This window comes from Cupressus sempervirens, chromosome 4 (genome assembly GCF_028749045.1).
Source record: "Cupressus sempervirens isolate cs-2001-9-10 chromosome 4, ASM2874904v1, whole genome shotgun sequence".
In the NCBI taxonomy this organism is placed as follows: domain Eukaryota; kingdom Viridiplantae; phylum Streptophyta; class Pinopsida; order Cupressales; family Cupressaceae; genus Cupressus; species Cupressus sempervirens.
Genome location: NC_143121.1, coordinates 238904492 through 238976580, shown reverse-complemented (window position 1 = coordinate 238976580; position 72089 = coordinate 238904492). Strand labels below are relative to the sequence as shown.

At 36.5% G+C, this 72089-nt stretch overlaps 2 protein-coding genes and 1 pseudogene across 2 annotated transcripts; 1 reads left to right on the top strand and 2 right to left on the bottom strand.

The window, feature by feature from the left end:
- Positions 1-46259: 46259 nt before the first annotated feature.
- Positions 46260-49300, bottom strand: LOC149560891 (disease resistance RPP13-like protein 4; annotated as a pseudogene).
- LOC149560890 (uncharacterized) lies at positions 47040-57445 on the top strand. The gene is made up of 5 exons (XM_089824874.1): positions 47040-47151; positions 49794-49936; positions 54225-54453; positions 54633-54711; positions 56896-57445. Exons 2-5 carry the CDS (start codon positions 49914-49916, stop codon positions 56952-56954), a joined length of 390 nt encoding a protein of 129 aa, XP_089681000.1. The 5' UTR covers positions 47040-47151; positions 49794-49913; the 3' UTR covers positions 56955-57445.
- LOC149560889 (selenium-binding protein 1-like) lies at positions 50978-58686 on the bottom strand. The gene is made up of 7 exons (XM_089824873.1): positions 57910-58686; positions 55486-55681; positions 54970-55197; positions 52854-53085; positions 52578-52685; positions 52122-52394; positions 50978-51505 (listed from the first exon to the last, which is right to left on the bottom strand). Exons 1-7 carry the CDS (start codon positions 58025-58027, stop codon positions 51224-51226), a joined length of 1437 nt encoding a protein of 478 aa, XP_089680999.1. The 5' UTR covers positions 58028-58686; the 3' UTR covers positions 50978-51223.
- Between the last annotated feature and the right edge of the window lie 13403 nt (positions 58687-72089).

Below are 72089 nucleotides of genomic sequence, written 5' to 3'. Positions count from 1 at the left end.
GTAAAACAAGAGGAAGAGCAGGAACAAGTATCCATCGAGGAAGTGTTAGAAGAAGGGCAGATAAGTGAATAGCCTCAACAAACTTCCCAAGACACTGAGGTGAGGACTATGGACTCTACAGATATAGAGACTCTCGATGTATATTTTTCATAGAAGGAGTGATAAGGGGAAGAGTATAGCTAAGAAAAATCCTTCATCCTCAAAAGATAAATCCCCAATACAACATATCTAAAGGTGGCTAAGGAAATAAGTAATAAGAAATAAAAGGTAGCAATTCACCACTAAGGAGGAGGATATAATGGAATTAATTGAAGTCCTAAGGAAGCCTGAATCACCTCCAAAAGATGCACAAGCATTAGCCTTCATTATGAGTGATCAAAGCCAGGACTTGTTTTCTCATGTGGTTATCCCTCCTTCACATTCAAATTTTGAAGAACTGATGCCATGAGATTATCAGATCAAGGAGGACATGCTTGGGAAGCCTACCTTGGATGTTTCTAAGTTAATGGTCACAACAGGAATGAAGGAGATATTTAAGAGCTTGGAACAAGATGGGGTGGAATTAATAAAACTTTAGTGATGAAATGAAATCCTAAAGGGATATCTAAGAGAAGTTGTTGGTCCCTTGGATCCCACAAACCCCGAGGACACTTTGAATGTAATAATTGGGAGAAGAGATGGGCGTACAATACAATTGGACTCATTTTTGAGAGCTTGTCAACAATGGTGAGAAATTTTTGAGGAAAAGGGTGTACAGATCATTCAGGGAAATCTAAAGTTGTTATATGTCATTCAGGAGAATGTGGATAGACAAGTAGCCATTTTGAATCAAGATTTTGGTCTAATGGATGAGATACATACCTAGGGAAAGGATTTGCAAGCATTACAAGCAAATGCTAAAGGGTGTATATACAGCTAAGTAGTTAGACAAGATTGATGATTGGATCGATAAGATCACAAATAGGAATAAATTAATGGAGACATTACACACAGAGATTCACAGGCTCAAGGACAAAGACTAAGAGAAAATTTTTGAAGCTGAGAAGCATTATAGTGATGCTTGTTTAGATATTTTTGAGGATGATGCATGGGAGAAGTTAATACCAATAGAGGTAGTAGTGGAAAAATTCTAGAGAACTTTTGAGGAAGCTTCCAATGATGATGACATTAGGCAAGCATTTAGAGCAGAAGAGGCTTTACTAGAACTTGATGTGAAATTAAGAGATTTTGTAGAGACCTATATTGAAGTTGGCAACTACAAGTAGAAGGTGAAAGATAAATATGAAGCCTTAGATTTTCTAGATGTAGCTCAAGTCACTGAGATCATTGAGAAATTCAAGGAAAAATATCCAGGCGTAACTCTGGTATAAAGGGGATCAAAACCTAGAAGCTAGAATTTTGATTTTGACACTTAGTGAAATTTTACATTTTTTGGAGTCTACTTCTAAGGTGTGTTGCTACACAGGTGTTCTTTTTTAGTAGTTTCATGGAAGATTTTGAAGAATTTAGAGGTGCACTAACAATCAACCGCTAGTTCTAAATTTAGAGCTTTCAATGTATCAGAAATGCATTCTAATGATAGTTTAACTCCTATGGACACAAAGTGAAGATGGAGATTTTATTTTTGCCACTTCTAGTCACTTATACATCATTTGAAGGCTTTCTCTTTCTTATTCTCTCATGCTTTCTTTGTTTTATAACATGTAAAGGCTCATGCATCCAATTAATGATATAAAATGGATGGAGTCCTACTTAGCACCAGTTAGATAGTCAGTTTGTATGTAAATAGATTTGTTTTATTAGTTTAGAAACATATAATTGCATAAAGATATTTCTCACTCTGAACACAAATGAAGGATAAGCTTTCTTATAAATTTGAGAATGTAATATGTATTCAGGGCCATCATTTTTTTGCAATAATATATTCTTTTGGTGCTTGCATTTGGAGTGTAGTGATTCTTGCCTAAGTGTGTTATATTTTGTGGATAAGCTTTCTTATAAATTTGAGAATGTAATATGTATTCAGGGCCATCATTTTTTTGCAATAATATATGCTTTTGGTGCTTGCATTTGGAGTGTAGTGATTCTTGCCTAAGTGTGTTATATTTTGTGGATGTATGTTCATGGAATGTAATTGATCCAAAAGTTTATTGCATTATTTCTAGTTGTGCAATCTTTTAATTCTAGTGTTTGCTACAGATTTACAAATTTCATTGATGTACTTAGTTTGAGAAGAGATCATCATATTGTTCCTGCATAAATTTTCATCTCCCATGAGAGCACTTTCCATGGCCTTGCGATTTGATGAAAAGTGAAACATCTTATAGTTACTGAATTCTCATTGATGATTTCATCAGTGGAATTAAGGAGGCACTGCTCCTATTTTCATTGGTTACCTACCAATCTTTTTGAAATCTTAACTCACAGACATGTTGTTTCCATAGTTTATGTCCATTAGGATTTACTTTCATGTTATTTACTTAAATTTCTTGTCACCTTATCTTCATTATTTACTTTACTAACCCCTTGGTTAAATTAGGAATACATATAGTTGCATTATTAGATTACATTCATCTTTTAAATGAAAAATACAAAAATATATTCCCTTTTGTGTGGTTATTCTTTTTGAGATATCAAGTAGATCATACATCTTATCTAAAATTTTTCAAAACCAGCAAAGGCTTCCTCATGAACATTCACATTTATCTTCAACTGAGTAGATTCTAGTAGGTCACAAGATCACTCGAAACCTTGGAGTTGATACTTAGATTAGCCTTTCAAGAGAGGAGTTCAAAAGAGTTCCTATCATTAAGCATCATGCAAAATGATAGCTCAACAAGTATCTCAAATCAAAAGGGGTTTAATTAGGTTCCTAATAAGTTAGTTAGGTTTAGGATTACATTTTCAACCTTAGTAGATATGTCATTACACATACACATGACAAATATCAGGTGACACTATAAAATCACATTCCACAACATCTAACATGTCACTAATTACATATGAAAACACCTAATACATACATACAAATTATGATCATGAATTATATCACTTAACAAAAAGGTTTGAATCTTGTCATTAGATTCAACCTTGGTTTTACGATTAGCACATATGATTGGTTATTTCTTCTCCGATAAATTCCATGGAAACTTTCCTATACACTCAATTTTGAATATCAGTAGCTCAAAAAAATCACATGTATTTATACAAATCAAATTGCATAATCAATTACCTGAACATTCTACATTCCCATTTTAATAAACTTTTCCATTTATGTACCTGATAACACATAATTGATTGCAAAATTGAAATATCATAACATATTCATCAGTTTGAATCAAAATATTGAAAGGATCATTATAATGCATGTATATACCTAGAAAATCATAAACATCATCAATAAAGAATACTAAAGTAATCATCACATGGCATAAATAATACTGATAAATATCTAGTCCATCAAATATAGTGTGTGAAAATATCGTATCATAATGTATCAAAATAAGTGTATCAGCTAAGCTATGATGGGTTGGGGTGAGCCCTCAAAATAAAGAAATCAATCATCCAAGGAAATAAGGAAATCAATTATCAATCCATGCATTTTAGTTAGAATGCAAATTTTGACCATCAAGTTTAGCACTGATACTACAACCTAACAATGCCATTAAAAGCAATGTGTATAAACCTCATGTATCAGTGGCCAAGAAAATCACATTGTGAAAATTCATTTTAAAAGTATATTTATCTTCCATTGTGAAACCAAACACCACTAAATCATATTAGTATGTTGGCAAACACAACATTTATTGGTATTTATGAGGTTAGGAAGATAGATTATTATACCTCATGGTTCTGTGTTCCATCATATGACTTGAAAAAATGCACCAATGTGATGCTTAAAGTACATGCTTGCTAGAAATAATAGTCTACCAAGATAACTAAGAGGGTGGGGGGGGTGGTTTAACACACTTAACCATTCAACCAAAGTAAATAGAAACCATAAAAATGCACATAAACAATTACACCAGATATGTTGACTAGGGAAACCCTTGATCTGAGGGAAAACCTCAGTGGGAATGATGCCCACAAGATGATGTACTAATATAAATATTCCTTGTTAGAGGGTGGACCCTATTAGGAGTCTATTACAACATTTAGTACAAAGAGTCCTTGTTAGGAGACTTTGAATCCCTATTAGGAGATTCTAACCCTATTAGGAGTTGTGGATGACAGTTGAACCCACTATTCAAACAACTTTAGGATCAAATCAACAAACCCACTATCCAATTGACCTCAGTACTATTCCTTTTAGAATAATAGATGTGAAACAAGTTTTTATGTCTTCCTCTATCTGGTATGTTGGACTCCTTCTCCTTTAGACCATGCAATCAAATCTAGAACTCTATACTCAGTAACAATAACCCTTAAGGTCACTTACACACATTAGTAACTTACTCTACTCTACTCTACATTTTTAACTCAATAATAAATCCTTGAGTTGGCTTCCCACTTAATTATAATACATTAATTAAATGAATATGCATTTAATTAATGTTGTCAACCCATAGTTACAAATAAACTTTCACACATGTGACTTTTGTACATGCACACTCTCTGACATCATCAATGGCCAGTATACTATCTCCAATTGATTGTGCAACCTTTCACTATATTTGTGATGAATTGTAGCAATCACACAATAGGAACTAATTTCCTAATACTCTATTTCCATACGGTTCTCTACAGATCAAACATATCTTCCATAAATTGTCAAATTAGGTTTTGCACACTTAGCCTTGTAACCAAGACATACTGTAGTATGCGCTAGAAACTATGCATTAGTAGATAAGTAATATATTGTTCTTAATACAAAAATCATAGTCTACTACTCTAATTTTTTTTACAAACTTATTACTATGTTTTCATCAATGACAAGCATAGTCATGAATACATCATATCAATGTTCTACAATGCTCCCCCATAGCATCAGCATTCATGCTAACAATCTCCCCTTTTGGCATTGATGGCAACATAGATGAAAATCATCTAAGTTCCAAGAATGCCAAATATGCATCTTCTTCATCATCATGTTTTTCTTTCTTCCCAATTGAACTACATAGAATGTTTTTCATGTCACTCTCTCCCCATTGACATCAATGTCAAAGCTAATACACAAATGGTTCAATTTCTCAAAGATACAATAATTTATTAGCATGACCACAAGTCAGTCTGTTGCTTTACAACTTTTGCATATAAATCCATAAACAACTCAAGTGTCTACAGACACTGTTGCATACCAATTACCAATTACCAAGAGTCCTTTACTAACTCTATTCATCACAAATACTCCCCCATTGAGGAAGCATCAACATTCAGTCTAGTTTAACAATGGTGCTCTATTCCCTGGACTGATGCACTTTTCCATCTTCTATTCTCACTTTTGCATCTTCTATTCTAAAGTAGGCAGGGGCATAACCCCAAGCATACCTCTTAGGTACTCAAATGTATCCTTTGGTAAGGCCTTTGTGAAAACTTTTGCAATCTGTTCCTCAATGTTAATATACTATAGTCTAATTTCTTTCTTTGCAACTTTCTCTCTCAACACATGATACTTTATAGAGATGTGCTTAGTCTTATAATGTAAAATAGGATTCTTAGACATGCTTACTGTACTTTTGTTATCATAGTAAATGACAAGAAGTTCTTTGAATGTAATTTTAACATCCTTCATCATCTACTTCATCCATATAACTTGATTACAGTTGTTTGTTGCTACAACATATTTTTCCTCTGCAAAGTGCAATCTTGTTTCTTGCTGAGTCAAGAAACTAATCTTCCACCAAGGAAGAATGCTCCTCCATTGGTTCTTTTTCTATCATCCATATCTCTAGCCCAATCAACATCAGTATAAGTGTAAAGAGTAAAATCATTACTTCTATTATACCAAATGCCATAATCAAATGTCCCTTTTAGATATCTGAATATCCTTTTTACTATTGCATAGTGATATTCTTTAGGATCATCCTAAAATCTTGCCACAAGTCCAACTACATTAGCTATATCTAGTCTACTATGAGTTAGATACTTCAATTCTCCAATCATACATATGTAATTTTTTTGTTCAACAATAGGTGTTTCATCCTTTCTTGATAACTTGTGACTAGTAACCATAGGAGTTCCAATAGGTTTACCATTTTCTAGTCCAAATCTTTTTACCAAATCTTTCAAATACTTGGTCTAAGAAATAAAGATACCTTCTTTGTTTTGAACAATTTACAATCCTAAGAAAATTTTCATTTCTCCTATCATAATCATCTCAAATTCATTCTTCATATCTTATGAGAATTTGTTACTAGCTTCATCGTTTCCTCCAAAAATGATATCATCAACAAATACAATGATTATCAACAAACCATTTTCTAATTATTTCAAGTACAAGTTATTGTCTGTTGTTCCTTTAGGAAATTCAAGATTTGCTAAGTATTTATCTAACCTTGCATACGAAGTCCTAGGTTCTTGCATTAATCCATACAAGGCTTCCTTTAATCTACAAACCATATACTTCTCTTCTGTCAAAGGAAAACTTTTTGGCTACTCAATATAAACTTCTTCTTCAAGTTCTCCATTCAAGAATGCTAAATTAACATTCATCTAATATACCCTGAAGTTTTTATTTTCTAAATATGCTAAGAACATTCTGACTACTTCCATTCTTGCTAGAGGTGCATATGTTTCATCATAGTCTATTCCTTCTTGCTAAGAGTAACCTTTTCATACTAGTCTTTCTTTGTTTCTTATTACATCTGCTTGTTCATTCATATTTTTTTTGAATACCCACTTTGTGCCACTGACATGTTTTTTCCTTAGGTCTAAGGACTAGTTCCCATGTGTCATTATTTATTATATGTTGAAGTTATTTCTCCATTGATTTCATCCAATGATCATCCTTTATTGCTTCATCTGTGATCTTTGGTTCTACTTGAAATATTAGACATAGTTCTTCATTGATTCTACTTCTTGTCATTACTCCTTTTCCTTTACTTCCTATTATTTGATTAGTAGGATGATTTTTTATCATATTCTTTTTTGGGGTAGGATTTGTTGCTTCAACTCATACTTCAAGTATTATGCTCTATTCTTCCCTTATTTCTTCAGTTTGCACATTATTCTACAAGTCATTATTAGTGATGACTTCCATATTTTCATGGTTAGCCTCTAGATCAACAATAGTTACCAAAATTGTCTATTCTACTACTTCCTTTTTCATAATCTTATCACAATCACTCAAGATGTCTTCATTTTTATCAGAAAGAAAACTCTTTCTAGTTTTTCTCAACCTCTTAGGACATTTACTTGAAAAATGACCAAACTCTTTACATGTCCGAAAAACAAGAAACTTCATACCTTCGGGTTCTCTCCTTGTAAGCAAATCAATTCCTTCTTTTATCTTTATATCATCTTTTGTTCTCAATCTATCTTTGCTTGTGTTGTTGTTTCTTTGTATGTAGTAGAAGGATTCTAGATCTATAAACTGAATATCTTGTTCTTTACACAAATTTGATAACTCACCAAGAATTTCCATAACTCATGTGTTGAATTTTCTTTTGTCAGATACAAGACTTTCTTCTTCTTTGAATATGTTTAGCTGAAATACATTACCTCTAGTTCTTGTGCCAATACAAAGCAATTTTCCTTCCTTGTCCTTGATGGTGCATGTGTCATTACCAAACTATAATTGGTAACCTTTATCCATAAGTTGTCCAACACTTAACAAGTTATGTTTTAGTCAATCAAAAAAGTAAACATCATCATTATTTGTTTTACAATAAAGTGCGATAGATCCATTTCCTATAATGTGATAGGCTACATTGTTCCCTACACTAACAACTCCTCCATCATGGCTTTTGAATTTGACAAATTTTCTCATATCACCAGTCATCTGATGTGAATAACCACTATCAATGATCAATCTTTCCTTTCAACTTGTGAAATCAGCTTACTTTCTTCTCTAATCCCTTTGTCAAGATCATCCTCCTGTATAGCCACAAATCCTAATTCATCTTCACTTTTGATTTGGTTAGATTCTTCTTCTTCTTCTTCATTAGCATATAAACAATTCCTAGGTCTTCTTGATTTGAAACTTCCCTTATATTTCCTTTCTCTTTTAGGAAACTTAGATGCATAATGACCATATTCATTACATGTCCAACATTTAAAGATATTATTACCATCTTTTTCCCTTTCCACAAGAAGAGGCACTACTTCCTTGATCTTTTCCTCAATAGACTTGCTACTACCGGCAATGTTTCCTTCTTCTTTTGTGTCTTTTGCTAGACTAGGTTTAACACTTAATGCACTAAATGCTATCTCAACTTTTGCTAATTCTCTAAATTGTTTCAAATTGAATTTTTTTGCTTCCAATCTACCAAGCAATGTTTCTTTAGTAAAATTATTAGTATAGGGTATCATCGGCTGAATCATCTATCTTATTGTCTTGAAAGGTGGTGTTAGACTTTTCAAGATCTTCCATGTTACTTCATCATCCAATTTCTTTCCACCATGAGATGTGATTCCTACAAAAATCTCATATATTTTTCCAATATAGCTTTTTACAGATTCATCTTCCATCATTCTAGCATCTTGAAATGCAATGAAAATTTTGTAATCCAACTCTTTTTGCATGTGTATCACCTTCATAATTAGCTTCTAAACTTTTCCAAATTTCATGAGATGTTTTGAGTATTTTTACTTGACTATACTCACTTTCAAGTAGAGCTGACAATATTGCTTCTCTTGCCCTTATGTTGCACATAAATACTTCTCTATGCTCCTTGGTACAACTTTCAAGATTGTCTTCTTTTGCAATATTCTTATATGCCTTGGTTACAAACCAATATCTTGGACCCATGCAAAAAAGATGAGTCTTCATCTTATCCTTCCAACTGTCATAATTGGTGCCATCAAATCTCAAACTTTCCTTTCTGAACATGTTTTCCATGGATCTCCCAAAGTTGTTAAACTTTTTCTTCAAGGACCTAAAGCTTTGATACTAATTGTTAGAAATAATAGTCCACCAAGATAATTGAGAGGGGGGGGGTGAATTAGTTATTCAACAACTAAAACATTTATCCTCTTTAACACACTTAACCATTCAACCAAAGTAAATAGTAATCATAAAGATGCACCTAAATAATTACACCAGATATGTTAACTAGGGAAACCCTTGTTCGAAGGGGAAACCCCAATGGGAATGATGCACTCAAGATTGTGTACTAATATAAATATTCCTTTTTAGAGGATGGACCTTGTTAGGAGTCTATTAGAACATTTAGTACAAAAAGTCCCTATTAGGAGACTTTGAATCCCTATTAGGATATTCCAACCCTGTTAGGAGTTGTGGAAGACAACTAAACCCACTATTCAAATAGCTTCAAGATCATATCAATGGACCCACTATCCAATTGCCCTTAGTACTATTCCTTTCAGAATAATAGATGTGAAATAAGCTTTTACTTCTTCCTTTGTCTAGTATATTAGACTTCTTCTCCTTCAGACCATGCAATCAGATCTAAAACTTTGTACTTAATAACAATAAACCTTAAGGTCACTTACATGCATTGGTAAGTTATTCTACTCTACTACTCAATAATTTACAAGTCTTATCTACTCTGTATGTGTTAAACATAGAAAACATCTTTCCTTTATACCATGCTCAATAATAAATCCTTGAGTTAGTTTGCCACTTAATTATAATACATTAACTAAATGAATAACACATTTAATTAATTTTTTCAGCTCACAATTATAAATAAACTTGCACATGTGTGACTTCCATACATGCCCACTCTTTGATATCATCAATGGCTAGTGTACTATCTCTAGTTAATTGTGCAACCCTTAACTATATTTGTGATGAATTGTAGCAATCACACAATAGGAACTGCTTTCCTAATACTCTGTTTCCATACGGTTCTCTATAGATCAAACATATCTTCCATACACTATCAAATTAGGTTCTATGCACTTACCCTTGTAACAAAGACATACTATAGTACACACTAGAAATTGTGCATTAACATATAAGTAATATATTGTTCTTAATACAAAAATTTCAATCTGCCACTCTATCAATCTTTTACAAACTTATTACTATGTTTTCATTAATGACAAACATAGTCATGAATACATCATATCAATGTTCTGCAATGCTCCCCCATAGCATCAGCATTCATGCTAACACATGCTACATATTGTATGTCTTTGGAAGGATCATGGAGAAACCTTACCTATTGAAAGGAAGTTAGAATTTGTGTCAAAATTTATATAAGTAGCTACAACTACTTTCTATTGTAGACTTTCCTACTTGCAAAACTAGCATGAGTCCAACTTTTATTAACTTATGCTTCTTAGTCCAATTGGTATAAAAGAAAGTGCAGCAAAAAGGCATACCTCCAATGGTATGCATCTTGTGTTTCCCAAGTCCATTGTTTTTTTTAATATACTTCACATGAGCTATAAATGACTTCCATATAAGCCATTTGCAAGATCTTGAAGATTGAAACCTTTTGAAAATATTGTAGATGTTCTACTTTAACAATTAAAATGACTTCTCACTCACTTTCTCTCTACAACTTTCTCATGATTTCCCACTCACTTAGCATTTTAATTTTGATGGGTGATGATAGAACTTCAAAGAAAAGCTAGATCCCAACTATCTACCCATATCTATAGCTTGTTCTAACTTTGATTGGGAGATTTTAGGGAGGTGTAGATCCCGAATGTCACCTTGGTGGGGTCTTGGTAGAGTCTACTATGTTTCCTATGGATGGCCTAGAAAGTGAAGTGAGTCCTACAGTAACTTAGGGTTGGAAGGATGTAGTCCTAAGTGAGAAGATGACACACATCTCTTTAGAAGCCCCTAAGGTGATTGGTGGTGAGGAGTGGTTACAAATTGTTATACTAGACAGCTTGGTTGATAATGTTTTGGCTAAACTGAAAATGTGCCTAGTTGGTAGGTTTGTAGCCTTCTGCCCATCGATTGAGATGGTTATGAAGTGGGTAAGTTATAAGTGGAAGGTGAAAGGGAGTGTGACTATTTATATGATGTCAAGGGGTCTCTCTTTCTTTAAATTTATGGCAGTGGAAGACATGACAATGGTTCTAGCTGGGTCTTGGTACTATGATAAACACAACCTAATAGTGGCTAAATGGCACCCTACCATGGACCTAGTGAAAGAACTGAATAGGATGGCTCCTATCTAAGTTAGACTCCCAGGTCTTCCCCTTGATTTTTGTGATGGAAGGGTCCCTTAGGTCTATAAGGAACTCCTTTGGACACTTTTTTGTAGCAAACATGGCTACCCTTTAGAAGTCCAAACTAGTTTTTGCAAAGGTTTAGTGTGAATGTTGTGATTGGTGCTAATTTTTTTAAGTTCATTATCATGAGCTCTAAGTGGGGAAGAAGGTGCAGCCCATCATTTATGAGAATGTAGGGTTATTTTTCCAAGGTTTCTCAACATTTAGACATTTGATTATTGACTACAAGAGGAATTATAAGCCTTCTAGGAAGGAAATTGTGGGAGAGAAGGATAAGGATTCAGATGGAGTTGGGAAAAAGGAGGGGGAAGGAGGAGTGGTTCAGAATGAGATCCCTTTGGAAGAGGTTAATGAGGTGGAGGTTGTAGCCTCTAAAGGGAAAGGCACAATGATTTTTCCATTCGTGGCCTCTGAGAGAATACTTGAACCAAGTGTGTCTTCAGGTATGGTGAAGGAAGGTGAGATTGTTGATAGTGTGGGTGGTGATCCTCACCCTTTCCTAAAAGGAATTGGGGAGATCCTTAGAACCCCTATTAGAAATATGGTGATTCAGGAGGTGTGTGGGGGCTTGGAGAACAAAGAAATTTCATTGGACAAGGGGAAGAACATGAAAGAAAAAGAGGTGGCTTGTTTCCTTAGTTAGTACGAGGATGCTCCCCTTGATGCCAAGTTGATAGTTAAAACCACCACTTCTATGCCCCCACTTGAAGAGGGGGAAGGTAAATGGAAAACCTAGAGGAATAACACAAGAGTCTCAAAGATACTAGAAGAGGAAAAGGAATTGAAGTTAGATGTGGGGAAATTAGGGAAACATAATAGGAGAATGAAACAGATGGCAAGGGAGGTGGCTAGTGATTGGTAACCTACTCTAGAATCTATGACTAAAGGTAGAAAATGATTATTTTATCATAGAATATGAGGGGACTGAATGGCCCCCAGAAGTAGTTTGCACTAAAGCAGCAATTATCTAATACAAGGATTGATATTCTACTAATTTAAGAAGTTAAAATGACCATGGCTAACCTTAAAAGTTTTGTGGGTTTTATTTGGCCAGGGGCTAATTTTTATTATAATGAGGTGGAGGGAGCATCTGGGGATGTTTCTACCTTTTGGAACCCTAGCACTAGTAAAGGGAAGTTCATACATTGTTCTAAAAATAACCTTATTACTAAGCATAGGAAATATGAGAAGATCTAGAATGTAATTAATGTTTATGCACCAAACACAAAACAAGGAAGAGGATGGCTATGGGAGGAATTTTCTAACTTCCTATTCCATTTTAAAAACACTTTTTGTATGGAAGATTTTAATTCCCCATTGTACCCCTCCAAGAAGGTTGAAGGAATGGTGGATTTTATTGATAGTATGAAGGATTTGGTTGAATTCATAAGTAAGAATGACCTAATGGATATGGAGATGTGTGATGTCAAGTTTACTTGGTCAAATAATTGGAAGGCAGTTGACTTTATCCAAGTCAAACTGGACGAACTCCTTTTCTTAGCAAGCTAGGATGGGCTGACTTCTTCTACTCTCATGGGTTTACCCAGAATGGTATCGGATCACACCCCTATCATTTTTAATTGGAAGGAGGTGCTACAGGGGGGCCCAAGACTATTCAGATATGATATTACATGGAAATCTCATCCTGACTTTCATTCTCAAGTGGAAGAGTGGTGGAATATAAGAGTCGAAGGAATTGTTATGTTTAGGTCATCTGCTAAACTTGATAATGTGAGAAGGAATGTTTGACGATGGCAAAAGAATCACTTTGGAGATATTTTTAAGACTAAGAAGGAAGTGGAAGGAAAGTTGGAGAATCTCCAAAAGGCATTGGGAGAGGGTTCTACCTTAGAGGATATGATTCTAGAAGAGGAAAACTAAAGGAGGGTGTGGAAGGACACAATGATTAGAGAAGAGACCTTCTAGAAGAAAAGATCAAGAGTTTTATGGCTAAAGATAGGAGATAGCAACATGTCATTTTTCTATAGATCGACCTCTATCAATAAAAGGAGGAAGACAATTGATGAGGTGATGAATGACAATAATACCAAACTAATAAAAATTGAGGAGATTGGAACCTAGGCTAGTAACTATTTTAAAAATTATTATAAGGAGGAGCAAATGGACTACAATAGGGAGGATAGGCAACGATTGATTGACTCTATTCCCAATGTGATCTTGGTAGAGGAAAATGAGGAGCTTATGCAGCAAGTCTCTGAGGAGGAAGTTAGAAAAGTTGTCTTCTCTATGAAAGCCTATAAGGCTCTGAGTTCTGATGGCTTCCCCTCAGCCTTCTTTCAACACTTCTAGGAACTTATAAAGGTTGACCTAATTAGAGTTGTGTATGATTTCTTCAAAACTAGGAAATTACTTAAGAGATTGAATGAAATGCTTATTGTTTTAGTTTCAAAATTTAAGGACTTAGGGGCTCTCTCAAACTTTAGACCTATTAGCCTATACAATACCACTTATAAGATCTCTAAGATTATGGTCAAGCACCTAAAGCCACTCCTACATAAACTTATTGGGAAAAATTAGAAAGGGTTTCTCCTAGGCCACTAGATTCTTGATGCTACTATAACAACACATGAGGTGTTTCACTCTTTAGAGAAAAGTGGTAATCTAGGTATGGCTTTAAAGTTAGATATTTCCAAATCTTATGTTAGGATTAATTAGAATTTTATGTATGAGGTCATGGAGAAAATTAATTTTAGTTAGGAGATCATAAAATTAGTCAGATAGATGGTTGAGACTATTAATTACTTGGTGCTGGTGAATGGGTCACCCTGGGGAAACTTCAATGGGGAGAGAGGTTTAAGACAAGGGGACACTATCTCTCCTTACCTATTCATCATGTTGGAAGAAGTGTTGGGAAGAGCATTCCTGAGCAAGGTGGAGGAAGGAGAGATCAAAGGCATTAAACTTGATACTTGCTTCGGGTGGAGGTTATACAATAGTTCATGTATGATACATTCCTAAGTAGGGTCCCCTCATTAGTAGAAGCTAAAGCTGGGAAACATGTATTAGAGATATATGTTGTTAATGTGGGATAGAAAATTAACTTGGATAGAAGTATGGTTTTCTTCTTCAACCTTGAGTTGGATATCTAGAGGAGGGTGTTAAATATCCTAGGGTGAAATATTGGTGCTCTCCCAAGCATGTATCTAGGGTTTCCTTTGATTATCAAAGAATTTACCAATCACTTTTGGAATAACATTATGGAGAAAATGAGGAAAAAGTTGATTGGGTGGAAAGGTAAAACCTTGAGTAGTGTTGGTAAGCTTTGACTCCTAACTTCTTCCCTCCAAGGGATCTTAGTCTATTTTTTATCATTGTTCAAAATTACTCAAGTTATTGCAGAGAAGTTGAAGAAGATCCAAAGAAACTTCCTATGGTTGGGGGGGAAGAGAAGAACAATCTAAACCTAGTAAGTTGGGATATTGAGTGTAAATCAAAAGATAGAGGGGGGTTAGGTATCAGAAAGATCACTGACTTGAACAATGCTCTCCATACTAAGGTTGCTTGGAAACCATTGAAGGATGAGGCTAATTGGTGTAAGATCTTGTGAGCAAAGTATCTGTGAAATTTGAATTTTATACAATGGATTTGGAGAAACAACATTCCTATGGGATCTAGGGTTTGGATTAATATAGTAAAAAATAGAAGTTTACTTAGGGATGGTGTTAGATGGATAGCAGGAGATGGTAATCAAATTAATTTTTGGGAGACCACTTGGCTTCTTTACAAACCCCTGATCAGAATGAAGTATGGTCATCTCAAAAACTACCTTCAGTTATAAGAGGTAAATAAGGTGGGGAATTTTATGTAACCAGGTAGGAGACAAAAAAAGTTACAATTACAATAGGGCTACTTAGATGGTTGAAAAATGGTGGAGGAACTAGAAGACCTCCTCAAAGGGAATAGAATCCACGGGTGGTTTAGACTAACTCCTTTATTCAGAAGGCAACCACATCTGGGGATTTTTCTGTTGGTAATGCCTATAAGATGATGTTTGAGAAAGATGTGGAGCCTAAATCCTAGTAGAGAATATGGCTTAGTCATTTGATATCGAAAGTTAGTAATTTTTGGTGAGTCTCCATGCATGGGAAAATCCTTACCATTGATAATTTAAGGAAAAGGGGATTCCAATTAACCAATAGATGCTACCTTTGCAAAGGTGAGGAAGAAAGTATTCACCACATTTTCTTAGATTGTATCTATGTTAGTAATATATGGGATAGGTTGTTACAAAATTTGGAATTGGTTTGGGTGTTTGATAAGGGAATTGAGCAATTTTTTATCAATTGGCATTGCTCATTCCTCCACCCCCTCCTATTGTGAGGTTTTCACACCATCACCCCAAAATATTTGGGGGGCCCCTTTTCAGGCAAGCCTTGGCAATTTTTGTGGATGTTGGATTTTTTTTCATTTTTGTTAGCAAAATTTGGAGTTGTCCAGAGCTTATTGAATCGGAGATTTTAGACCTTGGACATCTTGGTCTCTAGGAGGGATTTGGTTTGTTTTCACCTAGTGTAAAACTTGATTTTCGAAACATATAATTTTGTCCTTAACTCTAGCAGATTTCAACAACATTTTTTTCGACGGCTAAAATAATATCTAGCGGGACAAATTTACAAATTTTGGACTTAGGTAGATTTTGAAATTTTGATATATTTGTATAAACTTGGGCATTTTCAAAATGAATTTTAGATTTAGTTGTTTTGGAAATCTTGAAAAAAAATTAGTGAAAAGAAATTTTGATAGTGAAATTGCATTTAGAGTTTGGATTTTCAAGTGCTAAGAAAAGGATTTATTTTGTTAAAAATTTTGAAATTTTATTGCAAAATTGAAATTGGATTAAATTGTAAAATCTTATTAATTTGGTTGAAATTTTTCCTAGAGGATTTTAGAAATGTTAATGGAAATTGATAATTTGGAATTAAAAATTGATTTTGGCTTTGCCAGATTCAATTTTAATGATATTTTTAATTACCAAAATGTTGTTAAATAAAAATTTTAACATCTCCTAAGCTTACGTTATTTCTATTTTTAACTGGCAATCAGAAGGGTCAATTTCAATATAGGGCTTAGTTATTTTCATGTTTTATTTAATTTTGGGCCACCTCTAGGGGTTTAACTTAAATTTTGTTTCCCTCTAGGCAGGTCGGCCCACTGTGGCGTTCAACTAGAGGATATAAGAAGGGGCTCCCCCCACCCTTATTTCCTCATTCATTTCCACTTCCTCTTGCAAGGATGAGCAATTTTTCCTCCAGCTAGGCTATTTTCTCCTTGGCAGTGCTTTTTGAGGGTCTACTTTTCCATTTTGAGAAATGAATTCTTCCTTGGAGATTGGCAATTTCTACCCTAAGGAGAATTTGGAGGAGGTCTAACTTTTGCAAGATTGGTAGCAATTTTGGGTTCTAATTTTTCTCCTAGGGCAGTGATTTTTTCCTCTAGTATGGTGATTTTATTTGGTGGAGAGGCAAGGCAATTTGAGATCTAATTTTTGGCAAGTGTGGACAATTTTAGGAGGTTAAATTCTAATTTGGAGCAGATTTTTTTGTTCAAGGGCAGCAATATTCCTTCAAGTTGGACAATTCTAGCAAAAAGGTCAAAATTTGATGAAGGGGCAAATTTTTTGCAAGCAATTCATTTGCTAGGGCATCACATTTTGGAGGAGGATTGAAACTTCTGAGATCAAATATGAATTTGAAGAGGCTTAATTGTTGGTAGAAGGAAGATTTAAGTAAGATTCTAATTCATTTTTAGAGGTAAAGATTGGTTTTAAAGGTAGATTTTATTCCATGTTCTTCCTTGGTTCATTTCCCTTATCTTCTTCTTGCACTATTCATCAACCACTTCATCATCTCCATTGATAGACTGAAGTTGCGAGATATAAGTGTAAATTTCATGGTAGGACATTTGAAGAGGCTGAAATAAGATAGACCACCCTAGGATTGAAGTTGGGAGATATAAGTGTAGTCCATCTTAAGGTAACAAAAAGGTAGAAATAAGTGATAGACCCACCCCCTAGGATTAAAGTTTGGAGATTGATAAGTGTAGAGATAGAATTTGGAGATGCAGAAATAAGATGGATTCCATTTATAGAAAGAAGTTTAGAGATTGATAAGTGTAGTCCATATCAATTAGAATGACAGGGAAAAAATAAGTGTTTAAGATGGTAGATGTTAGTGCAAGAAAGAACCCAAAGGAAATGAATACCAAAAAAGAAAAGGAAGACATGATGCCTAAGACCACCTTCTTCTCAAAAGTGAGGCGAATAAGTGACACCAATATTGACATGGTGAACATGGTATGGTTGAAGGATAGATTGAAGAAAGGACAATCCCCCATGGTGAAGAAGATCTATAAGAGTGGAATTGTAAATGTGATGGCTTTCCCTAGTACCTTGCCTTACCTAGAATTGGTAATGGAGTATGCATCTCAATTTGATATTGTGATTAAGTCCATCATTTTTGATGAGGGGAAGGTAGTGTTGGCTCACATCAATGGACAACTGGTCAAAGAAGTATTTAATATTCCCTAGCATAAAGGCATGACAGTGGTACTAATGGATCAGGTGGCCAAGTTCTTTCAAGATAATTAAGAGGCCTACTTCATACATCTAAAGTAGAATTGGTTACATGAAGGAAAGAAGGGAGTTACCAAGTCATCAAAGCTCACCTAGTCAGATTTCAAATCAAAGTACAGTGACCTTATTATGCTTCTCAACCAAATAATGGGCATGGCTCAAGGTATACAATTCGAGAACTAGATGTACTATTTTATTAATGAAATTGAAAATGGGAAGAGAAATTTTGATTGGGATACAATTATTAGTGAATATTTAGAGTTGCAACTTTGGACAATGAAAAACCAAAAGAAATTATATATGGAGTCTTGTCTTTTCTATCTGATTGTGAGACAATATGAAAATCCTAGACTTAAGACCTTAGAAGTGATTGGTAATGGGTCAAAGCAATGTTTGGTGCATGAGTGTTATCCACAACTTCATTTGCACAGCACCAAAGATTATAAGATTTTTTATGATGCCTTTGCCATGAAGACAGTAAGGATATTACACAGGACACCTACTAGAAAGTACTCATTGGAAGTGAAAGAAAAAGTTAAGAAGTATGGGAGTTGGTTCATCCAATTTTTGCAACTCACATATATCAGAGTAGCAAGAAGTATAGTTTTTCCTAAGAGACTTCCAAGGTACCCACTTGATAGAAGAGTTTTGATGGAGTTGGCCAAGTAACTTGAGCATTATGACAAGATGATGAAACTTAAAGGTGAGATAGGGATTACCTTCTCAATTGGAATAGGAAATGATACCTGCTCCAATCTGGTTGCCTTTGCAGTTGTAGAGGAGTTAGAGTGGTATCATCTAGGATGGTATGGAGAAATATAAGGATTTGATCCTAATGGTCTTATCAAGGCATCTCACAAAAACACATTCAAACATATCCCTACTAAAGAATATTTTTGAGCTAATGCACAAGATCACTTTCATGTGAGGAAGCTAGCTTTCTCAAGGTTGTCAATGGGCATAAGGAGGGCAATCAGATGGAGAGGCCTTGATATTTCTAATTAGCTAGAAGAGGATGAAAATGTGCTAAGAGAAGATTATGATATAGTAGATGGAATGGAATTGGGTCTAGTGGATTGGGATGATCATCATCCTTCCTTAGAGGAAGTTACAAGGATAGTTAGTCTACACACTGAGTCATGGTACAATGAGAAGTTAAGGCAATTACAAAGTCAGAAGTGTTCTTTGAATAAATTTAACCATTCAACCATAGTAAACAACAACCATAATAAGGTGCATATAGACAATTACATTAGATATGTTAACTAGGGAAACCCTTGATCAGAGGGAAAACCTAGTAGGAATGATGCCCACAAGATGATGTACTAATATAAATAATCCTTGTTAGAGGATGGACCCTATTAGGAGTCTATTACAACATCTAGTACATAGAGTCCCTATTAAAAGACTTTGAATCCTTGTTAGGAGATTCCAACCCTGTTAGGAGTAGTAATAGAATGTATGCAAGAAGAGCCCACTACCCAAACATGCAATTTCAACTACAAGAAGAGCTCACTGCTCAAACATGTAATTTACTATTATGTTCCTCTTTCCTTTGTTCTGTCAACTAAACCAAATTTTGTCAAACCTTTTAGACCAAGTCATGAACCTTGAATCCAAATATCAAACCTCGGATCACTTAGCAAAACCTCAGCAATGAAGTTTCCTTCACTTCCGCTTTGTTATGCTTAACTTCGCATTTCACTCTCTCTATTGCTTGAAAAAACTTACTTTTTCTTATCCACACATGTCATGATAAAGGAAAATGTCCTTCCTTTATACCAAGTCCATAAAACAATTCCCTAAGTTAGTTGTTAGACATTCTCAATTAATCATTATAGGACCACATCAGGAACATGTTACACTTAGCAATAACATCAATCTTCCTCCTTGCAACTTGAATAAATTTCCATACATGCAATATTATGATGAATGACCTTAGCCACATCATCATCAACATGTCTTCTACATATCCTCAACCTCAATTCTTAGAATAACAACTCTACTAAGAGATATAACAAGTTTACCAGAACATGCCTATGTAAACTCTATATCAAAACAAACATCACCAAAACTTACATAACTTCTTCCAAACTTATCATTTCTTCATCCAACATTAACTACATATACTAGATACATAGACGTATCTCTCATAACCTTTGATAGTGATAATACTCAACTAGTTGTCTATACCAACTTGATCTTTCTGCTATTCTTTTGTGAGATACTAGAGAAAACTGCTATGTTGACATCAATGGAAAACTCGGTCATGAATGTAACATATCATCATAGTAACACATATACAATACTCCCCCATAGGAATATCATTAGCATCCATGCCTCAAAAATCTCTCAAAAATCTCCCCCTTTAACATTGATGGAAACATAGATGAAAAACATCTAGTTCCAAGAATACCAACAAAAGACTATTCATCTTTCTTTTCGAATCCTCTTCATCAATCATTCTCCCCATTGTATACCTTAACGTGCTTTCCATCAAACTGCCATTCCATGTTGTACTTCTCCTCATGATCTTCTTCCTTGTGATATTCTCATGATGTAGTACTTCTCCTCAGCATGTTTTTCATGTTAAACTTCTCCCCCATTAACATCAATGTCAAAGGTTTCAGCAACTAACTTCACTGCATCAAACTTTGCAACAACTGATTCTTACTAGCTTAAGTGTCCAAAGACAATGTTCAAAAACAACATCCAACAAGAGTCCTAGATGACTCTATCCATCACAAATACTCCCCCATATAGGAAGCATTAGCATTTGGTCCAAACAAACAATGGTGCTCTGTTACACTGGACTGATGCACTCTTGCATCTTCTATTCTAATCTAGGTAGGGGCATAACCCCTAGTATACCTCACAAATACTCAAAAGTCTCTTTAGGAAGAGGCTTAGTGAATATATCTACAATCTACTCTTTAGTACTTATATACTCCAATCTGATTTCCTTATCTACAACTTTCTCTCTCAACATGTGATACTTAATAGAAATGTGCTTAGTCTTCAAATGCAATACTAGATTCTTAGACATATTTATTGTGCTTGTGTTGTCATAATGTATGAAAATAGGTTCATTGATTTCTATCTTTATATCCTTCAGCATTTGCTTCATCCAAACAACTTGATTACAATTGTTTACTGCTGCAACATAATCTACTTCCATTGTACCTTGTGATGTACAATCTTGCTTCTTGCTCGGCCAAGAAACCAATCTTCCTCCAAGAAAGAAAGCTCCACCACTAGTACTCTTTTTGTCATCCATATTAACTACCCAATCAGCATCAGTATAAGCACTTAGAATAAAATCATTAGATCTATCATACCACAATCCAAACTCTAATGTTCCTTTCAAATGTCTAAATATCCTTTTGACTGTTGCATAATGTGCTTCTCTGGGATCAGCTTGGAATCTTGCAACAATTCCAACTGCATTTGCTATATCCAATCTTGTGTGAGTCAAATATTGCAAACCTCCAATCATATATTTGTACTTATTTTTCTCAACAGTAGGTGTCTCATCATTTGTAGATAACTTGTATCTAGTTACCATAGGTGTTCCAATGGGTTTACATGTTTTCAAACTAAACCTTTTCAGTAAACCTTTCAAGTACCTAGTGTGAGAAATAAAGATTCCTTCTTTAGTTTGTACAATCTACAATCTTAGAAAGTATTTCATTTCTCCTATCATACTCATCTCAAATTCTTTCTTCATTTCTTCTGCAAACTTCTCACTTTCCTCATCATTTCCTTGAAATATGATATCATCAACAAATATTACCAAAATCATCAAACCATCATCAATTTGTTTCTAGTATAGATTATTGTCTACCATACCTTTTTTATATCCAAGCTTTGTCAAATGCTTATCCAACCTTGCATACTAGGTTCTTGGTGCTTGTTTCAAGCCATACAATGCTTTCTTCAATCTGCATACTATGTCCTTATCATCTGTCAAAGGACAACCTTCAAGATGTTCAATGTATACCTCTTCTTCAAGTTCTCTATTCAAAAATGTTGAGTTGATATCCATCTGATATACTTTGAATTTATTTTTTGTTGCATAGGCTAAGAATAATCTTACTACTTCTATTCTAGCCACTAAAGCATAGGTCTCATCATAGTCTATTCCTTCTTACTATGAGTAACCTTTACATACCAACCTTGCCTTGTTTCTTACAACTTCTCCTTGTTCATTCATCTTGTTCCTGAATACCCATTTAGCTCTTATCACATTCTTGTCTATTGGTCTGGGATCCGATTCCCATGTCTCATTCTTTACTATCTGATCCAATTCCTCTTTCATAGCTTGTTTCCAATAATCATCTTTACGTGCTTCATCTATATTCTTATGTTTAACTTGAGATATCAAACATAGTTCTTCATTGACTCTTCTTATTGTCATCACACCTTTATCTTTTCTTCTAATGATCTTCTTAGATGGGTGATTATTTATCATAATATTTCCTGAAGTAGGAGTTGCTCTCTCAACTTTTGGCTCTATTGAAGGTTCCAAGCTTTGTTCCTACCTTGGCTCTCCTTCATTCTAAAAATTATTGCTAATGATAACTTCCACATTTTCATGGTTAGCCTCAACAATAGTTACCAAAGCTATCTCTTTTACTACTTCCTTTTCCTTAACCAATTTAAGATCATTATCATAGTCATTCAAGAATCTTTCCATACTTGCTTTAAATTCTTCATCTTTCTCAGAAAGAAAACTCTTTCTAATTTTCATTATTCTCTTAGGGCATGTAGATGAAAAATGACTAAACTCTTTACATGTCTAACAAGCAAAAATTTCCATACCTTCTTTCTTTCTTTTCATAAGCAGATCAATACCTTCCTTAATCTTTATGTCTTCTTCGGATTTGGATCTATCTTTGCTTGAGCTTATGTTCTTTTGTATACAACAGAAGGATTCTGGATCTAAGAACTCAATACTCTGTTCCTTACACAATTATGATATTTCACCAAGAATTTCCATCATCTAAGTGTCAAAATTTCCTTTTCCAGACTTAGGACCATCTTTCCTAAACATGCTCACCATGGATCTCCCAAAGTTGTTAAATTGTATCTTCAAGGACCTAATGCTCTGATACTAATTATTAGAAACAATAGTCCACCAAGATAATTGAGAGGGGGTGAGTGAATCAGTTATCCAACAATTAAAATACAAATATTCTTTAAACAAATTTAACCATTAAACCAAAGTAAACAACAACCATAATAAGATGCACATAGACAATTACACTAGATATGTTATCTAGGGAAACCCTTGATCAGAGGGAAAACCCCAGTGGGAATGATGCCCACAAGGTGATGTACTAATTTAAATATTATTTGTTAGAGGATGGACCCTGTTAGGATTCTATTAAAATATTTAATACATAGAGTCCTTGTTAGGAGACTTTGAATCCCTATTAGGAGATTCCAACCCTGTTAGGAGTTGTAGTAAAATGTATGCAAGAAGAGCCCACTACCCAAACATGCAATTTCAACTATAAGAAGAGCTCACTGCTCAAACATGTAATTTACTATTGTGTTCCTCTTTCCTTTGCTATGTCAACCAAACCAAATACTATCAAACTTCGTAGACTAGGTCATGAACCTCAGATCCAAATATCAAACCTTGGATCACTTAGCAAAACCTTGGCAATGAAGTTTCCTTCACTTGCGTTCTGCTCTACTCAACTTTGCATTCTGCTCTCTCTGTTGCTTACAAGTACTTATTTTTCTTATCCACATATATGTCATGATAAAAGAAAATGTCCTTCTTTTATACTAAGTCCATAAAACAATTCCCTAAGTCATATGTTAGACCTTCTCAATTAATCAATATAGGACAACATTAAGAACATGTTACACTTAGCGATAACTGTAGACACCTAAATTTGATTACACTGCTTTAGTAATCCTATTTAGTTATCTCTAAAGGCATCATTAATTAAATTTTTATTTAATTAATCCTTTGCCATCCCTAGTTGATTAATTTAATTAATCATCTATAGTCCTAATTGATAAATCGAATAACTTATTATTTATCAATTAAATCCTATTCTTCTATCCAATTCCAAAAATCCCCATTTATTAAATAAATATATTTGATAAATAAAATCCTCAAATCCAAAAACTCCTAACTTATCTCTAATCCTCCATTTAGCCTAATCCACCCCATCCACCCATACTAACCTAGCTTAGCCACTAACTCACCCACCCTCATTAATGCCATCCACTTGCACATCTCTAACATCCTTAATCTAATCCTAAACCCAAGCCTAATCCAGCCCCTAATGTTGTCACATTCCCTAAACAAGTTTAAGACTTTCCTAAACCAAATCAAAGTCTCCCCTCAAAAATCCCAACCACCAAGTCATGAGTGCTCTTACAAAACATAAAAGACTCTTACAAGCCCACTCATGACTCTTACATCCATCTTCCACACTCTTCCCTCTTCCACACTCATTTCTCTTACATCTCTCTTACATACTCAACCCCACTCATCATGCCTTTAACCAACCCTTTACCCTACCCTCTCACACTCATCCTCCTTGTGACAAGTGTCACCTTCCCATTGGTGCTAAACAAGCACAATCCATGTGCTCTCCTTTGAGTGCATCCTAGCCCTCCTTAAGCCTTCGTCTCTCCTTGCATCTTAGCCCTCCATCCCTCAAGCCCTTAGCCTATAAATTGGATCCCCTCCCAAGCCATTTCATCAAAAATCTTTGAGCTAAAGTTACCATGCTATTTTCAGAACCAAAGCCATCAATCTTACCCTTATAATGCCAAATTGAGAGCTCACAAAGCTACCAATTTTCCATTACCCACCTCCATTGAAGCAGCTTTTGAGCATCTTGAGCATACATCCACATCAAAAGGACACATCTATAGAATCAAGAAAGCATGGAGTGTTTTCTCTTGTGAGGTTTGCACTTTTTGTTTTGCTTTTCTTTGTCTAAACATATATGTGAATTTAGTTTTTGGTTTGTGAATGTTTACTTTATTTGTTAATGTTCTTTGCATACTAAATCTTGTTCTACATTTTGGCATGCCCGGTGGGACCCCACTATGGGTCATTTAATCATCAATTTCTATCTATATGTTATTTTTCTAACAATCTAATGTTTATTGTTGTTTGAGTGAGTTGTAGGGTATTTTTCTTGTTTTTGCAGGTTAAAGAACACACTTAGGAAGAAGACATACCCTCAAAAAATCTGGAAAAAAAAAAAAAAAATTCTGGAAAAAATTCGCATTTTTCAGCTCTCTTTTTTCGCGTAGTGTCATCTCCGCAGTTTGGCATCTGTGCCTACAAACTGCCATCTTCGCAACCAAATTGTCATCTGCGCAGTTTGGTGTCTCTGACTGTCGTCTACGCATCCTGGACTATCGTCTTCGCAAATCAGCACCTTTGTTGGCTACTCTGTCATCTTCGTAACCTGAACTGTCATCTCCGCTGCTGCCATCGTCTCGGTAGATTAGCGTCTCCACAGATCAGCGTCTCTACAGTTTGACCTCTGCGCCTGATGAGCTATCGTCTTCGCCTGTCTCTATTGCACTTCTGTTTTAAAATCCTTATTTCTGCACTTTGTAGTTTTTTTTTTTTTTCTTAAAAGAGTATAAATCAAAATTTGACTTTTAGTGGTTCCATAGGATTTAGACCATTTTAAGCATTTTTACGCGTAGGAAAAACAACAAAAAAGGTTTTAAAAAAAATTTCCCATAGTTAAGCTCTCATTTTTGAAGATTTTGGGTAACTAACTAAATTTTTTTTTTTTGTCTCATTGCAGGTTGGAGCACATATGGAACCACTAACCATGTTTCTTGCAGGTTCTCATGTTGCTAAAATATGAACTTGAATGTTTAACCATTTGTCTTTGAATGCATGTTGCTAAAAAATGAACTTGAATGGTTAAACACATTTTCCATTGAATGAATGTTGCTCAAAACACACTCTTGAATGCCATGGATTAAAATCATTTTTTCTTGGAATGCATGCTTAAAACAACAAATCCAATCTTCAATGCCAAGGATCAATTAACTATTGCAATATCAAACACTTCATTTGGAGCTTCTAAAATTGAACAAAACAAATCTCTCTTTCACATGCAATTTAGGTAAAGTTTGATTTTTGGACAATTAAGAAACTTTGTTAAGTTAAATACAAATTTGTAAGAATCAATTTGAGTAGTTCCTTGGACTCACCTCTTTTCTAATCACCCATCAATTCAACCATTGGTTGCAATCTCAGCACCATTTATGGGGATGGGTCTACTTGAAAAAGGTGTTAAATGTTCTATAGTCTAACTAACTCACTTGGTCTTTGAATGTTTGCTTTAACTTTATCAAAATTCTTAAATGACCAAAACTCTAGATTAAATCGATCACACTTCAAGTTTGGACACTAAAATTAAACAACAACTAATGTGGAGAGCCTTCGGGTGCGCGCTTGAAATCAAATCTCACACACTTTTGTTTTGGGCTTAAAACAAACTCACACTCAATCTTGAATGCCTTAAAGAAAATTAATCGATACTTGATGTAGAGGGCCTCCGGGCGCACGAGTTTTCTTTTGTTGACCCTAAATCTTCTTATTATTTTCATTCTTTGATCGATTTACTTTTTTTGGTGCTCCAAGTTGGAATTGAACATTGTCTCTTAAACATGAGTGCTTGCAAAGTCTAGATTAGCACACATAAGAGTCAGTTGGTAAAAGAACAAGCGTGGTTTTTAGCCCAAGGTCATCCAAGTCTTCTCTCCCCTTGTTGTCTTTCGAGGCCATCTTGGGTGCATAAGATTAGGATCCAAAACTTTGTTTCTTTTTAGGAGGCCTGCTTGAGGATTTTATCACCCCTTGGATGACCTCAACTCCAGCGTTCCAGCGGAGTATAAGAATCAGGAGGTGAATCGAAAGACACCTCTCTTGGGATCAAGATTTTGTCATTCAGGCTAAGCCTCAAGGAACTTTATACCCTTGAGAAGTGAAAGAGAAGAAGTGGGTTACCACTCCTCTCGGCTGTCTGACATCTTTTTGGTCTCATCTACGGATTTGGGCCTCACATACCTTGTGTATATCGAGGACTCCCTAGCTAAACCAATTGTTAGCCTTACAGAAAACTATTTAGGGTGTTAATGTGTTTGGAGTGACTGATCAAAACATTTGTAGAACATACACACTCCTCGACGCAAGTATCACATTCTGAGAACCACAAACTTCTATTTGGGTGTTCCTATCTATTGCTTGATTTTATTTTACTTATTGAATGAATGTTTGCCAAACTTGGTCAATCCTAGCTTAGGATACACTTAGCGTAGTCACTGCCTATTTTAGAAGTTGAACAAGTTGAAGCAAAACAACTGAGATCTTTCAAAGCCAAGAAAATTTAGGAATTTATGTCAGAACAACCCAAACCCAAACAAAAGTTTCACAAAGTCAAAATCAAGCCATCTTTGGCATACCAAGAACTTTCAGCCAAGAGAAAAGAAATAACACCAAGCCCGCAAGTTGCCAAACTCCACAAAGCAGAGGACAAAGCTGTCGATGAAGCACTTCAAGAGGCCTGGTTAGAGCGCACCATCAAATTTAGCCAACATCTAGGAGTCAATCTTGCTTACGCCTTACCCACTAGGCATGATTTCTATGATTAGACACCCTTGTTTCTCCACATCTTCTTGGATAAGCTTCACTTTAGAGTCATATTTTTAGAAAAGCCAGCCATCTTAGGTTATCCCCTTAAGCATTATTAGCTCATCCATCTCATTTAGAATCAAACCATCTAGCTAGCAATCCAAAAACATTTGCATCCAAGCCTTCAAAATTGTTGTCAGCTTGCAGAAAGTTTGCCATTCCTAAAATCTTTCAAATCCACCAATCTCACCAAGGTTATCCCTTTGACAGAGCTTTGTCTAGGGTAATCTAGCTTTGTCACTTGTTATCCCTCATCACCTTGAGCTAAAGGTTGGGATCCACAAGTGGTCAATCTCGTGTTCTTCCTAAAGGATCATCAATCTATCCTTAAGTTGACACAATCACCACCAAGCTTGCACATAGGAAAGAAAACCTTTTGTGCTTTGGCAACATATCTTTGAAGTTAGAATCCCCAAACCAATCCTCCTTAGGTTTTGTCATATAGCTTTGCCTCAACCTAGGAAATCATTATCATAGAGAAGCCTTCCCCCTTTTGCATCCATCAGCATTATTGCATCTCCTCCCTAGGAGCATTTTTCATGCCACCCATCACTCGCTTAGCCAAGAAGAAAGAAAAATGGAGCCCTATCATTTGGATCGAACAACCTCACCCCCCTTGAGCATTCAGCCATCCTTCAGCCTAGAGAAAGCTATGTCATCACCTACTGACATTGAATCTTTCATGAACCAACCAGGAAATGCAGTATTGGTAAATGCCATTATAGACAAAAACAAAGAGACAATCATGGCTAATTTACGAAGGGACAATGTAGGAACCTTTCACTTTGGAAGACCCCCTCCATTATCAGATCCATCTCACCCATTGTTTGGGCAGCTGCCACCACCCATAAGCTCTTATTATCCAAATTATCCTCAATATATGCAAAAGGAAGAGCCTCCAGCCAATCCATATGATCCAACAGACCCAAACATACCATCATCCACCCAAGTTGAAATCTCGTTGCCGCAAGCCAACCCAACCACCACCACTCCATCCTTGGTTCATACCTCTCTACTCCAAACCCCCTTTACCCAAAACACCTCACCATTCACTCCCTTCACTATTGTTGTTGTTGCTCCCCAACCCATCCTTCCAAATCCACCCATCTCCCAAATTAGTGCTAGCATCTTTGGCCAAACTCAGCAATATACAATAGGGATGCCACCCATGGGGCCAAGTAATCAACCTTTCATCACCCTCAGCTTGTTCACCACAACCCAAAGCACAATCCCATCATTTCCATTAGGTCTTGGGAGCTCAATACCATCAGCCACAAATCCACAAGCTAGTACCCTCACTCCACAAAGCTATCAAATCCCACAAGCTACTGCCAATCTTCTGCCAAGCTCACAAGTGACCCCAACTCCCACCACCACTCTACCAAGATTCCAAATCTAGCCACAAAGCTATCAAACCCCATCAGTTCCATTCCCAAGCTTTCAATTCCCACCACCTCCAACACCAACTAATCCATTACCTCCTATTACCAACTACTTTTTAATGCTACTTCTAGGAGGTAATCCACCACCCCAGCCAACCACCAATTATTTGCAGATACCATCCCAAATGGGGGCACAACCCACATATATTGGTCAAACCCCACAAGCCCCCCGATCCTTTCCCCAAGCCTCACAACCATCTTATACCTTACCTCCACAAAGCAATCCATTTATCCCACAACCAGCTTATGTTCCTCAATCCCAACCTCAAATCCCATATCAACAACAAGCCTCGCAGCACATGTAACAATATGTACCACCTCCCCCTCAGCAACCCGTTATCCACCATGCAGCTGCCCAAACAATGTACAATCCCTATCAGCAAATCCCTCACAGCCATCCATATTCAGTGGTCCCATCTAGTGCATACCTACCTCAAGGAACTCCTATATTGGGGGTACCCCAGCCATCACCTATCAATTCAGAATGGGAGCAAATGAAGACAGCTCTAAAAGCCATCCAAGAAGGGAATGGTCCAAAGACATTCAAGTTTGAGAATGTGTGTCCTTACCCATTTGACAGAGCCATTACCATGACACCATTTCCCAAACACTTTGAGGTAGCCAAATTTGACAAATTCAGAGGAAAAGGAGACCTTGTCACACATATCAAAGAATTTTACATGCACTGCCAAGACATGGCATACAATGATGTCTTCCTCTTGCGCCTTTTTCCCAAAAGCTTGGCTGGACCAGCTCTTGAATGGTTTTACAGAATCCACTATGGCACAATTAAAAACTTTATTGAATTATCTGAGGCATTTGTAGCCCAATATGCTCATCTTGTTGAAACGGAGCTATCAATAGTTGATCTTGTCCACACCAAGCAAAAAGGTGGAGAAAGCCTTGCTGAATACCTGTAAAGATGGCAAACCCTTACCACCCGCATATCCTGCACCTTACCAGAACGCCATGTGGTGAAAATGTTTATTGATAATTCACATCCTAGCTTGGCTCACCACATGACCATGAACTATTTGCAGACCTATAAGGATATCAAAGAGAAAGGAATGATCCTTGAGCAAGGACTCATCAAAGATGGTGTGGTCAAGATTTACAAAGAGGCCAACCAAAATCAATCACATTCCAATGACAAGTCTAGGTATTGGAACAAAAACAAGCATGTTGCAACAGATGGGGTTACTAACACCAAACATGTGAATATTTTTGGTCCTTCTCAAAACCAGTCTAACCCACCATATCAACCAAACAACCAACAAGCTATCAATTACCAACAACAAAATAACCAAAGCTATCAAAACCACAATACAAGACCCAACTTTCAAGGGTCTAACAACCAAGCTAATGCCATCAATGTAGTTGCAGGGCAAAAACTCAGATTCCAACCTGCACCTAGAAACTATACCCCCCTTGGTGAGCCATTGGATGTCATTTTTGAGAAATTTGCTAAGGAAAACCTCATCAAATTTCCTCCTACCCAGCAAATTGATCCAAGCTAATCCAAAGCTGCATGGTACAAGGACAATGAGGATTGCAAGTTCCATAGGGTAAACGATCACACCACCCTCAGATGCATGAAACTGAAAGATTATGTGCAGGACCTCATTAATCAGAAAGAAATCACTGTTGGTGCCCAAACCTCTCCCAATGCAGGCTTACAGATTTATCAAAATGCTTTTCCTCCACACAACAACCAAAATCCTAGAAAAGCACCTGTCCAAAACAACACCAACAACCACCATCCAAACCAGCAGCATGGGAAGAACAATGACCACACTTCATTCTATATAGACTATGGTAGCCTTATAGGTTGTATATCCAAGAAAGAGTCTTCTGTCAATGTTATCAATATTTGAGGACCACACAATGAGTGTGTAGTCACCACTCGAAGAGCGCAATTTAACGTTGCAGGCCCACCAATTTCATCAGCACCATCAGCTCCATCAAAAAGCTGGTACAATATCTTGGAACACCTTGGGAACATGCCAACCCAAATCTCCATTTTAGACCTTCTCCGCACTAGTCCTGTGTACAAAGACATCCTTGACAATGCCCTCATAGAATCTCGTGTCCCTTTTGATATCAATGCTACTGATTTTTGTAATCTCGTCGGACACCTATCCTTCTCATGTGCCCTATCATTCAAACCCACTGACATACCCATCGTCGAGCCAGATCACACCCTTCCGCTTCGCATAGCCATCATGGTATCCAATTTTGCCGTGAAAAGAGTAATGATAGATAATGGATCAGCCTTGAATATTTGCACCCTAAAATTCATAAAACAAGATGGGTATACTGAGGCAAATATGATCAGTGAGGTTATCACCATCAAAGCTTATGAAAACTTGGAAAGAACCACGGAAGGGACTATTTTGCTACCAATCAAGGTTGGGCCGGTCATCCAAGAGACAGTTTTCCATGTTGTTGATCTAAACCTACCATTTAACATCCTCCTCAATTGCCCATGGATTCACGCTATGAAGGCCATTCCATCCACCTCCCATCAGTGCATCAAATTTCTGCATCAGGGCACTGAGGTAACCATCCATTCTAATCCAGAACCCTTTGCTTACTGCAATGTGGTTGAAGCCTCATATACAAATCATTTTCCTGGAATAGACATCGGCACAGCCATCGCCAGCTCATCCCACACTTGTAATGACGTAGAAACCATCCTTGCCTCCACCCTATCTACCATAAAGATCAACAACAAAGGTTGTGGAGAATATAGTTTGTCAGATGCATTTGTTGTCGGAGCAATCCCACTTGATCCACATACCCATGGATGACCGACATATCACAAAGCTAAGGAGATTCCATCTCCTCGATACAAACAGTTTGGCCCAACAACCTTTGTATCCTCAAAAACCCCTCTTCATGAGGAGCTCACTCCAGATATCAACAATTGGTTACATAAGGATGCACCTCCAAGAAATCAAGCACGCCTTGATCACTTCAACCAGAAGTATCCCCAAGAACATAAGCTCATCACTGACAAATGGAACTATAAAGGTGGTGGACTAGGACCAGAAGAAAGGGGCATGCAATGTCCCATTGAAGCACATAATTGGGAAACGAAGTCAAGTCTTGGCTTTGGCATACCCACAACTGGGGGCACCAACGAGAATGGTCATGCTTTTTCGAACATCCACCGGGACCTTGTCAAAATCGAAGACATTCCTGAGGAAGTTGAAAAGAGAGCCTACGATGATATTCCAGACGAAATCTTCCTAGGAGACTCTGTTCTCCAAGAACTATCCATCCATCTCATTGACCTACCACTCGCTCATCCACAACTCATAGATTGGGACCAACCAAGCGTCATACACATTGATGAGTTTGCATCAAAGGAAGTGCTTCTAAGATTCATGGGAGCCGAAACACCTCACAAGCAGACAAAGCCAGATTCTGCCTATATCTATAAGCTAGATCCCAAGGGGTATTTTGGAGAAAATCCCCAACCTAGTTTTGATACACCCAAAACTAGAACTAAGGTGAATCCGGGACTAGCTAAGGTAGCAAAGAGAACCCCTCAGCAAGAAAATCCAAAGTCACAAGCAGAACATGAGGATTTAGTATTGCCTCCTCAAGATAATCGACCAAAGGTGTCATCTATTCTAATAGAGGATACTAGAGAAGTCAACATCGGTTCTTCAGAGATCCCCAAACTTGTTCATATTGCTGCATCCCTATCACAAGACCAAGTTGATCTCCTCTTTGAGGTCTTAAGAGAGAACATTGGCTGATTTGCATGGTCATATCAAGACATGCCAGGGTTGGATCCAAAGCTTGTAGTTCACCATCTTGCAGTCGATCCAAAGATCAAGCCTGTCAGACAAAAGCTTAGAAAAATGCACCCCAAGGTGGCATTACTGGTCAAAGCTGAATTAGAAAGAATGTTAGCTGCTAAGGTTATCTGACCTATCGACTACTCAGAGTGGATCTCCAACATGGTCCCTGTCACTAAGCCTTCTGGTGACATCAGAATCTGCACTAATTTTAGAGATCTAAACAAAGGTTGTCCAAAGGATGATTTTCCCTTGCCCAACATAGATATGATTGTAGATCTTACAGCTGGACATGAAATTCTGTCCCTTATGGATGGATTTTTTGGGTATAATCAGATCAAGATTGCAGAAGAGGATCAACATAAGACAGCATTCACTACCCCCTAGGGAACCTTTTGCTACACCATGATGCCTTTTGTCCTAAAGAATGCTAGGGCTACCTATCAAAGAGCAATGACAGCCATTTTCCATGATCTTATCCATAGCATTTTGGAAGATTATGTGGACAATATCCTAGTCAAATCTCACACCTTCATGGATCATCTCGCTGACCTGGAGAAAGTTTTTGATAAGTTAGCCCAATATCATCTCATGTTGAATCCCAAGAAGTGTGTCTTTGGGGTCACATCTAGCAAGCTTCTAGGCTTCATAGTCTCTAAATGAGGTATAGAGATTGACCCCAAGAAGGTCAAGGCTATCTTAGACATGCCTCCTCCCCAGACACTACGACAGCTTCGCTCTCTTCAATGAAAGCTCCAATCCATTCGGCGCTTCATCTCCCAGCTTGCAGATAAGTGTACACCATTTTCACATTTACTAAAGAAGGATGAGAACTTCAAGTGGGATCCTTTATGTCAGTGCAGCTTCGATCAGCTCAAGCAGTATCTCACCAATCCCCCTATCTTGGTTCCACCAGTTCCTGGTCGTCCCTTGATCTTATACATATCAGCAACACCTACTGCTCTAGGGGCACTTCTAGCACAGCTTGATGACTACGACAGAGAAAGAGCCATCTACTATATCAGTAGAACCCTAGTTGGTTATGAACTCAATTATACTCCTATGGAAAAAGCTTGTTTGGCAATTGTTTTCTCAACTCAAAAGCTTCACCACTACATGCTAAGTCATACCATCCAACTAGTCTCCAAAATTGATCCTCTCAAGTATATGCTCTCTAGAACAACACTCACAGGATGGCTAGCAAAATGGGTTATGCTACTAAGTGAGTTTGACATCCAGTATGTGGACAGAAAGGCAATCAAAGGGCAAGCTATAGCAGATCACCTAGCTGATGCACCTCTAATAGATGCATGTCCTTTGATCATAGAATTTCCAAATGAGCATATCTATCTAATTGAAGAACAGCCTCCATGGAAACTTTATTTTGATGGCTCATACACCTCTCATGGATCAGGGGTAGTAATATTGTTGGTTACACCTCAAGGAGATTACATTCCAAAAGCCTTCAAGCTACAATTCCCTAGCACCAACAATATAGCAGAATATGAAGCTCTTGTAGCAGGATTAAAGATAGCTGCAGAATGGAATATCACTGAGTTACAAGTCTTTGGTGATTCTCAACTCATCATCAAGCAAGTCCTAAATGAATATCGAACCAAAGATGAAAAGCTATTACCCTCCAAAGAGCTAGTTGGTCAACTGACCCAACATTTTACAAAGCTTCAATTTACACAAGTGCCACGAATGTAGAATAAGGCAGCAGATGCCATGGCCACTATCGGCTCGCTCTTAGAAATTCCCCAAGAAGCTACGCAATATGAGTTTTTAGTTGAGCAACTCCTCACACCTACCTATGCGAATGAGGATTCAAATTGTGTTTGTATCTTGGTTGGTCCCCAATCCCCTTGGTACCATGAAATTCACGCTTACCTTAACGATGGTATCATATCCCCTCACCTCACACATACCCAATGCCAGAACCTCATCCAAAAATTATCCCGCTATGTTATCAGAGCCAATACCCTATATCGTCGAGGTTATCACGATACTCTCTCTCGATGTTTAGATGAAAATGAGGCTGTAATGGCGTTAAAAGAAGTACACTCCAGACTTTGCGATGCCCACACGAGTGGTATTGTCCTAGCATGACAAATCCTTAGAGTAGGCTACTATTGGCCTACCATTGAAGAAGACTCCTATGACTTTGTCAGAAAGTGTCTCCCATGTCAGCAACATGCAAATCTTGTGCACGCTCCAGCACAAGATCTACAACCTATTGCACCACCTTGGTCTTTCGCTTGTTGGGGCGTTGATCTAGTTGGAACTATCACACCCCTCTCATCTGATGGACATAAATGGATAATAACAGCTACAGACTATTTCACTAAGTGGGTGGAAGCAGTCCCCCTAGTCTCAGCTATAGGAGTTCAGGTCTCCAAGTTCATCTTGTACCACATTGTTTGTCGCTTTGGCATCCCATCCACCATCTTCACTGACCACGGAGGTAGCTTTGAAAATCTCAACATGGAAGAATTATGCACTTCCCTCCGCATCCATCACCACTTTTCTAGCCCATATTTCCCACAAGGTAATGGCCAGGCATAGGCAACTAACAAAAGCCTCCTCAAAATCTTAAAGAAAAAAAGTTGTCAATGATTCCGATCGTGATTGGCACCTACAAATAAATCCGGCTCTATGGGCCTATCAAACTTCCTTCCGTACATCCACAGGCACAACTCCATACTCCCTAGTCTATGGTGCCGAAGCGGTATTACCTATAGAAGTTGAACTTCTCTCACTATGCATATCTTTGTGAGGGAAAATATCAGATGAAGAATGTAGAGTAGCTTGACTCACCCAGCTAGATCTCTTAGACGAGAAGCGACAACAAGTCTATGACCATCTCACAGTCTACCAAACTTGTCTCAAAAGGAATTTCAACAAGAAGGTGCTCCCATGACATTTTCAGCCAGGTGACATGGTCCTCAAAGAAAACATGAAAGTCCAAGCAGATCGAGAAAAGAAAGGAAAGTTTGAACCTACATGGCTTGGTCCCTATGTGGTTACCGCCTCCTTTGGCTCTAGAGCCTATCAATTATCTACACTGGAAGGAGAACTCTTGAATGATCCTACTAACATCATTCATCTCAAGAAGTTCTATGCTTGAAGATCCTTGGTATACCCAGCTTTTGAAAAATAAAAATAAAAAATAATAGTAAAGAGAAATAAGCATCCAATGGTGAAAACTTGGCAATTCAGGTGCCTTGGATAGGTACCTTGGTGAAAACCTGGTAATTCAGGCACCTTGTGTACTAAAGAATAATCCATTATCTATCACTATCCTATCCCTCCTCCATTCACCTACCATCCCATAAAACACTTGCTTGTTCCCTTGGTGTTCCAACCAAATACCCAAAATCTGATGGAGCTTGTAAATACCTCCTGTATAGCTTGTAAAATCTTGTACCTCAACTTGTACAAACTTGTACCAAAGCTTGTATTATACCTTGTAAATCTTGTACCATACCTTGTATGTCCAAATCTTGTACCATATTCTAGCTTGTAAATAATCTTGTATCCTAGCTTGTATCCTATCACGTGCACACACAAAAGCCCATCTTCACCTAAGCTTTTCACAAACCATCTACCTATCCATCTATCAACTATTGCAAACATCCCACCCTTCATAAACATTTCCATCTCACAAAACCAAAACATGAACACAAACTTGTACATTTGTAACATATCTTGGTCCATCAGCTTGTACATCCTTTTTAGCTTAGTACCATTGTATCTACCCAGCTTTCGTCTCAGTTCATCCTTGATCAACATCTTGCACACATTGCACATCTTGGTTAGCTATTCCAATGCATCTTTTAGCTAGATTTCATGTCACCAAAGTGTTATCCTTCTTAGTTCAGCTTGCCAAACGCATCCCTCATCCAAATCCACTAGCTTAGGTGCTCTCCGATAGGTCCTTGCAGGATATAGCTTTCCTCATGTCTGATCTTGGTCCGTTAGTACCTCGTCCTACCCATCTCGTTGGCAAACGGTTCTCTTTTGGATTTTTGCTTTCTGTTGATTTGGGATCTTCCCTTTTGGGTCTTGAAATATATTTTCCAAGCAATCTAGTCCTATAGCAAATCTAGTGCTCAACTACATGGTGGTACTTCTCTTTGAAGTATCCCCCCGCTCAAAAAGCTTCAATGGATTCCCTTCATCTCCATTATCCCCCGTCCATATCCTACATCTGTCGCTTCTACCCCATCTTATGCATCAGTATCTCTTTGAATCACTCCTCATGCTTAGCTTTAGGGATCCACAATCCTAGTCTTAGGGATCCACCAATCAAATCAATCCACCAAGCCTCATCTTTCGAGATCCACAATCCTAGTCCTAGGGATCTCCGAAACCCATCTTCCGCCAATCTGACTCTTTGAAATCCTATTGCATCAGCTTTATCATTCTATCATCCATCTCCCTACCACAGATTCCTTTTATAGAGCTCCGCTCCTCCATCCTCCCCCCCCCAATCCTGGAAAGTCTTAAGCTTGCTTTACTTTTGTGCCTCTGATTTCCCTTTATCATTCTCTCGTAGTGAGAGTTTGAGCTAATTTAGCCCCTTCTCTTCGCCAACTTGCATCTCAGCTCGTCTCAATTTCTTGTACTTTTCAAGAAGTCGTCGAGCCTCATTTCTCTCCCTGCCGCCTTCTTGAGGGGGCATCATCTAAGTCTAGTCTCTCCTCTTCTTATCTGAGACTGAGGCAACCTCGTTGCTAAAACATCTTTCTCGTGTCGTCTTCATTCGAACTTCTTTGAAATAGTGTTGTCTCAACACTATGTCAAAGAGGGGCAAAATGTAGACACCTAAATTTGATTACACTGCTTTAGTAATCCTATTTAGTTATCTCTAAAGGCATCATTAATTAAATTTTATTTAATTAATCCTTTGCCATCCCTAGTTGATTAATTTAATTAATCATCTATAGCCTAATTGATAAATCAAATAACCTATTATTTATCAATTAAATCCTATTCTTCTATCTAATTCCAAAAATCCTCATTTATTAAATAAATCTATTTGATAAATAAAATCCTCAAATCCAAAAACCCCTAACTTATCCCTAATCCTCCATTTAGCCTAATCCACCCCATCCACCCATACTAACCTAGCTTAGCCACTAACTCACCCACCCTCATTAATGCAATCCACTTGCACATCTCTAACATCCTTAATCTAATCCTAAACCCAAGCTTAATCCACCCCCTAATGTTGTCACATTCCCTAAACAAGTTTAAGACTTTCCTAAACCAAATCAAAGTCTCCCCTCAAAAATCGAAACCACCAAGTCATGAGTGCTCTTACAAAACATAAAAGACTCTTACAAGCCCACTCATGACTCTTACATCCATCTTCCACACTCTTCCCTCTTCCACACTCATTCCTCTTACATCTCTCTTACATACTCAACCCCACTCATCATGCCTTTAACCAACCCTTTACCCTACCCTCTCACACTCATCCTCCTTGTGACAAGTGTCACCTTCCCATTGGTGCTAAACAAGCACAATCCATGTGCTCTCCTTTGAGTGCATCCTAGCCCTCCTTAAGCCTTCATCTCTCCTTGCATCTTAGCCCTCCATCCCTCAAGCCCTTAGCCTATAAATTGGATCCCCTCCCAAGCCATTTCATCAAAAATCTTTGAGCTAAAGTTACCATGCTATTTTGATAACCAAAGCCATCAATCTTACCCTTATAATGCCAAATTGAGAGCTCACAAAGTGACCAATTTGCCATTACCCACCTCCATTGAAGCAGCTTTTGAGCATCTTGAGCATACATCCACATCAAAAGGACACATCTACAGAATCAAGAAAGCATGGAGTGTTTTCTCTTGTGAGGTTTGCACTTTTTGTTTTGCTTTTCTTTGTCTAAACATATATGTGAATTTAGTTTTTGGTTTGTGAATGTTTACTTTATTTGTTAATGTTCTTTGCATACTAAATCTTGTTCTACAATAACATCAATCTTCCACCTTGCAACTTGAATAACTTTCCATACACACAATATTATTACGAGAAACCTTAGCCATGTCATCAGCAACGTGTCTTCTACATATTCTCAACCTTGATTCTCAAAATAACAACTCTGCTAAGACATATAACAAGTTTACCAAAACATGCCTCTGTAAACTCTATCTTAGAATAGACATCACCAAAACCTACATAACTTTTTCCAGACTTATCATTTCTCCATTTGACATTAACTACATATACTAGATACTCAAATGTATCTCTCATAACCTTGGATAGTAATAATACTCAACTAGTCATTTGTGCCAAATTGATCTTTTCGTTGTTCTTCTATCAAATACCACAAAAAACTACTATGTTGACATCAACGAAAAACTCATTCATGAATGTAACATATCATCATAGTAACATATCTACAATACTCCCGCATAGGAATATCATCAGCATTCGTGCTTCAACAATCTCTCAACAGGAAGGTACACCTTACTTATGAGAAGATGAAACTAGAGAAAGAAGGTCCAGTGGAGTCAATTTGATAGAAAGGTGGGGGCAGTAGCTAGGAACAAAGAATAGTTAAGAGGAAGAAGAAAAATTTGGAGGTTGAGAAAAGTAAGGAACATCAGGAGCCTCTAGCAAAGAGATAGAATGCAACCCCATCAAGGGAGAGCATAATTAAGGCTAGGAGCTAAGAGGTTAATACAAGTGGACAAGGGGTCATAGTAGAGGTGAGCTCTGATTCGAAATCAATTGGTTACAACAATAGTACCAGGTACTCTCCTCACTTGAAGAACCAACATGGGGATGATATGACAGTCACTAGTGAAGAAGAGGATAGGAAAACTGATATTGAGGAAGTAAGGCAAGTGCCTGAGATTTTTGGTGATGTTTTGCTAGTCAAACTGAATCCAAATTTGGGGAGATGCACTACACCACTATGGTTAAGGCAAATGCTTATGCCAAGATGCGAAGTGGTGACTGCTCGAATAGTTGAAGATATTCAAGGGTTAGTGGAAAAGGAAGATAGCAAGAAATAGAGGCAAATTGAAAAAATGGTGGCAAAGGTAATCAAGAGTGATGATGAGGGACACTAAAAAGTTCATATTGCTATACCCAAGGTTAGCAAGGCAGTGGATGAGATTGTAACCTAGTAGTATGAGATAGTAAAGCATAACTTGGGAAGAATTACAGATGACATGGAGTGTGAGGAGATCTAGAAAGGCATGGTTTCAATTAGAGAAAGGTTGAGGAAGGCAAATGAGAGGATTCTAAAGTTTGAGGCCAAAAACAAGTATTGGAGAGATTACCAGCCTATCCAATAGTTGTATTAGGCAGCCCTTCTACAAGACAATGGGAGCAACATAGAAGAGATATTGGCTCAACTACATGAAATCAAGGATTGGATCAGTGATATAATTCAAGATGGGAAAAATTTCTTGCCTTGCTTTATCTCAACATTTAGGTCATTGGTGGCTATTAGAGACAAATCTAGAACATTTGAAGGGGAATGGAAGGATTTCCTTCTAGTCAAGGACTTAGTCTTTCCCAGACTATGTGTAGTTATTGGATTATCGAAGAGATATTTGGAGAGAACCAAGTTGGTGGATGAAGGAGGAATGAGTACAATGGAGTCTTACTATGTTTCCTTGACCATTAGATTGAGGATACTTGAAGAGATATGGAATGAGATTGCATAGCACAGCCTAGGAGTTAACATTTCCATTTCAACCATGATGAGCGATGTTGGGGTTGCACTTGATTTTGAAGATATTAGAGAGGAGAACGTCAATGAGATAGAGTTTGGATCGAGGTTGGGTGAGTTGGGGAAGGTTGTCATCAAGAAGAACCATTTGAGAATCTTTTCCTCCTTCATTGCCTTTATTGGATATGTGAGAGAATATGAGAAAGATCATGAGAAGACACTGCAAGTAGCTAGCAACATGATAAACTCAGCTAAGCTTAAGATAAAGCACACACCTTGCCCTCCCATAAAGGAAGTTGATGATAGGCTAGCCAAGTTCATTGCCTTGGCTAAGAAGATGAAAGAAAATGGTAGAATTATATTAGAGGATCATTTAATGTAAGCTCAAGAAGCAAATTCTCCTTCTTCTTGGGTAGGATAGGTGTCTGATTCTAATTAGCTACCATTTTGGTGCCTTCTCATTGGTTGCCACTTTTCCTTTTTTTCATTAGTCCACTGATGAGGTGGCATCTTCTCATTGGTTAATGAGGTGGTAACCCTAATTAGGGTTTTTAGGACTTGATCTAGATCTTTGATTTTACCTCTTAATCTCTACCATCAGTTGTAATGTTGGCCCCTATATAAGGCCATTTTCTCTCATTTGTAAAGGGTTGAAATTTTTTTTTGCTTAAGATAATACCAAAATTGCTTCTCTTATCATTGTTGCGACGTGCATGGTGATTAGGGACACTTGGTATTATTGCATGGTTTCTACTTCCAATAGTTAAAGTTGAATTTCATTAAAATTAAAGTAGATTTTATTTCAAGAGAGTTGTTAAGCAAGACTAAGAATAGATGGCTAGTTGTATGGTGATATTAGTAGATGTTTGATAGGGATCCATAAACTAGGCCACTAGCATCCTAGCAGCTTATTAGGAAGTCTTGTGTGGTAATCTAGTCTCTTTATTTCCTTGAATCATTGCATCTATGGAGGTAGAGCCATTGGTAAGCTTTCATCAGATTTGATCCTCATCCATTTACTAAGCTTTCCATTCATAGGAGTAGAGGTAAAGCAGCAAGTAGTTTAGTAGTTGGAGTTTATACAAGAAGAAAATTAGAAAATTAAAAGCATTGCTAGTGGACATACCCTCCATCATCACCATCAACATTATTTGGTGCTAGTGTACATTGCAAAGCTAGATTACATCATCATCACAAAAAAAGTCCAACATCCTTGAAAGAGAAACATAAACCCACCTACATGATTAACCAACAAAACACACTAATATAACTGAGTTAGTATCCACAGGTGTAAGGAACCTTGGAGTTTTTCTCATGTTCTTCATGAGTATTTACTTTTCAAGAGATGGTTGAGTGTTTGATATTCCATATCAAGTACTCAATTCCTATATGTTATGTAGTGGTACAAAACTGACATCAACACCTCCTTAGCCAATTGTGGAAGGTGATTCCCCCTCATGTCTCCTAGGGCATCTAGAAGGAGAGAAAAAACAAGGCTTTTAGAAATGAAGAGAGAAGTGAGGAGATTGTGATAGGAATTATTTTCAACCTGATTGTGGAAAATATGAAGATTTCTAAATGGAAGAAACTGGTGTTCCAATCCAATATGACTGAACAAAAGATCGTTAAGAACTAGAACATTGAGGAAGGATTCATGGAGATTAACAATTCAAAATAGCTTGCTAGGAAATTGATGAGATGGAGACCCCCTAAGGAGAACTAGGTTAAACTTAATTTTGACGGGGTTGGGAGAAAGGAGGGTTCAACTGGTGGAGGAATGGTTAGAGATAATGAGGGCAAGATGCTTTTGGCCTATGTTGGTAATCTTAAGAAAGTCTTGAATAATGTTGTTGAAGCCATGGCGCTCCTGTGGTGTTTGAAATTGGCAATAAATGTGGGTTGGGAGAATGTGGAGATTGAAGGAGATTCAAAAATGATTATAGAAATTGTTAAAGGTAATATGAAAGAGGGATGGGAAATCAAAGGAGTGATGTAAAAGATAAGGCATTTATTGATCATCTTGAAAAGGTTTAAGCTACAACATGTTTTTTGAGAAGGTAATGGGGTGGCAGATGAGATGGTGGCATTAGGGTTGAGCGTGCATGGCTTACATTGCTAGAGAGAATTTAGAGTGTTACAAATTTGGTAAGACTTTTGGTGAATAAAGAAACTATCTAATGATTATGCATTGTTGGAAAAAAAAATTGGATCTTAGTGACAACTTAGCACTGAGTGGTTTGATGGGACTGGGCCACCATGGATAGATAGCAAGGAAGGATTTAATGGGTACTTTTAATAATAGTAAGTTCACATGGTTCAAAAGAGAAAGTATATCAAAGTAAATATGGGCATTTTTAAATAATTTTCTTGTGCATTTCTTCATACTTAGTGATTAGTAGAAATTCAAATTTTAAAAGGGTTCGGATCGTTGAGAATGATGGAAAGAAAAGGATTTGGAGTAAATGTTGTTGGCATGTGATAGCTAAGCCAAGATGTGACATGGATAGTCATGACAATAAAAGCCTTTATGAACACTTAAGGCAACCCATTTTTTCACATAAGTGTGTCTATTTTATGAATTTTCGTCTCTAGGGAAGAGGTTTGAAAGAAGCTAAAATTTTGGTGAAGATTGTTGATATGGGGGGGATCTTCGTATTGAGCCTTTGAAGATTGAGGATAGCACTCCTTAACCTCTAGTCTAGTATATGCTTAAGGAAAGGGTTTTGGTCCTGCTCATGGAGGCTCTTAATGGCTTTGATGAGAGTTGTTTCCAGTAGTTTGTTAACTCCTGAGAGGATATAAAGGTCACTGTGAATGGTATTACTTTTCAGATATTTGAGGAGATTATCTCACTAGCAATGAGCCTTGGGATGAAAGGGAGAAAGTGGCAGAAGATGACTAGTGTTATTGATGAAGCTAGCTTAAGTCATTTTTTTCAAGAGGGTGAGGAACCCATTAGGCATCGTGGGAGGTTTTTGCAAGAGAAACTTCTTGAACCCTGGAATGAAGTTTTCTTGGTATTGATGAAGTATTTAACTCTGGAAGGGAGGTATGGTGTTTGTTACTACTATCATTTTCCTCTCTTGAATCACTTTTATCATCATGACTATATCTCTATGCCTTTTTTCCTACTTAATGAACTAGTTGATACAGTTTCTAATGTTAAGGAGAAAATGACGAAGGGAGTCAATTATACTATCGTCCATCAGGGATTGATGTTCTATCTCTACTAGTTCCACCTAGCCCTATTACCCCCTAGGATCGTGGAGATTGACATCCCGGCTATTAATGACTCTTGCCCCCACCATATCCCACTTAGAATTACTAGCCCTAGAGCCCCCACCCCCCAACCTTCACCAAGTGGGTCCCTTGAAGAAAGGAAAATCTCCCCCCTCCCCCCCATGGTAAAGTTATGAAAACAAAGAAAAGGATAGAGAAGGAGATGGAGGACTCAGATAATGAGATGAGAAGGGGAAGGATGAGATCTAGAAGAATGGCGAAAACTAATGCTAAAAGGAAGCTGAGAACCACAGCTTTGCAGGAGGAGGATTCAGAGTTGGAGGAGGTGGCCCACCATAAACAAAGAATTAAATAGAAGACTTTGAATTTTGGCTTGGGGGAGGAGGAGGAGGAGGAGTTGGAAGTCTTGGATTCTTTGATGTCTAACTCGGGAGGTGCTACTAAGGAAACCAAAGAGATGACCCATGTCTTAGCTTCAATTACTTTTGGGTGTGTGGACCTCACCCAGGACCAATTCCCTAACACAGTGGAAAGAGCTCCTACTCCCATAATGGTGTCTTCGCCTGTCAAGGTCTCACATAAGGAAGTGTTTACTTCTAATCCCCCAGTTTTGCAAGTAATTTATTGATGCAGGGGCACCTCCCGAAATTCCAAAAGGAACAAAAACGAACTCGGGTAGTTGAAGAATGGTTTGTAACCATTAAAGATGATCTTTAAATAAATCATCTCATAATGTGATTAGTATAGCGAATTGATAAGGGGTGAAAATATAATAGTTTGATAGAGAGTGAGTGAATAGAAGGAAATGCAAATGGCTCTCTGGCAGTAGCCAGAGAGCCATCCATTTTTTAATCTGTAGATAGTTATATGTAGTGAAAATATGTGTTTTTTTTAATGGTGATTCAGTTTTCTTATCGATTCTTGTTAGGTTCCCTATGCTTTTGGTTCGGTACTTTGTGGAAAAACATGGTAGTGTTTAGAATCAGCTTCATATTACCATTATTTTATTGTCATTATTGTGATTACTCTGCATCAGATTGTTATCAAAGCTCAGAAGATTCTAAGCGTGTAGATGGAAGGTGATCTACACTAGGCAGTATTGTGGTTGTTTTGGATTCTTGGTATGAAGTTTGTGGTTGCAGATTGGTGCTGGTTCGCTCAGTTGCAGGGGGTGGATATGAAGGTCTACCAAAGGCCATAGGAGATGGTCTTGTGTGTCACCAATAGACTGGGGAGAGAGGCATGATAGACTCCTAGGTGAGGGACAAAGGTTGTGATGCAGCGTTGAGGAGTGGATTAAGGAATGGGAAGCACCATGGAGGTGACCAACATAACTCCATAGATGGGAGTTGGTTGATAGTGAAAAAGGAATCAGTAGAGGCGTCGATGCAGTGATCCAAGTGACAAGGCCCATATTTGTCTTCCACCTCGTTTCCATGGGACATGGAAACATTTGAAGTCTAGTAATATTATGTAGGGGCACCTCCCAAAATTCCAAAAGGAATAAAAATGGACTCAGGTAGTTGAAGAACAGTTTGTAGCTGTTAAAGATGATCTTTAAATAAATCATCTCATAATGTGATCAGTATAGAGAATCGATAAGGGGTGAAAAGATAATAGTTTGATAGAGAGTGAGTGAATAGAAGGAAATGCAAATGACTCTTTAGCAATAGCCAGAGAGCCATTCATTTTGTAATTTGCAGATGGTTATATGAAGTGAAAATATGTGTTGTTTTTAATGGTGATTTAGTTTTCTTATCAATTCTTGTTAGGTTCCCTATGCTTTTGGTTCGGTACTTTGTGGAAAAACATGGTAGTGTTTAGAATTAATTTCATGTATTACCATTATTTATTGTCATTATGGTGGATGGTAATCTAAGTGGTAGGGAAGAGGTCCCTGAGGAGACTCGCAAGGTGGTTGATAGTGAGCTAAGGGAGAGAGTGCATGCCCTAGAGGAAATAGTGAGACTTCTGGCTAAATTCACTATCAAAGTGACACACATTGCGGCCACTACTCTGCACTTGTTGAAAGAGAACCAAGAGGGGGATTTAACGAATGAAGACTCCAAGGTGTTGTTCGATTTCCTAGTTGAGGAGTACGCTAAAATTCTCCTTAAGAGGAAGGATGAGAAGCAGCCCACTTAGGGCCTGTCCCTCTTGGTTTCCTTTGTTTTGTGTTTTGCTAGGTATGGAACTTAGTTTGGTTTAAGGCGTCTCTTCCTTTGTTATTAACTTTTTTAGTACAAGCAGAACTATTATAGGCAATATTAGTTTGATGCCTGTTAAGACTTTTATTATGCTTCTTCGTATGTTGTTTTTGGATTGACAGCAGTAGGAGGTAATTTTGTGTGGTGGTAATATGCTGGTTGCTACCAGTTTATTTGTGAAGGTCGGCCCCCTTGTTTGACTGCTTTTTAATTCAAAAACAATAAAAATATCAAACTTGAAAATGTAACTTGTGCAAAGTCAATTATAAAACCATTTGGCCATGTTATATTAATGACAATAGAACTCTTCCAGAAGAATCAACAAAATGAAATTATGAAACTAAAGTCCCATATTGTATTTGATTACTTTCAGTAGGCGTTGTTCACCTACCAACTAATCCAAACAGATGATGGCACGGGGATTATTGGCTTTCACTTTACTCCATACTTCTTCTCCCTCTGCTAATGTACGGGATATACTTATTCCTGTCCTTATAAACTCGCATTCTTTCAGACATTTCAAGAGCTCTAATCCAGATGGAACTTTCTTCAGATTGGGACACTGAGATACCTTTAGTATCTCTAGATGTGGCAAGACCCCGTCCTCTAAATCTGCCATTTCCTCCAACACTGGAAAGTTAAAAATTTTAAAAACATGTAGTTGAGGAAATCCCCTGCGCTTCCCAAACCCTTTTGGCAATGCCTTGCAACTGGCATTACAATTCAACTCCAACTTAATCAAGTTGGGCATCAGTTCTAGTGCTGGATATTCAGCACAATGGCAGTTGCATAACTTCAACTGCATCATATTTGAGAATCCACTTATCCAATTTGGCACCGCAAAGGAGTCCAGCCAAAGGAATTCAAGATATTTCACAGCTAACATGTCCTTTGATAGAGGTGGAAGATCGCAGGCATCAACATGGCCTTCACTTTGATTGCATATTTTCAGACTTCGCATCTTCACTGAATTATGAAGGATCCAGCATTTCTCCAGAGTTTTCAATTCAGTCTCATGATGAACAACTATTGACACTTCATGGAGATTGATCAAATGGGCAAAATCTTCCAACTGGAGGAACTCATTTTTCTCAATGGATAGTTTACAATCTGATCTGAATACCTGTAAAGACACAAGATTTGATATGCCCTTAGGTACGCTATCTATCCCACTTACATCCAGATGTTCCAGACAGCTAAGTTCACCAATCCATCCAGGCAACTTTTGTAGACTCTGGCAACTAGAAATGTCTAGGAAGCGAAGACTTTTATTACCTCTTATACATTTTGGTACCATGGTAATTTGTGTACTCCTTAAATTCAAGACACTTAGGAGCTTCAAATTTCCCAAACAGGTGGGCAGTGATGAGATGATTGTGCCACTCAAGTCAAGAATGCGCAATACTCTCGCATCACAAAGCAATATTGCTGGAATAGTCTGAATGCCTTTATCTTGTGAGAATGATAGAGTGCGAAGACAAGATGCAGAGTACCCCCTATTTGTTGCCATTATTTCTACATCATAATCACCTATGCTTTTCTTGCCCAATAAAATCCTACGGTGCCTGTTACTTGTTTGCATGCTTGGATGTCTACTGAAAGTCTCCTCTACAGAAAATGCACATTTACTTTCTTTCGATATGCTAATTGCCAAATCAAGCATCAAATCATTCAATTTGAACCTTTTATCCACCTGATCATAAATGTCGCCCGTTCTGTCAATCATAGAGAGATTGTAAAGATGATATATATAACTCAACCCTATCTCTAGCTGGTCTTCACCCCCTTGAGGAACATATCCTTCTGCTACCCACAAGTGTATGAGATAATGGGGATCTATTTCTTCATTTTCAGGAAAGAAGGAAAGAAATGCAAAACATGGTTTGAGATGGGCGGGGAGAGAATCATAACTTAACTTGAGAGACTGCATGATTGGATCCTTGGTATAAGATGGCGCCTTTAGCTACCCCAATTTTGATTCCCACACAGTTGAGGAACGCTTGCCCGCTAGAGATTTAGCCACTGTTTTGATAGCCAAGGGCAATCTCCCACATTCCCCTTCAATTTGTCTTGCTATCCCTTCAAGTTGCTCTAACGGCTGATTTTGCTGGAGGTCAGGGAAGGCAAAAGAACAGAACAGCGTCCAGCTCTCTTCCTCTGACAAAGTGGCCACCTCATAGATACGGGCGTTCATGTTTCTACACACAAATTTGCTTCTGGTGGAGATCAGAATTTTGCAATTACTATTTTTCCCTCTTGGAAGCCCAATTGAAGAAATCAAGTTAGCTTCCTCAGATGCCCTCCACACATCATCCAGCACAATGAGAGACCTTGTTTTTGATAAACGCTCATGAATTATCTCCATTGCCTGAATGTCACTTACCCCTTTAACGACCTCAATCAACTTTATTTTCGAGGCCAAATCAGCCTGCAGCTGTTTTAGGGAGTAAGTCTGAGAAATATCAAGCCAGATTGCATTCTGAAAGTTGTCCTTTACTCTATTGAAAACGTTTTGCAGTAGAAAAGTCTTCCCAACCCCACCCATTCCAACCAGGGCAATGACGGAGTTAGCTGGGTCGTCCAACAGGCGGAGGATTTCTTTGACCTTGGGCTCAATACCCACTGGTCTTGAATCCTCCTCCATTGGAGTTGTCCTCTTCCACTTTACATTCTCAAATGTACTCGTGGAAAGTTGGCCTGAATGAATCAGATCATGAAAAAGCTTCATTTCTGCTGCAGCTTCCATGCTGGATCTCAATCTATCTTTCACGTCCTTAATCCGGCGTGCCATTTTAAAACGAAAGAGTAATTGGGAATGAATGAAAGCAAAGAGAAAAGACAATTGGGTTTTTTCATAATTAGTACCTCGAGATTCCACAGCACATTCGTCCAGTATGTCCTCTGCATCCAAAGCAATCTCTGCAATATCAAGCAGCCAGGTTTTCGCATGCTCATTTCGTGCACTGTGGAGATCTTCTTCTTTAATGTAGCTTCTTAAGCTTCTAAGCTTGTCACTCAGCCATTCAAGCTCCTTCTTGAAGTTGAGGGCAATTGAAGCCTGGGTATATTGACCAAGCTTTCCAACAACATTACCCATAGCACGCTCCATATTTGATTTCTGAAACCTGAGAAACTGAACCTTACCAAGTTATTGACCAGTCTAAACCAAATACAGCTTACTAAACTGCAATGAATGTGAGTAGAGCAGGGAAAGAAGCAAATTTATACGAGTGCAGACAAAACTTCTTAGGAAGAATTCAGGGCCAAAGTTATTCTAATCACTTCTAGATTAAGTATTCTGTTCTCTTTTTGATTGAGACCGCTGAAAGTAGTCGAATAGTTCTCCTTTGCATCATCTGGTTTCAGAGTTATTCCCTCACCTTTACCTTTCCAAACTTCAATGTTATGGCTGAGCGGAACACAGTAGGCCATCTCAATCGAGTTTTCTGAGTGCCGCCTTCTTTTATCAAACTGAAGTAATGAACAAATTCTTGTGCTTTTCTTCTTCATATAACTTTCCTTATAAAATGTGTTAGAAGTTATTCTTATGCTTTATACTTATCCATGGGCTTCACCAAATCAGTTATACTTTTCTTCCCAAGTTGGGTCATATTTTAATTGTCACCTTATGAATTACAATCCACAATAGTCTGTGGTAATATTTTTATAATTTTCAGTTATAATTTTATTCTTATGCCTTTCTTCGATCATCGTTTTGGTAATCTAAATTATTTTCTTGTCAAACATTTTATAATTCTTCAGATACTTCTATGCTTAATTGCAAAATTCTAGTGCAGGCGATGAATAATGACTTTGAAATTGTTGTACCCTCCTGCTTCTGGATCGCCTCAATAACTTCAAGCATAGATCAAACATTCTGATGCCCTGCCTACTATTTAAAATTCAGCAGATCTTCCATGGCTTCCCTAATGCTTGCTAAGTAATTGCAACCAAATTCTCATTCATTTGTTACATTCAGCACTACCAATCTGTTTATTTTCGTTGGTTTTCGAAATCTGGGTGCGACATTAAAAGTTATACGAAATACACATTTCAGATTTAGTTAAGTTTTTTCCTGGTCATTTCTTGTCTCGTTTCCGAAATCGGGAATGAAAATATTCAGATTAAGTGTAACTGGGGCCATAGTTGCATTGATACCTTAAATTTTTTTTAACTATTAGCATGTTATGAGCCTCTGTTGGCTGAATGTTCTCTGACATTGTTGGTGATAGTTCAGCAAATCTTTCATGGGTGCCCGAATGCTTGCTAAGTAATCGTCGCCTATTTCTTTGGTGAGTGCGCACATGTGGCGCGGCCAAATTCTCATCGGCCCATTTCGTTGAAAATATATTGTGCGAAGTGTACACACACATTTGTTACATTCGGCACTGCCAAGCCTTCCGCTGTATTATCCCCTTCGCATACACATACCTACTCTTGGTTCTTACCTTTCCCAAGCTGTACTGAACCCGATTCCATGCTTCGACATTGCAGAGTATAGACATTTCATCAGCAAAACCCGCGCAGTAGCTTAAACAAATGCTTTTAACCCAAAAGCTCCACTTCGACCCCATTAGTGAGCTACAATCCGAAGTTTCACGCAAGAAGCAGCATGCAAGAACAGATTTAATAGTTTTCACCATCTACCGTAAGAATGGTTAATGCATCCATTTATCATTAATCAACTCGCGTTTTATATTAAATTTGGAAATATCAATGGATTGTTGTAGCATCTGCCTCGTTTAATACTATACATAATGAAATAATATTTGATAAAATCACTATTAATCATTGCCCCCTTCTGGTAACATACATGCGGGAATAATTTTAAATTACTTATTTTGTACTAGATTACAAATTAATGAATTTTTGTAGCATTTGCCTCATGAATACTATAAATCCTGAAAAAGCCGAATCCTCCCAGGGAGAAAAAAATAAGATTCTAGGGAACTGCCAGCAAGGTGTATGAAATATGCGCCGATAACACACAACAAACTTATTCCATTTCTTTTATTCATCACATAAAAATATAACAGTACATTTTGAATATCAGTTTATTTACTTATAAAGTAATTATTGTTAATTTGATTGCTGAACGAATGGTTATAACCATTCTTTACATGTCAAATTTATTGGTGAAGAGTCACCAGCCATGTGCAAGCCATCTCTGTGTATTATTGAACCACAGCCTTCATAAACAAGACAATTGTTGAGCTGTTGACAAGAATTAAAGCCATATGTCTGATGTGCAGTCTCCTCCAGGATACCTCATCTCATGAGCAAGAGCAGGACCTTGTGGCTCTTCCCCAAAGTCAACCATGAAGTCAGGATTTATTGATAGCCCACCCTTATCAGTATCACACTCCATAACAAACATATGGGCACCTTTCTCAATCAGCTCAGGGTAGAATTGATTGTCCCAACTACTGAACAGGGAATTTGTAACATAAAGCCGCTTCCCATCCAAACTTAGCTGGATCATTTGTGGTCCTCCTCTCAGCCTCTTTCCCTAACAAATATATATTCAAACAGTATGTCATTGCCATATACGTAGATACCCAAGCCATCAAACAAAAGCAATGAAAAAAAAACCTGCTTAAACACATTTGAAAATCTCTTTGATTACATCTTTATAGTTATATTGCAAGAAAGAGACACCTAAAACACATGAAAAGGTTAAGAGATTTGTGGTTTGAAATCCAAACTTTGCGGTCCATTATCAAGATGAGGTGGACTTACAACTCATTGAAAATTTTATATTCCTTTTTCTAAGGAGCATAGGGGTCAAACATTATCCCAAGAGTATTAGGTTGCCCAAGTTCAAAGAGTGTGTGTGTAAGATTTCCATGTATGGTCTAAAAAGCCATTGGTTCTTTAAAGTCAAGCAATTGTGATGATTAAGGATAACACCTAATTGCAGGAAGAATCACCCCAATTATGCCAACTGGTCTCGAACCACCCCAACTATGCAAATTATTCCACCTTATGTATCTTGCAAGAATGTTTTCCCTGTTCATTTGGTCAAGTATTCTACCAAACAGTTAGTAATATCACTTAGACCTGAATCTCCGTGCTCATGATCAGTTTATGAAGATGTATTCTACAGAGAGTAAGAGTGTATTCACCTGAACATCAGGAACATCAGATTGCCATGTTTGTCCATCATCCTTTTCTACAGCCACTGAGCTTCCCTTTCTTACAAGACCACCCACCCAAACTTGACCAGTCAAGACAAGATTTGCAGGATCTTCAATGTTGTATTGTCTTATATCTCCATGCAACCAGTTGACAAAATAAAGAAATCGATCATCCAAGGAAATAAGGAAATCAGTTATCAATCCAGGCATTTCAGGTAGAATCCAATTTTTGACCTTCAAGTTTGGTACTGATACTGCAACCTAACAATGCCATCAAAACCAATGTGTATAAACCCCATGTATCAATGGCCAAGGAAATCAGATTGTGAAAATGAAAAATAGTATATTTATCTTCCATAATGAAACCAAACACCACTAAATCATATTATTCTGTTGGCAAACACAACATTTATTGGTATTAGGTTAGGAAGAAAATTATTATACCACATGGTTCCATGTTCCATCAGATGACTTGAAAAAACGCACCAATGTGCTGCTTAAAGCGCATGCTACATAGCCTGTGTCTTTGGAAGGATCATGAAGAAACCTTACCTATTGCCAGGAAGTTAGAATTTACATCAGAAGTTTCTAATTAGCTGCAATTAGTTTCTATTGTAATTTTTTCTACTTGCAAAACTGACATGAGTCCAACTTTGATTAATTTACACTTCTTAGTCCAATTGATGTAGTAATAGAAGAAAGTGCATCAAACAGCCTTACCTCCAATGGTATAAGTCCTGTGTTTCCCAAGTCCAATGTTTGTTTTAATATACCTTCATTCCAGCTATAAACAAACAAATGTCTTCCATATAAGCCATCTGCAACATCTTGAAGATTGAAACCTTTTGAAAATGCTGCAGGTGCTCCCCATGATGAACTAATTAATGTATCATGCCGTGGTTGGTACCAGAAATCGTAGCCAAAGCGTGGACTTTGACCTGGCTTCTCCCATCTGAATAAAACATATGTAAAATATTAGACATGCTAAATGCTTCTAAAGGTCTCTGAGTTTAGACATCATGAGCAATGTCCCATATAGCTTGTACCATCTCGGACACCCTGTATACAAATAAGCTTGTTAAAGATCTAACCACTGCCACAGTTTTCTGAAATAAGGCAGGAAAACCATTTATATGAAATGCAAATTAAATTTCAAATAGTTATATCAAAATGATATACTTGTTTAATATAGGCCTCAGGAAAACTTCCCAATGTTTTTAGGAATTTCTCTTATCTTAAAACAGATTAACATGCTGATTCTAATGGACCTAGAAGGTGCAACTGGGAAGACAACCAATAAAGAGTAGATCTTCGTGGTTGTAGAAGCCCAATACCCCCAAAAGCGTTTCTTCATATTACAGCCCAAACTAGAAGATATCATATGATCAACATATCAATTTGTCCAATCATGACAGCAATAGCATGTTGAATGTCAAGGTGTGATAGGATAGATACATGTCAATGCGATAATCATACCATATGCTATGCATCATAAATGCTTCATAATATCCATTTTATGAACACTTTAGAAAGTTAATACGACACAATACATTTCATCTAGAGTTTTATAACTTGGAGTATGTCATCTCAATGTCCAGAATCTTGTAATGGTTGGGAGGCGCATCAATTCATCTTCCCACCAGTCTCTTTTGTAATGGAAAAAAAAACTGTTCAGATAAATACTCGGTTCAAGTTAGAGATATAGGCATTTGGATTGGAGAATTTGAAAACTGTGAAGTGGAAGATTGAAATGAAGTGAGTGAATGCAACTAGCATGACAGTTTACCAGTAAACTTCAGGAGCCAAGATGGTTGTTGAGTGTGTTTGTGATTTGAGTTTGACAGTAGATTATGAAAGAATGATGCGTTTAAATGTTTCTTCCACATACTTGATGTATTGAGTTTCCCTATGAAATAATGAAAAATCCCATATTTTTCATTATAAATGTAATCGAGTTTTCTCTTCAATATTGCATCTGTGTACTTTGATTATCTGAGTAATCGATGATTGTTTCTATAGGATTAAAAAGCTGTCTATGTATTAAGAGGGCTCTCTAAAACTGACTATTTTATTGGCTGATAAGTGCCGCAGAGACTCCAAAAACACATCTTTCAACCGTGTTTTCAAGTTGGCACCTAGTCAGAAGGCTGCCTTGTTGTCAAGGAAGCAACATGAAAAAATAAGCAGTTGGCAGTATCAAGATCCCAGAATACTTTCCCTTTTTTCTCTCTCATTTCCACTTCACTACTGTGCAAAGGACTCAAGCTGGCATATGGTACAAGATGCAGTTGCTGCACACAATCACTCTAGCTGTTTACAGGTCTGTGAGTTGGGACGGCTTAATTTGATGTCAAACGATTGTCAAATTTGCTTTCTCCACATTTTATAATAGCTCTACATTATAGTATAGTAATTCCATTATCAATTTGTAGGTTACGCAAGTTATTTTCTCTTTTATTGAATAGGCTTACCGCGATTTATATTCTGTTTTCTGGTTAGGTTCAAGTTTCTCAAATACTACCAGATACTAACGTCCAAGAAATGTCGGAATATATGCAGAGAATGTTTGCTTCCACAGGTACTACTTAATTCCTGGACTTTCTTGATGTATTGATTTTTCCAATATAAAATGAAACAATTTGAAAAATGGCAAAAACTAATATTGATCCCAAGAAGAGTGTACCTAAAAGCAAATTTGCATGCTCCACGTCATATAAACTACTTCAGAAATTGAATACTAGATTTTGAACTGTGATTAATCCTAAACCTAGAATGATATGCAGTGCAAATATGTTTATAATACGTAAAATAAAGATTCTGACACTGGATATATTACCTTCCCTTCACATTGAAATCTGAATCTAAAAGCAAGAAACCGGCACCTTCTGCATTGCCATCTTTGTCACCCATACATGAAATCAAAATGTCTCCGGATGCAAGACAGTGAGCAGTATGAGGAAAAGCCAAATTTGTTTTATCCAAGATAGTCTCCGGCTCAATGGCTTTGTGAAGGACCGGCGCCCTTGGATTGCCTCCTGTATCAACAATATAGATACGAGAGGACCTGCACATGAAGTTTGATGTTATTCATGAATTGACTACAGTTTTTCTATTACACATGTAAACTCTTAAGGAATATTCTGCATCATTGAAGCCAAAACATTATCAATCAGATTCTCAAAGAAAATTGTTTTATAACCTTTCTAAGATATAATCAAAACTGTAAGAAATTATAAGGGCGAATTCCATTTCTTAAATGTTTAGACAAATCTTTTTACAGGCTCTTCACAAGTTCACAAAAAAATATTTATGGGAACACAAATTGCACTATGATCCATAAGAAGCCACTTACAATAGTGATGGTAAGATGAGGTACTGCCTTTGAGCAGAAGGATCCCCATGGCAAGAGCTGCATGCATTCCATCCAGAGTGATGCAATTCATCACCTAAATGAGTTACAGGCAAACGATGGACTACCGTAGAATAAGACAACGACTTTGGATCCACATCTACTGTAGCTAAGTAGTCAGGATTTGCCCTCCCAGTACCTAAATCACAACCAATGTTAAAAACAATTAAAAGTTCATAATTCAATCAATATTTGAAACTTCAATAAGTAAAACCGATAATCTAAAGAATCACATAGCATGTTGGAAGAAAGAAGCAGACTTAAATTTAGTGCCCAAATGAGAATTCCAACCCACGTCCTTATAATTCAAATTCACTCATCAATTCAATAATTGGAGATATCCTGCCATTTATCTATTAACTTCTTTTTAAGCTATGGTACTTTCTGGGACAGTACATACCATAGACCAGGGGGATCATATTAGAGCTCGGTTCCAATAGTTCAAATTTATCTGCACACTAAAAATAAAAGCTATTGGCAGGGTGAGAAAAGAGAAATGTCGCCTATCCTGTATGTTTTTAGTTTAGATTTACATTTTGGGAGCAAGCTGTAACCTTTAGAAGCAAGAAACAATCTTAAATCTTAAATTCTCCACAGAATTAGAAGGTCCAAATGTCTGTTATGAGAATTTATTGATGAATAATGATTAAATCATTATCAATTTATTAAAATTGATATGATTGAGGGAGATCAGTGGTTTTCAGAATATGTGCAACTAAGAAGTGTATAGTCAGCAATATACCTTCTACAAGGTTCATCAATGAGAAAAAGGTACCATTTTTTCAGCATTTCAAAGGCTTGACAATCTACTATAATATTTTGAGTTTGAGATCAAAGAAATGTAACTCATATTACACTGAGAAAAAGAAAATTGGCAAATATATCTTCAACAGGGATTACATGAATCAACCTAATTGTGCCTTTCAGAACTCCTCCTTGATGTATAATAAACAAATTAATTCTGAATATTTACCACTTTCTTATCAGTTCTGAAAATAGGATTTTTGCTGATTTTCAATTTTTGGGAAATGCAACAATCGTAGGCAATGAATAGGATTCGCCCATTTTAAAAAAGGGGCTACTTGTTTATTGGCAGTGAGGGGTTGCTGGGGGAGAGAACAGGGCTAGGAAAAGACATTGCAAAGAATGTATGCAAAACATATTCCATATTTGAGCACAGAAATGAAGAGTTCGTTTATTTTCGTGGAAATCTGTATGTTTTCTTCTATTTTTAGTGTTCACCATTCACTTCTTTTATGGTAACTAAAAGTTTTCACTGCAGAACAGACTAATCTGCATCAGCTTTTTATTTAGAGAAGCCTAAAACTAGACCATTTTGAACTGGTGAAGCAGAGCTACTAGAGGAGCTGTACACAGACGAAATGCTGCAAATTAACTTCTCTGGAGATTAGAAGCAATCAAACTTAATTCTGTCAAGATGAATCTGAAGACAAACAAGAGAATGAGGGATCTCCAGCTGGAACAAATAGAACAATAGATCCCATGCAACAGTCGATCAAAACTATTTCAAAACAGGTGACTAGAGTAAAGGCCAAGGTTCTGGATTTCAAAGGTGATCTATTCGCTAATTGGCTACAAGAACTAGATAAATATTTTGACATGGTAACATGTATGTAGAGGACAGTAGGAGAGTAGACTTTGTATTGACAAAGATGAAGTCTCACACTGCCTTATGGTCGGACTTCAAAATTGTTGTTGTGTCTTCCCTTTTTGAAAAATGTAACAGTTGGGTAATTAATAGGGTTTGCCAATTTTAAAATAGGGTTTTTTTTATCCGGTGTGGATTGCTGTAGCCTGTAGTAGAGACATTGTGTGAGAATGCATGCAAAACATATGCCATATTTCAGCTTCGAAATAAAAAGTTGTTTATTTTTTGTGCAAATCTATATGTTTTCTGTTGCTTTTAGTGTTCATAGTTCACTGCCTTTATGGTAGCCTAAAGTTCTCACTGTAGAACAGAGTAAGTCTGTCTCATTGCTATGATTCACAAATACTTGAAGTTCTCACTGCAGAACAAAGTAAGCCTATTATCAATTTTATGAATGAACTATGCTTCAATATCGTTTTTCTGATTCAAAAGTCTGAATTTCTATTATTCAACAAAAGTCTTCAGGTCATTTTTTAAAAGAAAATCAGACAATCTCTAAAAAGTTGACCAAACATTTTCATTGCTACTACTCAGGCTTATAACGTTTACAAAATTTCCAAAGATCTTTACTCACTTCACTTTAGTCATGAAGTAGGTGCATTCACCAACTAGATCCTCGAGACCCCAGAAACAACATTTAAATAGAGAGGAAGAAGTAGTTTAGGAGTAAATAACTTATTATACTGATAAATTCTTACCAGTATAAACAGCAGTCACATATAAAAGCTTCTCCCGAGGTCCGTTCATTGCTTGGATGGGAGTTTCATAGCCAGGCCCGCCATGACCAGCTCCGCAGCATCCTTCCCCTGTGGCCATTTACACTCTTCCACAACTTATATGAAGAATACCCCAGTGCTAATCACAGATACCATCAAACGTCTTCTACATCCTGAAATGAATATACGGCATTTATAGAAACAGGTTCTCATCATAGCCTACTCTTTATTCTCCTTTTCTTGGGTTTAAAAATAATTCATGCGCTTCACAAGGCTATTAATTGTTAGTTTAAAAATAATGCTCTGGATGTTGGCCATGTGGGTTACTTTAATAATTCATGAATTGTATATTTAAATGGAAAAAGAGGACATGTATGATCTTTATGCTATCTACGTACAGATGGAAGGATATGATATGTATAATCCTTGTGCTATCAATATCCGCTCACTAAAGCGATTAGCAAGGTTCGCAATGATTCAATTGGTTTGAAATCAATGCTCCGGATCTCATGGTTGCCTTATCTATTCCTAAATTTGTTTATGTTTTGAATTCAGATGGGAGGAGACCAAAAAATTCAAATGGTAATCTGGGGATTTGCTTGCCAAAGCAAAGTGCCATTGAAAAATAATTTAGCAGATACTAAATTGGTTCACTTTGTTCAGAGATCATCTGTTCGCTTTGCTTAAGATAGACGTACTGACTTCTCACTACAACATAAAATTGTGCAATTTTTTGGCGGACGCCTTACTTTTTTCTATGCTCTTGAGGCCGTTGATTTCATCTATATAATGGCTCACGGAGGGTGTACATCACTTTAGTTCTCTAGGTTTCATCAGCATGTCAAAATGCCGATAGAAGCAAATAGGGAGAATTCAAAAACATTTAATCACATGTAATCTCAAAGTCAAATCTTCTGTTTTCTATGAAATTCTTTTGTCAAGTTTTTCGGTTAGAGGCTTCAACGTTAGCTACTTAAAAATTGAAGATCTAAATCTAAGAAGAAAACATGGATGAAGCAAAATATTAAATGGATAGATAAATGAAACATCAAGGTGCGGGAGTGTATGATAATGCGAGCATAAAAAAGTTTGTTAGGGAAAAGTTTCAAAGTCTCATGTGGAATAATAACATTGACAGAAAAAGGCTTATTACATTAAAGAATTCAACCCAACTAGGGATCACAGCAAGAAAGCATACCTTGGGGTTGTAATTAAAGGTAAGGCAAGGTTGCTATTGGCTCAATTGAGGACTTGATCACATCAACATAGATGCGAGACAGGCAAATGGAAGAGGGCCAAGGAGGTTTGGGAGGAGAGGATATGCATGTTTTGTAGGATAGGAGATATTGAAACATAATGGCATTTTCTTTCCAAGAGCACAACTTATGCCAACATATGAACTTACTATGATTTCATACAAAAGGCGGTCAACATGCATAGTTTGTTTGAGGTTGATAGGATCAAGAAAATGGTGGATTTCTTGGTTAAGATGCATATCAGAAGATTGAAAATGGAAAGAAATATGGAATCTGTTAAGCACATTCTATTGGTCCCATAGACTGTTGTGGTCTGGTGGACGTCATTAAAATTGCATTCTTTCCATATGAATGATCCCAAAAGGCAATGGTCTCATAGGGTTCCAGTAAAGCCTCATTGGAATCAGCCTTGTTACTCTTACTAGCTAGTTTCATTTGGGTTTGTTACTATGTAGTTTCATTTGGATGTGGCTATTTTTCAATCAAAAAGAAGTATCATTGTATATTGTATGTCTGTGAAAATTCAGTTTGAATTTGTTACTAGTAGTTTCATTTGGATGTGGTATTTTTCATTATAAAAAAAAATATCATTGTATACTTGTGAAAATTTAGTTTTGCATATTATAGTAGATTTTTCGACAATTTTTATTGCTCACAATGATTTAAAAATGTCAAAGTACAATGAGAACACATTGAGTTATGTGGCATTTGTGTAGATGATATTGTTTCTCGAAATGATTTTGTGGAGTTTTTTATTAGTTTTTCAAATCATATTCTATGATTTATTATTAGGAAATAGATAGATTTTAGCTTGTGAGAAGCAATTGTAGGTAAGAGTACTATTTTGTTGCACACTCTCTCATTAGTTTTTGAATCTTCTAGTCAATGGCTGACAAGAGGCAAAGAAGAATAAAAATAGATCGTCTAATTAAACTTAACCAATTACTAATGATCTTTTGAAACTATAACTTGGTTGAGATGGAGAGGGAATAATATTGACTAACATTTATTTGACATAGTGACCTATAAATCTTTGGAAGAGTGAACTAAAGAGAATTGAATGTAGATTCAAGCCAATATCATATTATGAAGATCAAATAATTAATAAAATGTGTGAATCAACATCCACTTATTTAGGCTCTATTAGACTAAGGCAAGTGTTCCCAACATGTTTTAATGGGGCTTCTAAGGGTAACCCAGGCCCTTCAGGTTGCGGTGGAATCATAAGAAATAGCTATGGGGAGGGAATAGCTGCCTTTGCTTCCCCACTGGGAATCCAGACTATTCATCTAGCTGAAGCAAGAGCTGCAAGTAAGGTGGTCAAGTTGGCTTTTGAAGCCGGGATTACTAAACTCTGGCTTGAGGGGGACTCCAAAAACATTATTAATACCATTAATGGTATTTCCCCTCCCTCGTGGACGATTGCGAACATAATTGCTGAGACTTGCGCCACTCTCACAAAGTTCGATAAGGTCCACGTCACTCATGTTTACAGAGAGGCAAACCCAGTCGCTGATTGGTTTGCTAATAAAGGGGTTAACGCCACCAATAATCTGACCTAGCATGCCGAAAAAGATTTTTCGGCGGAGGCAAAGTTGCTTATCGACCAAGATAAAATCTTGGGAAGGACGGCTCAAATTCAATGTGAGAACGGCCACTATGGGAATCTACAGAGAGGCGATGAACCCCCAACTCCTGGTGGACGACCTCGAGAAGCCTAGACTCAATGAGCTAATTAACCCGGCTATGGTGGCTATTTCTGATAATGCAAGAGAAACGGGCATGAATCTGTTGAACAATGCCCGCAATAGCATGATTGACAACTTCAGATCAATTAAATGGCTTTTCCATGAGCTTGAGGATGTCAGAGATAGGGTTTCCCAAATGGAAAAAATCAAGAGCAAGACAGGTGCAGAAAGCCAAGGCGACCGGAACAGCTGGGAGACTCTGATGGAGAGGAGAGTAAAAAATATTGAGAACTACAATCACAACCTGGCAAGTCAAATGATCTCCCTCCTCGCTTCGATCAACGACAACATCCTCTCTCTCTTGGAAAATCTCAAAGACAGGAACCAGATGGAGGAAGATGATAAACAAAACAGAGACAAAGATAGGCTGGATGTGGATTAAGCCAAGGATAGCACTATGGAGCAGGATTTGACGAACGCCCAGGATCATAAGGCAGAAGAGCAACAAGAGTGCGCCGAAGCTACCCAGACCATGCTCGAGATGGAGAAGTAGTCTGCTAGGTTGGGTCTCTGTCCTTTGGTTTTTGTTTCTCCTGGCTTTGGCTTTTTGTTTGGTCTCTGTTTTTCTGGTTGGTTCTCTGGCCTTTTTAGTGGGCAGTTGTTTCGGGCTGGGCCTTTGGGCTTATTTTCAGCCGTAAGGCTTATGTTTTGGCTGGGCATTTTTTCGCTTATTTTCAGCCTTTCTTGTTGTTAAACTTATGGGTTTCAGGACCCCTTAAAACCTGTTTACCTTATCAAAAACATGTTTGTCTCTTAATCTTAATTCTCCATTTGATCACATTGAAAATGTTATCAACATGTGCAATAAAGCATGTGAATGATCTTCAATGTTGAAGTTGAGGAAAGCTCAACCCACAGCTCCAAGAATCACTTACATGCAAACACTTGTCACAGAAAGGGAGAAGCAAAGCTCTGAAGGCTTTCACAGATCTATGAAAGAGAAAACAATCTTGATTCGTAAAGATAAATTACAATTGTATTAAATGTATGAGTTATAAAGAGAGAATAATCCTTATAAAAGGAGATCAAAACCCTAAAATATAACCAACCTAGGTTGCATTATAATAATTAATAAGAATTAATTATTATATGCCTAAAGTTTAGCTTAAATAAAATAGAGATAATAACTAACATAATAATTAAATCAAAATAATTTAATTAAAAAAATGATATCTTATTACTCTAACACCCCCTCTTAAGAGAAACTTAGGGAGTGACTAAAAACCTAGAAACTAGTAGTGAAACCAAACTTGGGTCTCGACAACAAGGTCTGATGAGGTATCTAATCACAACCAAATCTCTGTAAAGTGGAGAAATAGAAAAAAACAAATGGGAAAAAATCTACTCCAAGAAGAGATGGAAAGACTGTTGAAAGACTAGTGAAAGACTACAAAAGCCTACAAACTAGAGAATGTCTCAAAAGACAGGTAAAATGAAGTTGAATGCATAAACTCCTATAGAATGAAGGACTAGGAACATCGAGAGTGTAGAAGAAGTACAAACACTTACAAAGGTACATGCCATCTATACATCATGAGGCTAATGTTGTGAAAGAAACACTCAAGGTGCTTGAGAAAGGAAGATGGTGAAAATGGCCAATATGAAACCCCCTCATGGCACTTTATAATGTAGTGTGAGTACAATAAGACACAAAGATGTGCAAGATCTTAAAATGCAATAGAGTGACACTTTATCTCAATGCATTTGTCAAAAAATGCTACAAAAGATGTCAATAAAGATTAGAAGAGACATAAGGCTAATACAACAGAAAGTACAACCCAAGATGAGTCATCCCATGTAACGAAAATAATCCCCAGATATAAAACAACCAAGATATCCACCAGAGTGCAAAAATGCAAAAAAATAGAATATACCTAGAGAAGAATCTAGAAGAAAAACCAACATCACTAGAAGGAACACAAAACAAGCCTTCCAACAATATAAAGTTTTCAAAAAATAGAGTCTAGATGCTCAAGATATGTCTCTTGGAGTGCAAAATAAAACTCATGATTTGACTACATAAACAAACAACTAAACAACACCAAAATCCAAAATAACCTACATCATAATAACGGGCTTGAAAAGAGCATTCCAATGATATATGAATTGTCAAAAAATGTCTTCTTACGCCAAAGATAGGACTAAAAAACCATCAAAAACTTTGTAAAACAAAACAAATCAAACACATAATAGTTTAAAGACCATCAAATTTTGCCTCAATATATGACGACACCAGCACTCATGTAGTATTGCAATCAGCACTAACATAGGTACTATTGTCACCGCCGACACAGGGATGATACCTTTGGTAAGAGGTATGCCACTTTTCAAAAAGCTACCATGCCTTTTTTATATAAAAAAAAAACCAAGCAACTTTAATAAAGTTTTTTGTTTTAATTTTTTTTGAAAAATATGCAGTGCTATTTTATAATTATTATTTTTTGGATAAAAATTTATTCTTGTCTTGGGAAGCATGCTCATTCTAGGGGCAAATTTTATTTGCCTCATATTGTAACTATGCCCAAATTGGACAAATTTTAGATGGAAATAGGGGTTTGGGGCACTATGAATCTAATGGTGAGGTATGTTTGGGTTCAAAGTGCACCAAAAAAATTCCTTCCAAATCTAATATGATTTTTTTTGAAAAAGATAGATCTGAAAACTAAGGCTAAACCTCTCATAAAGAGGACAGGGGTATGAAAGTTTGGAGCTCTAATACCATGTTGAAGTTGAGGAAAGCTCAACTCCAAGAATCACTTGTATGAAAACACATGCCACAAAAAGAGAGAAGCGGAGCTATGGAGGCTTGAATTCACAGATCCATAAAAGAGGAAATATCCTTGATATGCAAAAGATAAATTGCAATTGTATTGAATGAATGACTTACAAAGAGAGATCAATCCTTATAAAAGGAAATCAAAACCCTAAAAGATAACTAACCTAGGTTGCATGGTAATAATTAATAGAAGAATTAATTAGTATATGCCCAAAGTTTATCTTAAGTAAACTAGAGATAATAAGACAATACCTTATTATACTAACATTCAACATTTTTTGCTATATTTTTTATTCATACAATCTTTTAAGATCATGTGAACAAGATGCCTTTAAAATAAAAACTACAAACTAAGACCAACTAAACAAGGTGGAAATAAAAATTATTTAATTGATTTAGGTTTAATTCCCCACATCTATCTGAATCCTTAAACAAATAACTTCTTTGATTATTGCCTACTCTGAACTATAGAGTAAAATACAAAACTAAGTAAATACTTCTTCATAACACTTGTGAATCCATATTCAGAGGGTATGTATGCATCAATGCCTTGCAAAGATACACCCACAACAAGCTTTGCATAATATTTAGGTTTGATAGCATAATAATTAATTTAGTGAAAGTCATAAGTGAGTATGTACAGCATCATGAGGTGCCAAAAAGTAGCGATATGAAAGTGAAACAAGTTTTAAAATGTTCAAAATGGCTTTAAAAATCATGTTGACCTTTTGTCACCAATACTAATACAAAAGCAAAAAAAAGTGTCAAGCCATATTGGGTACATGAAACTTGCGCATATATTTTCAAAACCTAAACATAAGTTTTCCTTATTTTTTCATATCGATTTTTTGTTTGTAGCTAAAACTATTGGGAATTCAATCTTTTTTAGGTATACAACCCAGGGTTTCATACATTTTGAACATTTTATCACTGATAATTTTTTTTGTGTTTTTTACTTGTTTTCTTTCAATTTTTATTGAAATTTAGGTTTTTCATGAAAATATATATTTTTTGAATTTTATTTTTTAACTATCAATTCAATTTGTAATTTTATGTTTATTTTTAATATAATCAAGCATGGTTGACACCAACCAACCTCTAAACCCTACTCTACCAAACAATGATCCTAAAAATATTCCATAACCACCTCTAAATGATCCACAAGCACCTCCAAATGATTCTCTACCCCCTCAAAACCCTTCCCAAGTTGAAGATTTGATTGAAGGCAATCTAAATGAATTGAGGATTATCAAAAAGACATATAATAATATCTCTATATTAATTATTATGCTATCAAACCTAAATACCATTATGGATAATATTGAGACACTTCTGAGTAGCATAATGTTGTTCTTCATTGGCATGAGTAGATGCATGCCCAATTCGATGATGGGTTGGATTATGATAGGGTTGTGACCCTTAACATTACTAAAAAGGAAATTTTGGACCTATTTGTGAACCCTAAAATTGGACTGAAAGTTGACTCAAGAAACTCAAATTATCCATAAAATGGTGAACCAATGAGGTCATGTGTGTTAACTTTTAGGATCATTTTTGGATGTTTATTTGACAAACCACCACACAAAAATATGGAGTTGCCCTTTTATTTCTTGAGAAATTGTATGTTGAGTTATTTAAAGGGCTCAGAGTGAATTACTGTAGCATGAGGCCCAACACAGACATAGGAGGAGGAGCTCTCCAGGATAGATTATTTGCCCAATAGAAGAAAGTCATCACTTATGTCCCCTCCCACTGATATCTCTCCCTCCTCCTGCATTGTAGCATCTTGATGTCATTGTCAAGGATAGCTCAAAGGCTATTAGATCCATCTATAGATTGAGTCGTCTAATAGTCACTCAGACTAGGTTAGTGTTGTCTCCTCATCACTTATTTGCCCAACAGAAGAAAGTCATCACTTATGTCCCCTCCCACTGATATCTCTCCCTCCTCCTCCATTGTAGCATCCTGATGTCATTATCAAGGATAGCTCAAAGGCTATTAGAGCCATCTATACATTGAGTCGTCTAATAGTCACTCAGACTAGGTTAGTGTTGCCTCATGATGATAATGATGGTACAAGTGCATCGAGCAGTTGCTCACATGTCTATGTGCCCCATACTTGAATTATGTGCAAGAATTTATGCATGGGTCACATGAGAGATTCTAATTTTCAATTTATAGTTGGGGATGATGATATAGTAGTTTTGGTTATAGAGACTGTAGAATCTCCTATGAGAGACAAGGAGGGACAAGCAGAGTCATTATCTCCTTCTATAATGGTAAATCTATACATTTGATTTGTCACAACATAGTTAATTTAAAATCAATATTTATATTAGAATGATTTTGAAAGCTTCACACTTATGTATATGTATGTGATTCATTCATTTTCAAATGATGACTAAAGAGGAGATGAGATAGGTGGACGATGTCTCACTTTCATCCATTTCATTTGGCCTTGAGACCTCCATGGTACATTATTTTTCTACTCATTACTTTCTTGTTTGATATTGAATTATAAATGATTTTTCATCTTCTTTTTCTCATATAGGTTTCACATGTCAGTGGGAGGAAATGTGAAGGGATTGAGCCATCGTTCATTGATAAGGGGAAGTTAATTAGGTGCTTTAAGGTCATTAAATGCATATATATACTTGTCACTTATTTCTACTAATGAAATATTAATCTATTATTTATTTTATAAAGGGTGGCTTTTGATGATGTTGTTTTAGAAGTTGTCAATCCAACTTTATAAAGTCAAGATCACCTGCATGCAAAGATAACTTGTCATCGGAAAGAATGGAATGACAAAGAAAGGGTTTGGGCTTTGAAAATGTGAAAGATTATATTATTATATCAAACAAATTAACTAAGAATAAAATGGTCAATCCTTTATAAAGGAGATTGTAAGTATAAAATAAGAAACTCTTAAAAAGGAAGACATTGAATAATTAATATAATTATTAAATATCACTAATTTATACTATCTTAAAAAAGAAGTAAAGGTTAATTAATGATCAAGTCAAGATGACTTAATAATTAAGTTATTGCTTTATTCTAACACCCCCTCATAAGATGAACGATAGTGCAACTCTAAACAATGCATAAATAGAAAAGGATACTATAATGCAAAAAAAAAAAATTGGGTCTCAACAACAAGGCCTAATTAGATACCCAATCAAAATCAAATGTCTAAAAAGAGACGAAATGGAGAAAACTTCATGAGAAAAGGTTTACTCTTAGAAGATATGAAAAGAATGTTGAAAGACTAGTGTAGGATTTCAAAAGAATTCATACTAGAAAATTCCCTAGAAAAAAGAAACCAAATGATGATCATGAAGAATGCTACTAAATCATGTAAAAGTTGCAAACATTGTAAACAAAATTGTTGATATGAAGAAGCTCCACTAAAAATAAAACCTGACCAGGTAGAGGAGACTATAATCTACATGTGTGCCTTCAAACGATACTACTCAAATTAGAATGCAAACAAAGAAAAACAACTCAACTCAAAGATACAGATGACAAAAACCACCAAATCCCAAAGAGTTGATCAATTGAATAGGGAAGGATGCCTCCAAAATATGAATGAAAAGAAAAGTGTGTATATGGTAAATGATCCATCTCACTAAGACTACCACTATGTTCATCTAGTACATAGGAACAAATATTATATACATAGCTCATTCTATCAAACCAGGGAAGCATAAGAACCAATAGAGAACCCCCCCCCAATGTAGACAAGAATGAGGTGGTAGAAAACTAAAAAAGTGGATCAATAAGAATTGCATGTCAAGGAACCATGACCAAGATACACAAGCAAATACATAATAGTGTCATGAAATGATCAATCTCTGACATGTCATGAGGCTAATGTCATGGAAGGATTGCTCACTAACAAAAGTAGATGGAAAAAAAGGAATATTAACCCCCCATGGTACTTAATCAGAGTAGTGCATGTATAATAGGGTAAAAGGTATAGTAGATCCAAAGAATACAATAATTTATATGAGTGTGCTTAGATGACACTAATCAAATTAGAAGACAAAATAAGGTAAAACAACTGAAGCAAAAATACATATAGGAAAAGACACTTTATCTTAGTGCGTTTGCACAAATTATGGTACAATAGAAAGTACAACCCAAGATGAGTCATCCCATGTAACAAAAATGATTCCCGGGCTTGAAATAACCAAGATATCCACTAGAGTGAAAGAATTCAAAAAATGAATAAAACATACTTGGAGCAAAATCTGGAAGAAAACCTAGCATCATTGGAAACAGCACAGAATAAACTTTCCAATAATATAATGTTTTTGAAAAAAATATTCTAGATGCTCAAGATATGTCTCCTAGAGTGGAAAATAGAACCCCTAGCTTTGACAACAACAAATGTCATCAAAATGGAAAAATTAGTAAATTAAACCTACACCTATATGATAGGATTGTAACCATCTTTTTGGGGATATATTTTTTGTGAAAATGATGTCCATATGAGAAATTTCACTACAACATTTGGGGTCAAATTGTGATGACAATTTGTGATGGTAGTGTAATTTGTAGGTGATTTTCATTTTTTTAAACAATTTTCCCCAATGTCATCCCGATACCGACATTGGCATCATAATTGTGACATTTGCATGATTATAAACAAAAAAGAAAAGAAAACATGACATCATTCCCCATTTTTTTTGATCAAGAGTGGAGCTATGCGTGAAAGAGATGTAGAGCTTCGGATGAGGGTGGAGAGCTCTGAACATCGTCATGCCCTTGTGATCGATGCATTTCATTGTTGTACCCTCGTGATCTCTACATTTCATTATTGTGGAGAGCTCTAAACATTGTCATGCCCTTGTGAATGAAACTATGTCACAAATCACCATTTTACTCCTATGATTGGGTATGAACAATCAAGTTAAACAGGCTTACAATAATCAGCCAGGTGCTATAATTTATCTGGGCTTTTTCCCATTTATGGTCACAAAATGTGTTTTTAAAACCTATGCTCTAGTTTATGAAGTTATGTCATTTTCTCTTATTTTCCTATAAGAATGTATTGTCACTGTTTCTTGTAGTAATATAGTAAATTATGCAATAATTAATTGATTGCTAGGTTACCATGATTATCTATACTCCAAATACTATAAATACTTTTAAGGTTATCTCATTTGAGGAGGTCTCTATGTGGCCATCCCATCAAAGAAGAACATCATCTCAAATGTCAAATGAATGATAGATGTCTCAATTAATACATGAAATAAAGGAATAAGTAATAGACAAATTTAAACTATTGATGAAGCATCAACTCACACCAATACTATTGGCAATATGTCCAATCAATCAGATAAGGTAAGTTATGGTTGTCATTTATGGAAACATATTTGTTTTGCAGATTAGCTTCAATCAATTGCAGAAGAAAATTGCCTAAGTATCAGACAATGTTATAGCAGTAGGATAGTTTTGATGATAGCAAAATATTCCCTTGGAATATTCTCTTACATAGTTACCCAAAGATGCATGCCATCATAATGATGACATATACTAGTCTGCATGTTCGTACAGTCAACTGAGTTTGAGTTATGAAGTAATTAATGATGTAGTAATGACACAACGTAGAGGAGCATATCAGCAAAATGTGTTTAACAAATTGATTTATTATTTTGAGTTATGAATTGTTGTTGAGCCAACTCTAATAATGTTATATGAGCCCACTAATGAAGAATTTACCAATGTGTTTTGTATAAGTAAAGAACTTTATTTGCAAAGTAAAGTGTGAGAAATAAGGAAAAAGTGAGAAGGTGAATGATGATTCAGTGATCAATAAATGTGAAGTTGATATGATCTTGTGAAATGCGAGTAACAAGTAAATGTGATACTTTGCTATATAATGCAAAGATATGATGTAGATTCATATGTGTGCAGTCACTCTTGTGTGAAGAATCATCAATCAAAAGATTTGCAAAGTACAACAAACTACTCAGTATTGTATGTATACCTATTTCTTGAAGAACTTATTGTATAGTTGTATGTTAGGGTAGTGGGCTCTTCTTGCACAAATTTGTACGTGATCCACCAACTCCTAATAGGGTTGAGGCTTCTAACAAGGCCTAGTCTCCTAACAAGGACTCAAGACACTATACATGCTTCATAGACTCCTAATAGGGTCAATATCCTTAACCAGATTCTTTATATAGTGAATCATCTAGTGGGTTCCATTCCCACTGGGGTTTTCCCTTGGTCAGGATTTCTCTAGTTAACAAAATATGGTGTCATGATCTCTCTTTGTATATGGTTGTTTACACTATTCTACACTATTGGTTTATTTTCTTATGCACATGATAAAGTAATTAATAATATTCAGTTGTGGGTAAAAATATTGAAAATACTGATTCACCACACCCCCCCCCTCTCAGTATTATCTATTTCTAACAATTGGTATCAGAGCTTGGCTATTCAGAAGAGGCTTAATAGTTTGAATAAGATCCTTATGGATATGGAACAATTGAAATAAAATCTTGAAGAAGCACTTGAATAGATTGATCTTCTTACTGATGAAAGAGATGGCCTCAAAGATAGATATAAGGATGCAAAAGTCTACATTGGTGAATTGAAGGACAAAATAGATGACCTAAAATAGAAAGGACCTACTAATCAGACTAGTGATGATGATATTGAAGATCTAAAGAAAGAAAATGAGATCCTAAAACATGAGTTCAAGATAGTTGAACTTAAGCTGAGTATAAAGAAAAATGTAGGTAAGATTGACTCTAAAATAAAAGTTGCAAATGCAGATCTGAGATACCAGCTAAGTAGGGTAACATTAGAACTAGAATCTATTAAGTTAGAACATGCAACAATTAGAGAAATACAACACCATCATGAAAGGTGAGTTGGTACAAACCAAGCAACAACTTGAGAAATTATATACCAATAGTGATAAAATTGAAGAACAAATATGTGCGCAAAGATCTAGTTATGATAAGACTGAACTTGGATTCTTTCTTGGTCAATCCACCAAGAAAATTGTGGAAATAAAAGAACCTATTACTCCTAAAGTCAATAAGGACCTAAGCAAGAGAAATGATACATCTAAAGACAAAGTGAATGTTGCTCACTCTGAGAAAGACAAAGAATGTGATCAAGATATGAATACCAAAAGAAAGGAATCTTTTGCCTGGTGTGATGAACCTAAAAACATTGAAGCCAATTGCGAAGGTAAGTCTTTCAAACCTATTTCAAAATTTTATTGTCATAATTGTCATGCATATGGTCATTACGCAGTAGATTGTAAGAAACCTAAATTTGATAGTGATCATACAAATAGTAGGATGCATAGAAACACTAACCATGCAGGAAACAGAAGAAGATCCCATAGTAATGAAAGTGGAAAAAAAAGATAGATTGTTTGTTGTAGATGCAACAATCTTGGACACATTGCAAGGAATTTTAGAACACCTAATGACAAGCTGAGTGAATAGAAAGGGGATGTACTTGTATGTCAATTATGTAACAAGTTTGGACACACAACGAGGTTTTACAAAATGGACAAAAGAGACAAAGCAAGAATCATAATTATAGAAGGAACAATAGAAGAAATAAAGTAAAAGAGTAGAAAAATGAATGGAAGGAATCATTTGTAAAGGAAAAGGAACAAGAAAGCTCTCATAGAGCTATAGAAAATGCATCTGAGAAGACGATGAAGTCACTTATTGTCTATGACTCCTCACTAGAATTAAACATTCTCAGTGGAATATAGTATCAATTTTTGATAACTTATGCTAGAGGAAGTATCAAGGGTTGTGCAATTGATAGTAGATAGTAGACATTGAGAGAAGTCTACAGTGAAGTGTGCATTGCTTGATAAGATCAGAATGAGGATATATAAGAAAATTTAACTCTCTATTGCACAGAGATGGTACACTAAACTAGTAGTAGATATGCATTTATTGTGTAGTATAGATTGTAAAATATTTAAAGGATGCAAATTGACTTTCATACATAATTTTCTTGTGCAAAGTCTGTGTGCAAGATTGTAGCAAGATTTGGAGAATTTAAGAGCCCTGTGAGCATGTGAAGTCACTAGAAGCCCTAGTATGTAAACAGAGGTATTTTTTAAATTATTGAGCATAATCCTTCAAGGATGGCACGGTAAGAAATTTATAATGTAAGCAATAGCCCTAGGTATAATTTCAAGAAACACCCATTTGTTTCTTTACTTGATGATCCTATTAGAGCATTTTTGTGAGTTCCAAAAAATGTTCTTTGCATAGAAGATATCAGAGGTTATATTCACTATAAGATTAAAAGCTTAGTTGATTTAGAGATTCATAAGGACTTGGAGAATATGTGCAACAATGATTTATCATTGAAACCTAAATATAG

Bases quoted from the DNA above. Each gene is read 5' to 3' on its own strand.
- LOC149560890 (XM_089824874.1), top strand. From the start codon at position 49,914: ATGGCTTCCCTAATGCTTGCTAA. The intron at 49,937-54,224 runs GTAATTGCAACC...TAAGTGCCGCAG, and splicing joins GCTTCCCTAATGCTTGCTAA to AGACTCCAAAAACACATCTT. The intron at 54,454-54,632 runs GTCTGTGAGTTG...TTTTCTGGTTAG, and splicing joins ATCACTCTAGCTGTTTACAG to GTTCAAGTTTCTCAAATACT.
- LOC149560889 (XM_089824873.1), bottom strand. From the start codon at position 58,027: ATGGCCACAGGGGAAGGATGCTGCGGAGCTGGTCATGGCGGGCCTGGC. The intron at 52,686-52,853 runs GTAAGGCTGTTT...TCCTGGCAATAG, and splicing joins CAGGACTTATACCATTGGAG to GTAAGGTTTCTTCATGATCC. The intron at 51,506-52,121 runs GTGAATACACTC...TATATTTGTTAG, and splicing joins CTGATGTTCCTGATGTTCAG to GGAAAGAGGCTGAGAGGAGG.